This window comes from Xiphophorus couchianus, chromosome 1 (genome assembly GCF_001444195.1).
Source record: "Xiphophorus couchianus chromosome 1, X_couchianus-1.0, whole genome shotgun sequence".
NCBI lineage: Eukaryota > Metazoa > Chordata > Actinopteri > Cyprinodontiformes > Poeciliidae > Xiphophorus > Xiphophorus couchianus.
In genome coordinates, this window is record NC_040228.1 from 18112424 (window position 1) to 18184512 (window position 72089).

General features: G+C 39.3%; 1 protein-coding gene and 1 long non-coding RNA gene across 2 annotated transcripts; both read right to left on the reverse strand.

Annotated features, from left to right (window-relative positions):
• Positions 1 to 33469: 33469 nt before the first annotated feature.
• Positions 33470 to 40986, reverse strand: LOC114154923 (uncharacterized). Its single transcript, XR_003597653.1, has 3 exons — positions 40457 to 40986; positions 34497 to 34635; positions 33470 to 33829 (listed from the first exon to the last, which is right to left on the reverse strand). It is a non-coding gene; the product is annotated as an uncharacterized LOC114154923 (long non-coding RNA).
• A 589-nt stretch (positions 40987 to 41575) lies between these two features.
• Positions 41576 to 45514, reverse strand: mafba (MAF bZIP transcription factor Ba). Its single transcript, XM_028017705.1, has one exon. The coding sequence runs from the start codon at positions 44999 to 45001 to the stop codon at positions 43760 to 43762; it is 1242 nt and encodes a 413-aa protein (XP_027873506.1). The 5' UTR covers positions 45002 to 45514; the 3' UTR covers positions 41576 to 43759.
• Between the last annotated feature and the right edge of the window lie 26575 nt (positions 45515 to 72089).

Genomic DNA, 72089 nt, shown 5'->3' on the forward strand with positions numbered 1-72089 from the left:
AAACAACTTTTGTTGATTTGTAATTTTCACTCATATGAATGCATTTGAATGTTTCATTCTTCCTCCAAGTCTAAATCCATAAATGGCTAGAAACTTTTCAAAACTAAAACTAAATTTGAGTTTATGCTTCTTTTTCCACAAGTATATTTGTTGAGAAAAAAACCCCCAAAGCAACACAAGCAGATTTCTAAAATTGAAATAACCCATAAGTACGGCTAGAAAATTTATTTACAGTTTGTCCTTAGCTTTTCAACCCTCTGCCCACATGCTGGAGTGCACCTGCTATTACATCAAGAAAACAACACATCTACCTGTCTGCTTTAAAATGTTTAATATTTGGTGTATGATTCCTAAATGATCCATTGGTATGCATATTAATATGTGTGTATCTCTATGTGTGTGTGTGTGTATCTGCGTGCACTTTTTGTGGTGTATCCCTATAGGCCGCTGTGTTGTTTAGGACTTTATTTCCCCTGTAAGCCCAGTCACTAGGGAGCTACATCTGTAAACATGCCTGGAGAAGCCTGCCTCATGTATGTTTATGTGTACTCATTTGAACATGAAGTCTCAAGAGGTAATTTCACTCAGTTTGTTTTTCCTCTTGAACAACATGCAGTATCCAACTAATGTGTGCATAAGTTGGGGAGAGACAGAGGGTAGTTTGACTGCCTTGAAGCGAAATGTTTATAGAAAAAACAAACATGGTGAAGATATGTGGAATTTAATTTTTTAAATAGTAAAAAAAAAAAAAGAAGAAATCAAAGCTCCTCTGGGAACAGTTATAAACATGACAGGGTCTTCTAAAAAGGCGTTACTGGCGTCGTATAGGTCAACATGTTCAGAATAGAGTGAATCACTTCCGATCGGTGAAGTCTGTTCAGCTCGCAGCCTTTCATGAAGAGCACCCACATATGCCTCCAAGGTATTCTGTGTCAGTGCATGCTTGAAGTGTTGAACTGGGCTCCTGCCGCTTTGTTTGGAGCAGTTCAATCAAGCGTGCGGGATATGGAAACAAACTGACATCAAAGACAAGACACTGCCACCATTCAGAGTCATGGCCTACTTATCCCTGGCTAACTGTATCCCTGTCTCTGTTTGTCTTTCATTCACTGTCCCGCTTTTCCTCTTGCAGCCTTTCTTCAAACACTTCATCTAACTGTGTCAATGAAAACAGTGAAAGTTAACCCAAACCGGCCTAAAGAGTTATTTTAATTTGTGTATTAGCATGATTCTAGTACTCTATCGATAAAAGCAAACTTTAGGCTTCTCTCTTCCTGCAGTCATCTGAATTTTCAGTGCACATCAGAAGGAGAGGATGGCCTTGGTGACCCATTGTGTCATAGTTGTGCAGCGGCACATGGCCAAGCACCAGCAGACTCCACCCCCTACTGGTCTATGCCACTGCCCTGACTGACTGGGTGAAAAAAGGAGAGGAATTACCCATGTACTGCGTTTACTGGAAGATTCACTGAGTGGAACCTAGTATGGTGGGCCTATTTGCATGCGTCTTTACATGAACAAAAGTGTTAATTTTCATTTAGTAGAAAATACAGCACCACGAAACATTTTTATCCTCTTGCTTATGTATTCATTTTTATTTTTAGAGCACACTTAAGTGTTTCAGGTCATAAAATCAATTTTAACACCAGACAAAGATAACCAGATGAAGTATAAAGCAATTTTCAACTGATTACATTTTTTTAGTTGAGGAGCATTTTCCAAACCAACCTGATCCAATGTTAAAATAAATAAATGTTTGCCCCATAGCTTGCAAAACCATAAATCAACTGTAACTGACCATGATTTTTGTTCAATTTCAATAGTTACAGCGTTACTTCCAGACAGAGGTGTGACCAAGTCACTGTGTTGCAAGTCTCAAGTAAGTCTCAAGTCTTTGTCCTCAAGTCCGAGTCAAGTCTCAAGTAAAGACAGGCAAAAGTCGAGTCAAGTCTCAAGTCAGGAACCTTTAATTTCAAGTCATTTCGAGTCGTTTTTATTTTATTTATTTTTTTTTATTTGCAATTATACATAAAATTCAAATAATAGACCATTTGTTCGTTTTAAAATATGTATTTATCTCAAATGATAGAACATGTGTAGCTGAACACAAAGTATAAAAAACATTTTTAAATTGGACCACTTTATTGCCCAGTTCTGTTAAACTTGATATTCAATAAAAAAAGAGGAAAATGCTGACATTTCCACAGCACAATACAAAGAACCATAACAGCAGTTTTTTCCTCTTTTCTCTGACCTGTCAAAACAATATATTGTCAATATAATTTCCCAACGTAGATGTCTTCAAATACACCAACCATCCTTAGATGATACTAGACCCGGCTCATCATCATGATGGGACAGAGAGACTCTGTTCCCTGTGTTCAGGTCCAGAATCTGCTTTCTGTTCCGGAGCCCCGCTCACTATCCACCGGCTTCCTGAGCTAACACGGTGCACATTATTTGTGGAGGCATTTGAAGGACCGGATTTATGGTAAATAATCACCAATTTAACCCGGAGTACACATGCTAACACGAAGTTAGCTAAAGTCAACTATCTTACAGCAAAAGAAAAGCGCCACCTACCGATCTTTGTGAAGCTTCAAATGCCGGACAAAGTTGGACGTCGTGGCATCTCCATCCGATATTCTCTTCTTGCATGTTTTACAAGTTGCAGTTCGTTTTTTAGTCGAAAGTTCATAACCTACGTAGCCAAAAGAAATTACTCGCGGAAGCATATTCGAGCGGTTATTTCGTATTTCGTTCCCTGAGCTCTGCAGCTTTGCCGCGTTTTTTTAAACGTCCAAATCCTGTTAATTTGATTGGTTGTGCTGCAGCTACGTACACATACATACATAAGGAGAGAGGAAAACCATAGTGACGGTCTGCGCATATTGATACGGAATGAGGGAAACTAATTAATGACGCCACTTTATAAATAATGTGTTTTAAATTTTAAGACTTTGAGTAAAAAATATCAAGTCTTTTCAAGTAAACAGCTTCAAGTCGAGTCAAGTCCCAAGTCAATGGCATGAAAGTCAAAGTCAAGTCCGAGTCTTTGAGCATTTTTTCAAGTCAAATCTCAAGTCGTGATTTTAACGACTCGAGTCTGACTCGAGTCCAAGTCATGTGACTCGAGTCCCCACCTCTGCTTCCAGACGGGTAGAATCAAGAAACACATTTAAGATTAAGAAAAAAACAAAACACCACATCTTGCCCTGCATCTGCATAAATTCAAGAACAGATGAGAAACTAAGTCACTTACATCTATCAGTCTGAAAAGGCCTTAGGACTCCATCAATCCATTGTGAGAACCATTATTCACAAGTAGAGAAAACACTACACAATGCACACCTACCACTCGCAAACAATGCCACAGAAGAACCAAGACTAACATGTAAAACAATGCACGCCTCACTTGACTTAGTTAAGGTCAGTGTTCATAATTTATCAACAAAAAATAGACAAGGCAAAATGGCTCATCATGGGAGACATACAAGGCTCGACTCCTTACGAAGAGAACATAACTAACAATCTCACATTTGTCAAAAAACATCCTGATGTTTCCCAAAGACCTTCAGACTTTTTCATTCTGCGGAATAACGAGACAAACATGGAACTTTTTGGAAGGTGTGTATCCTGTAACAGCTGGTGTAAAACCAGCACAGCAATTCAGAATATCCTGAACAAGAACATTTGTCCTTCAGTTCTTGATCATAAGCTTAAGCATGCTTGGGTGTTTGGCGGACAAGGATCCAAAGCACACCATCAATGCAAAGCTTTATGAATGCATTAACCAAAGCCTGGACTTAAATATGACTGAGATGCTATTGCATAACCTTAAACAGGTGATCCAAACTCAAAAACTTTCTTTTGACCCTGAATTAAAATAGTTCATCAAGGAAGAGTGCATAAAAAATCTTCCAAAAATATATATTCATATCATTGGTGTATAAGGCATACTGGCAAAGTTTATTTCCTAAAGTTGCATAGCCAGTTATTAGATGGGGACACTTATTTTTAAAGTAGACTAATATGTAAAAAGCACATTTATTAAAAGTTACTTACTGCAGCTTTAAGTAAATCAATAAAAACTTTTCATTTGAGTGGTTTTCAGTGTTCACAAGTTTGCTTCTGTTTTAATAGTTCAGGATACAGTCATCTGTTAAATCAGTGGTCATGAGTTTTACCAATCAGTGATTAAATGGTAAAGTTTTGATTGATAGAGCTGCGTGATAGTTGGTTCCTCTCACATTAGGAAATATCTTTTTTTAGGTCATAGCTTTAACAAGCTGATAAAAACAGATCTATAAATTAACTTTGGCCAAAGGCCATGCAAACACCAGAAGAGGGGAAACTTCCTGTAACAGCTGTCATAGCTATTAAAAAAGGTTCTGTGGTCAAAAATACCTTGCAATGAATAAACTGTGGCTTGAGCCACTCATATTAATCTCTACCCTTAAAGTAAAACAAAAAAACTGATGTGTGCTTTGAGGCATTAGATAAACTTTAGTATTGGTTTGGTGTCATTGAATGAAGATGTATCACTAGGTAGTACAATGTGTTTTCTTTTAATAAAGCTTAATGTTTTGGTAAAGTGAAGATGGAGGTTCATATCAAAAGGAAAATAAGGAACAGAAACACATATGAGAACTTCTTGTCAGTTGCCTAAATCATTCTTCCTTTTGTCATCCTGAGGAAGGGGAACTGGGTAAGAAACCGTTAATGAGTCTCCTAACGATGAGTAAATAATCTGTATCACTCTGTCTGTGTCCGTTTCTCTCTGTGTAGGTCGGCCCATGGTGGAGTCGTGCAGGCTGTTGCTCTCTGCACAGCATTAGAGAGGAGGTGAGCAGGGCGACACACATACTCCCAGATTGCTCGGACTGTTCCCACAACAGGGCCAGCATTGCACTGTTTATTTAACAATTAGCCTGGGGGAGGGGAGCCCAGAGCTGGCTCAGCGGAGGGAACATATTAGCAAATGTTTTACTTTAAACAGAAGCACTTCGGCAGACAGTAAAAAGTTGTGAAACATAATGCTTTACCTGCAGATTATCAGGATAGAAAAAGAACTGTTATTAATAGTTAATGTATATATGAAGTGGACAAAGAAGCAGTAGTATTAAAAGCGACCCAAGGAAAACATGATCTGTATTGACTTTTTTAAGGTCTCAGACTGACATGTCAATAATCAACGTTGACCTGTTATGTATTTCTCCACCTGTTTCATTGTTGCTCAGGCTGGGTATGCAGTTTACAGTTTGTTCTGGTGAGAGTGAAAATAATAAAATTGTCATCCCAGACGGTATCAATATAGCATATGATAAAAGAAGGCATTTCAATAATACTACCCTGAACTTGTGGAACCTAATTGCCCTAAAGCCTTAATCTCAAATAGGCTGTTGGCTTTCCCCCCAAAGAAACAACAGGATACCGTTGTTCTTTTTGGGGGAAAAAAGAAAAATACATATGTTGAGAATTAATTATGTCATTAATCATGGACTAAAATGACTTCTGATCCCAAAATTATACAGTTTACAGACAACAAAGACTAAGAGAAAAGTGACTATGGAAAGTTCCTCTAGATAACCCAGGGAGCATGTGAAACAGAGTATAGGCTTTTCAGGTTTTGAACTTTATAGCAACATAACCCAAACACACATGCATTCAGCCTTCACACATTACTATGTTCTTCCTCTCAAGCAAACATATAGGTTGACTTAGTGAAGGAACTACTTGCCAGTCCACCTTGTTATTCCTTCAAACCAAACCAAGCTCCAACACATTCAGTGAGGACTACAGAAAGTTCTCCAGCTGAAAAGACGAAAGACTATCTCTGACAACATCACAGCTGATGGGGAAAAAGAACAACAAAAGCACACTTGTTTTCTCAGATCAGCTCAAGATCTCTTCTAAGTAATCTCTTTGTTATCTCTGACCTATGACTTAGAGTCTTGTAAGGTCAGTGCTTTAAAGAAAAGCTTCTCTTGGAGGAATAAGTTGATTCATGTTATTCAGCATTTTATCTTTTGTTTCTCTTGACAGTTCTTTATATCCCATGTAAAACACTGAACCTTTACTTAGAATGTTTAGGAAGAAGATCATGATGTCGGCAGGAACTGGGAAGTACAGAAAGTGTATAATCACACAGGCTGGGTGACATTAAAGAGCCACAGGCCAGCGCTGACAAACACATCATCTACTGACACTATAAATCTATAGGATGTCTATGTGTCCCTCTCAGGCTAACTCTAAACACGTGCACTTAAAGCTAAGCATGTTTAAGGGTTTGAGCACTGCCACTGGGCTTTCTCAGGATGAATAATAACTCCTGGCCTGTCAAAGCAGAGTGTGAGCCATCCAAAAACCTGTCAACAGCCCACTTACCCTAAAACCCGTGCCACTACGGTCTGTGCTTACGGGATTTTTGCAGGCTGTCTTCCCGACACAATTTAGCTGACACATGCTGATATAGCTCCTGGAATCAGACGCAGACCTCTATTTATTCTTCTGCAAAAACATAGTTTGTTTCACTATTTTCATCAAACTCTATTGTTTAGTTTGGAACTGAAACTGTGCAAGAACACACTTCCACAGTGGTAAATACACTACTAGTGTATATGTTGTCGATGTTATTGTTGAGATATGTTGTGTGAGTTTGTGTTATCACAGTGAGGAGGAAAATTACTTATTTTTCAGCCAGTCAAAAAACACAAATTTTCAAGATTTAAGTGAAGATGCCCATGTTGCCCAGTTTTCTGGTCTCTGCAACAGTGACGTCTGCCGGCTCTTTCAGAACAGCAGACGTAAAAAGCAGTGTTTCCCCAGCACATATTTCATTTATTAATGTAGATACCTTTCTGAACATTGAAAAATGTTTGATTTAAAACTTGTAGAGTATTCTGATTCATTTAAAGTGCTACTTGGTCAATAGTTCATTGTCGCTATTTCCATGCAGGAATCTAGAACAAGCAACACTTGTTGCCACGGCTCCAGCCACTCTGTTTCTATGATAATATGATGGATCATAAATGTACCTTGTGACAAATTTAACAATGAGTTCAAATTTAAAAGGTTTTGTGTTTTGAAACCAGCTTGGGACTTATTGTTTTTCTTTCTGTCAGTAGCACAACATTACTGTAAGTTCTGAATTTTGCTAACCCTTGTTCGATAGGAACATTTAGCATCTCTATTATGATCTTTGTCAGAACATTTAGTTCAACATAAAAAGGCTCAGTGTTGTGAGTTTTATTTTAATGTATCATATTTACCCCATGCAAATATCTATTTTATTTGAAGGAAACCAGTACAATTAGATAAACACTGGGTTAATGTTGAGTTTCTCAATAAATCAAATAAGAAGTGCTTTTATTTGAACAACTGTTCAAATAAAAGCACACTTACTATATGTTACATTTTATAACATAAAATGTATAAAAATTTATTTTACTTAATTTTTACTTATTTTACTCCTCTGCAAGTCAGAGGAGTTGCAAGATTATTAATAAACCGTGATCTAATTCTGCTCTTAAAAGCTATGTTGTCGCTTCTAAACAGTACAGATGTTGCAAAGAAGTATACTACAAATTACAAAATAGAAAGCAAACTGTGTTATTTTAAGTTCTTCTAAGTTCAACAATAACAATATAACTATGTTTAACTATTTCCAAACCCATTTCCTCATTCCCTTTTTCTATCTTTTTTTCACTTCACTATTGTCCCAGTGGCAGCTTTGAGGCCTCTTTGAAAATATGAACTGAGAGAGAAGTTAATCTCCTACACAACCACAGAGCAGTGCCTGTAACTCAATACAGTATACTTTGTGGGAGGCCAACTTGTCCTCATCTCAAATAAATTAAATACAACTTGTCCACTTATGAGGAATAAGATTAAAACCCAGTTATTAAACCTCGTAATGAACAGAGAGTCATGAAGGATCTCCATGCACGAGTGCGAGAAGGTTAGAAGGCGAGAATGTGTATCTGTTTGTGCCTGTGGTGTGCATTAGTCACAATGTGTGTATGTGTGTGTAGGGCGGGTGCTTAAGATTCCCAAGCAGGCCTTATTGGAGATGATTACTCTCATAAAACCTCTGCTCTCTAAATTACCTCCCTGCTTCCATTTGCAGTCTAAACACACTTAATCAAGCGCAGGTGTGTCTTGATGCATTTACAGACGCCTCGCTGTCAGACTGTCTTCAACAGCTACACAACAGGATGCGTTTCGCTCCCTTTTTCCATCTTTACTCCACAAGCAAAGCTGGAGAATGACAGATATGAATGAAAACCATGCAAGTGAATACATGTTTCACTTATTAGCTTTCTTTGACTTTCTCTCCTAATCTTCTCCTCATCATTCTCTCTCTTCCACCTCCTCCCCCCACCCTTGGTCCAGCATCTTAGCACACCGGCTGAGCTGGAGATCCGTGGGTTAATACGGTTACCGAGGATAACAATCTCCTCCAGCATCGCTTCATGATAGATGGCCGCTCTGTGTGTACGCGCTGAGTGATTGAGCAAGTGGGTGAGTGAGTGAGAGATAAAGTAAGCGGGCGACTGTGTTAAAAAATGTGTGTGCGGTCCCCGAGCGGGAGTGTGAAAGCGAAGGGGAGCCATGGTATCCGTCAGAGGAGAACAATGGCTTTTAAATGAATCTGGGAGCTCGTAAATCACACAAAGAGAGAGCCCAAATGCAGTGCTGATTGCCTGGACGTCAGAGTCAGCGGACGACAGGAAGGAACGAATGAACAAGAGGCCCAGTGAGACACCTTGTTAACGCCTGAACAAAACGCCTCCATTAGGAGCCGATGGCCTACTTATGCAAATGAATCCACATAAGCACACATTCTTGTCTCAAAGTTCTGTCCTTGGGAGGCAGACTTAGTTAGTCAGGACAAATGTAAATAAATCAAAGGACGCAGTCCTTTTTCATTATATATTGGCTGATTTGAGGTAAAGAGAATGTGAAGTGGGCCTTGTCAGGTATACCTGCACTGTTTCCCAACCCTAAAGTGGAAGACAAAGGTATTTCCTCACTTGCCTTTTGAGTGCGTGTTTTTGTCTTTATCGCATATGGTTTAATTGGTTTGATAACGATGTAATTTCGCCGTCTTTTGTCATGTCTGTAGCTGTTAGTGTATGTGTTAATGCTAAGCAGTTGTAAATCATTAGAGCCAGACTTCATTATGGTTTAACACAAGTGTTGCCACAGACAGAGAGATGAGTGGTAGGCAGTGTGTAATTACAGGTATGTGGGGGGAAAACATGCAATTAGAGCTGTAGAGGCGGCCGTTTGCATTTTCTCCTCCAGCTCTTGGACTCTGAGTGCTTGTTTAGCTTGCCTTGCCTCCAGTGATGAAAACTTTCTGAGTATGTTCATATGGCGGATTCAGTGGACAGATCAGTTTCTAATTTAAATATCAGCATCACATGTTACTGCAACCAATAGAGGTTTAATCTAAGTATTTCTTGTGAATTTTTTCCCCTTTAAATGTAGTGTGTCCCTAGCATGGTCAATGCTAACACGGAGTGTAATCGAAGCATTAAATTGTGTGCATCTCTCATACCACACTTACTTGATCCCTTGTCGTTAATGCTTACCCCCTTTTTAGTCCTTAAGACAACTGACAGTTGTCATGTAACATTTCACAGAGTTACAGAGACACTACCAAAGGTCATTATTTTTTTCTCACCTTTTTGCCTGCTGCTGGTGATTAGAGGGCCCCGTGAATTGAATGGAAGCCTCATTTGTGTCGTTCTGCCCCAGGGCAGCTGTGGTTACAATGTAGCTTACCACCACAAGTGTGTGAATTTGTGTATGAGTGTGAGTGACTGATTGCAATGCAATGCGCTTTGGAGCCCTCAGATTTGATTAAACGCTATGTACCGGCCGTTTACCATTTCTATTTGTTTAGATCCATGTGGCAAATTTTAGTGTATTGACTCTGGCTCCACAGCAAGATCTCTTCCCAGAATAGCCAAAATATATGCGGTTTATTTTCCATGACATGCAGCACTCTCTATAAATGCCACATACGTATACTAAGTGGTATCATCTGGATAGTTGCATGAGTTCCTCATAAATACAATGCTGAAAGTGGTTTGCAACAATGTAATTTTAAAACACAAACCATGATAAAGAAGTTATAGAAGCAATGAAGCCCAGACCAGTTATTAAGTGTCAAATCATATCTTTAGCCTGGGTGCTAACAAGTGCAAAAGGCCATGTAATTTTAATCATTTCAAGCATTTAGACAAAATCAGAAGTAACCTACATAAAATGTGTTCATCTTATATGAGGTTAATTTTTTAAGTAGTCAAACTTTACATTGTCAATTTCCATAAAAATATATTAACAAATCATTTTAGATGTCTGTTGTTCTGCAGTACTGGATTTTATTTGTAACAGGTACTTCACATGATTAACGGATCACATCTTGAGCCTTTCCCAGGCTGTGTGTGTACTGTTGCAGGCAGAAACCAACTGGTAGTGACCTCAGGTCACTGTTAGGCTTGAGGTCAGGTCAACACATTTGGCCACCCAGAGCAGATCAACTGATGAGTCAAGTTGGAGGTGAGAGGTCAAGAGTCAGGACACTCTGGTTAGCTCCTTTACTTTTACCTGTCTGTTGTGAGGGGCAAGAAACAACAGAAATAGAGATGAGAGAAAAGCTCTGTGTGAAAGCGAAGACATAGAATGAAGACACAGGTGTCTTTATTTTTATGATCTTAACTTTCTCTTGGATTCAGTGAGATTTTTAGCACGGCGCTTGCAACAGTTTCTGAAGTTCCGGAGTTTGTGTTTTGTCTTCTGTAATGTTTCTGCCTCTTCTCTCACCACTATAACAATAAAAGCGTTGGCTGATTGGGACTTTGACGATGTAACTTAGAGCAGCCACCCAGACAGTGAGGTTAGTTAGTCTGGTTTTTGCGGTCAGACTGTTTGGCTGGGGGCAGAAAAAAAATAACCTTCCTTTAGATAAACCTAGCTTTGCCGCAAGTGTCATTCCCACACATGCACAGTGTATGAACACACACACCTGCTTTGAATAAACAATGGTGCAACAAGATTGCAGAGGAAAATGAAACAGGCGTTTCTCTTTTTTTTTTTGAGAAGTCAAATAGATCTGGCTGGGATGTGGGAGGTCCCGGGACAAAAAGGAGGACAAGCTAGGAAACAAAAGAAAAGTCACTCCTGAACTTCATATTCCTGAGACATGAGTGACCCCCTAAAGCAAAAATATATAGCAGCTGTGCTTGCCCCCCCCCCGCAATTTGGAATGAGGAAAAAATGTAAAACAGAGACAAGGCTTTGAGAGAATGTGGCCATCTCAGATTATAAAAAAGCAGGTGAACGTCTGAAGTTAGCAGGTTTGGTGTCATACAGAAGGCAATGACAACAGTTGGAGGACTCTTTAGAGCACAGCTTCCCACAAAGCACCCAATCTCTATATTTTTCTCTGACGCACACTGCACACATAAACACATACCTGTGCAAGGAGACACTCAAATACATAAACAAACACACGTTATTTACAATACTTAAAGTATTTGGTGAAAGGTTAGAGGAGGCGTGACTGACCTGCTCACTCGATAATTAAGAGCCTAGGAGAGCAGAGCCTTTAGGCCAGCAGGGGCCCTGCCCAGACGCACTCCCTCAGACTGCGCTGTTTATCTTTCATTAGAGCACAATTATACGTCGCATCCCTCTCTCATACAGCATATCGCTCTCACACACTTTCCCTGATTCTCTCTTGTGAGGCTTTTTCGCTCTCGTCAGGAGGGAACAACATGTGCTTGGCGTCATTGAGCAATGAGCATATCCTTATCGCAGGTCAAACAAGCTGCTGAGAGGCCCTTCTCCACACATAGAGCAGGAGTGGACAGTGAGATTATAGAATAGAGAGAAAAAAAAATTATGACAGATGGATAGTGGATGTAGGAATGTAGCAAAGGGGTTTTTTGGACAAGGGAGGAAGAGAAAGGCGGAGAGTCTTCCAGGAAGAGGTGGTCATCTCCCAAACTGCAACAGCACAAAGAAATTAGCAACATAGAAGTTGGAAGTAAAAATGACAACATGTTGTGATAAATATTACTTACTGAAAAAAATGAAGGTTCTAGTTATAATTGACAGCTTTTATTTACAATTTGCTCTTTTTTTCAATTCAGCTTTTCAACTTAAATTTTTTACAGCAAGTTTTTTCACCTCAAAGACAAAAGAACATAAAATTAAACTTTTCTAAAATTCTACTTATCTAAAAATGCAACATCACAAAAACATTTTAATCAGATTGACATAGCTGGTGAAACCATGTCCCTGCCATTAATGCTGACTTTTGGAGGGATTTTAATGTTTTTTATTAGCATTCACAGGAAGCATGTTTTTTTTTTTTTATTTCTTGTTTGTTTTCTTGGTAAATACCAGCATTTTGAGGATCCCAGGTTGTATGAATATTTAAGAAGAATGTGAATATACACAATAAGTCAGTCTGTCACACTTTCTGATGTCTTTGCTCAGAGTTGTGCCACAAATCCATGTTACAAAGATCGACATGTTATAAGCTATTATCCAGGAGTGAACAATCCTGTTACCCTCAAATTAAACTTTGAGAAGAAAAAAGTAGTGCAGTGCTCTGAGGGAAGTAACTGCTAGGTTATCCAGTACATTTGTATTATGTTTGTTTGTATTATTATAATATATAAGAAGTGACAATAAGTGTTCTTAGCTTTTTTCTGTTTTGTACTCATAAATGACAGAGTTCAGGAGATTCCTTTAAATCCCTGTACACTAAGGTATCAGGGTTTTTTTTTCTAAAATGGGTTGTTTTCAAAAACACCGCTGTCCGTATAGGTCCGTTTTCAGAAATAATTTCATCTACATGGAAGGACCAATAAGTGGCGCTTATACAAAAATTACAAAAGACAAACTGTGAGTGAAGTCTTTAATGAGATTCTGCAGCAACTGAAGCACAAACATAAATATATAATCCAGCATTGTTGTTGTGCCTTATATTTCTTTCTTTTTTTTAACTGGTGCACTAACTCTTTAGCATATGTTAAGAACATATTCCTAGGTCAAAAATACACAAAACATTAAAAAGAGGTAGCTAGCTTTCTTAAATTGTTAAGTATTTAAGTTTAGGTCACTTGTGGTTTTTAAAAGTACTGATAAGTCTGGTCTTATGGGATGATAGAAAAATAACAAGTAAAAAATCAAAGAACTGAACATAAGGAAAAGTTGAAATGTTAGATATCTGGACTTAATGTGTCTGTTCTGAGAATTAATATCCTATAAATCAATATTTAATGATCACTGTTGTTTATTTCCCTCAGCTGTCATCAAACGTGTGCAGGGATGCTCACACATTGGAGTCATTGGGTCTAGACAAGTTAGGAGGTAGTCAGTGTTAACCCCCGACCATGACCGGAGGGCAAAAGCTACATGCCACAGACCCACCCAGCGTCACCGCAGTGGCAACACAACATGCAGCTGTAACAGTAAACACACACTCACACAGAAGATAAATAATTTCCATCCCTTCGAAGGTTTCCGTTAATTTGATCTCAAGATGATTGCGGGAAAAGCTGAGACTGTTGCCGCAAAATGACCACAATCCACTCTGAGGGTTCAGCCTGTGAGTCAACAACCACAGGTAGCAGAGTCAAAGTGCAACAACAGTGTTAGGAGGTAGATTAGTTTGACAGTGGAAAGTATGTGCAAAAGAGTTGTCAGAGGAGATGACTGTAAGTCTAGAGTTGTGCTCACCTGCTTTTGGATTATCTGAATAGCTAATAATCTTTTTCTTTACTCATGTCTCACTCATTTCTCCTTATTTACTATAATAATATTCTTTGCTTTCTCAGTAATTGTCATTTTGTTTCTGCCTCTCCAGCTCCTGGCTCCTCCCCCCTATTTTTCAAACATTTCCTGTGAGATCAGGAAAGCCCCTTCAGACAAACAGCCGCAGTTTGTCCATCCAGTCCTCCCTACCTCTCGCTTCACTCTATCTGCTTTGTCCAGTAGGTAATGTAAACACACAGGGCGGACTACAGCTGGTGTAGAGGCAGAACTGTGTGCGCGTGTTGAATAGGTGTGTACATATTTATGCGAGTGCGTACAGGAACCCTTTGTAAAATTAGAAATGACAAGACATTGACCAAATTATGTGTGGAGTAGAGTTGTTTGGGCCATTCGAGAACAAAGGATTGAGACACTGCTGAACATTTAGAGACTCTGGATCCTGTGGGCTATTGAATGGCTCATTAAGTGTGTGTGCGCGTGAAGTAGGCGTGTGTGTGAGTGTGGCCTTGTATTTTATACATTTAAGTCCCATTTTTTCAATAAATACTTTGCTGTGGGGACAAAATGAATGCAAGTCAATGGAAAATACAAAGACAATCTGTATATGTGTGTGTAGGGGTGTGTGGGCGTGTGTGTGTGTGTGCGTATACATGCACAGATCCAGCTGTCTCAGCCTTATGCAGTGCTACACAGGAAATCAAAAGTTGGCGTGAGATCTGCACAATCAAAGCGTATGTTAAATCAAAGTTTTGCTGTTGACCTCTAGCGTGTATTTTTAGCTCAATGTGCTGGATTGAATTTATGTATGCGTATCTGCACGCCTGCGCTATGTAGCCCCCAGAAACCTTGTGTTTGCAGAAGGAAATACCTTGACAGGTTTCTGGAACACCCGTTTGGGTAGTCCTTCTCCAGCTCCCACTTTCCTCCCTCTCCTTCTCTCCATCTCCTTCCTTCTTTCGGTAATGTTTTAGTGTTATTTTACACTCACGCCCTTCCTCTGGCTCAGAGCAACACTCTCCCTCCCTATAATTGGTGTTATATGACTGCCATTCGGCAATCAAATTTTCTGGACCTGGATTAAGTGAAAAATGATTCCCTGATTCTGAGATTTTATACATTTTTTATAGGACTGGAAAAGGTATTAATAAACGTCAAACATTAATGCTTAAGAAAGTAAAAGTGAAGTTTTGGCTTTCTTTAGAGAATATTGATATGTGCACAGTTATTAGGCAGCTACTATTGTGTGGAAATTTAACGTGACTAAATGAAAAACACATTACTTTTTTGTTTTCATCTGTTTAAGTGAGAATCATAAACAACTTAAAACTTTTCTGTCACTCAAAAGTATCCGAGATACTTTTGAGTGACAGAGATACCACCCTTCTTTTCAATGTTGGTGATAACTCTTCCATTTATGGAGTTTGTTAGTTTGTGCAGTAGCAATCACATCCTCCAATACTGTTCAAAGAAGTGGACAGTTTTCCTTCTCCTGTTTCAGAACTACCCACTAGTTTTCAATTGAGTTTGTGATGGAAAAATGTTTGGTGAAGAATGGGGTCATGTCATAAGCCTTTAAATCTTAATGCTTTCACTGCATAAAGATCACTGTGTTTCTGAAAGATGCAGGCCTCACACTCACACTTTCCTTGCATCACTGCTTGAAGAAAGTGTCTTAACATAAACCTTATAGTTTTACTGACCTAAACTCAATAGGTTTACTGACCTAAACTCAATAGACCTAAACTCGATAGAGTTTAGGTCAGATGGGTATTCTGACTGTTCAAGGTGGTCATTAAACATTTGGGAAGGCTGTGCCTCTGTGAGAAGATTAATTGTTTGAAATTCCAGCTTTCCCTGCCTAACTTTGATCTGTTCTTGGCAGGACATTTGCCCAAAGTTCTCTATCAGTGTATAAATGTGTGCAGCTAAGTTTGACAGTACTGTAAAGTGCTTTGAGTTTTTGGTACGACTGGAAAAGGACTAAAGTTCTGTTCATTTTTATTTGAAACCAAGTATTGGCTTTGGCTGTGTGGGCAGATTCAAAATTCTTCTGGAAATAAAATCTGCATCAGCATAGAGCTTGTCAGGAGAAGGAAGCATGAAGTGCTGTAAGATTTCCTTATAGTTGTCTGCACTGGCTTTGGAGTTGGTAGAAGACAATGGACCAACACCAGCAGTGCCTGGAATCATCACTGACTTCACATTTTACCTCAAACAACTTGGATTCTGTACCTCTCCCATTTTCTTTTAGACTTTGTGACCTTGATTTTTAAATGACATAAAAAAAATTTCTTCTGAGTGAAAAGAGAATGTTGGACTGCTAAGGAACAAGCCAGTCATTTGTTTTAGCTTTCTACTGATGTGGTTGGATGCAGCATTTTGGGAACAGTCAGCTTTATTTAGCAATTAACTTTTGAGGCTTAAGCTCTGTATACAGAATGTAATGTTCTACTTTTCCATAATTGTGTTTGCCATAGCCTTGTATTTTTGTCTCAGTTATTTTTTTAGGCCTTGCAATAATGACATTTTGGAAGAAAACAAAATATTTTTTTTGTTTTCTGTAATGATGTGCCATAACAATTTTTGTGCATTGCATTTATAATCTCCTTTTTAGATACACTGTTTGAGGGACAGTGAGATTTGTTGCAGAGCATATAGCTATCTCTTGATTAGATTGTTTTTTTGTTTGTTTTTTATCATTTTTCCCATCACTAATTGAAGAAGGTGTCTTATCATTTGTATTCTACTTAACATGTATTCCAGTAATAAAATATATAACACATCCTGATATATAACAAGATCCTTTCTTTTCTGTTTAATTTCTGTCTTTATTGTAGCATAGATTAAATTATACTGTGGTTTATTTATTTTTTCAGATTTGTGAATATTTGAATTGAATTTTTGCTAAATTGTAAAATTTTAAATTACTTGGCCATTTGATGCTCAAATTCTTAACATTTTTGCTAAACATTTATACTCTTACTGTGATTTGAAAAAATAAGTCTTTCATTTAGTAATGATTTTTTTATGCCATGCCTTCAATGTTTGCATAATAATTTTCGCTTTGTTTCACTTTTCCTTATACTTCTTGTCTTCTCTTTTTCTACAGAATCTCCGCTGCTGGCAGTTTAGCAGTAAACTGGAAAACTCTCATATTTTTTGCATGACCGACATAAAGATGTGTCATAACGATGAAAGGTGGCCTTCCACAGAACTCAGAACCAGGAAGCTCAGCTCAAAGACCACAGGAAACAGGAAGCAACCAAGGATGAGCTTTACAAGTTACTTACGTTTGGTCATTATGAAGTCTGGGAAGTTGTCAGAAGGCGAACTGGACATGCAGATCAGAAGAAAATGTTTTTGCCTTTTTAAATTACAGGCAAAATTCAGGTGAGGACAACATGTAGAAGGAGAGTGGAAGGAGTTGATCTAGAGTACGTAACTAGTTTTGTGCTTAAAGGTCAAAGTCAGGCCTCTGATCTGAAATTAAAATGAAGTGTTGCTCTTCCGCCCGTCCCATCCCTCTCCACCATGAAAAGAGGGAGCTTATGTGCTGAATAAGAATAACACCACCTGTGTACACACTTTGCCCTCATTTCTTGCTGTTTTACGTTTTGTTTGGAATTCTCACAAAAGTATGTTCCTGTAAACATAGGAAATTTATATATTACAACAGCACAGTGTTTCTTTTGCATTGATGGAAGTTAGTCACTCTTCTTCTGAGGCATCACCTTCATGAGCTCCATATGTTAAGACAGCTGTATTTTCATGTGGTCTCTGATTGCTTTTGCAAATATTGCTCCATCATTGAAATAACCTGTTCCAAATCACTACTGCAACGAAAAGCATAATTAACTGACCTGGTAATAAGAGACAGAGAAACATTGTTTCTTGCGTTGTTGGTGCACACTGGTTTTAAAGATCCTCATTAGTCATACATCTTTTTAAAGTAAATTCATGTATTTTATTATGCTAGAACCCAATATCAGGCAATCTGTGTTTTTGTTAGCCAAAAGAAAAACTCGGGATAACCTAACCCCTTAGACGGAGGCATTGGAGAACCAGGTGGAACCATCTTTCCACTTTGCTTTCCCCCCAGCTGGATTGAGTTGAATAACAGCATCATTCAACGACTTGATGCTGTTGAATCTTGATGCAAGTTGAGAAATATAGGAGTTGACATGAGACAATCCTTGTAGGATCCTTGTAAATGAGAAAAAAAACAAAAAAATATTATATTCCTCCTGGGATAAAGTTGACACTATTTTCTAAAAAAATAACAATAAATTACCCCTCGATTAGATGTGCAAGACATTAGATGAAAGATTAAAGAAGATAAAATGTGCGATGACCTTCCTATTATGACATTAAACCTTAAAAGAAAAACATTTCATTGCACATCTACAAGGTAGGCCACAGTTCAAATGCATTTTAATTTTTTTTTACTATACATAACGTCTGTTAATTCAAATGCTGTTATGGTCTTAATCATGCTACGTTATTCAAGCAGACATAATTGTTGTGTAACGTCGGTCAAACTGAGGGTAGTTTCCAAAAACTACATTTACATCAGGTGGCTACATATTTTCGACACTAGAAATAGTCCCAAACAGTCATGTTTGTTTTTATTTTCTTTAGTTTCACCATGCCTTCCTGACTTAACTCTATGTTGTAATGAGTGAGTGTTTGTGGGACTGACAACTCAATCACTGGAAGAGAGCAACTAAAAAGCTGTTGAGAAGTGGATGGGCTCCAGCACTGGGTTAAATGGGGAAGCAGGTGAATGGCTTCCTGCCAACAGAAAGTGCCAGGTGCAGAATATAGGGCAGAAAGGTGTCCTTCCCAAGCTCCTCTGTGGAAGAAACCAGCCCATGCTTTATATCCACTGTCCCAGTACCCTCCACTGCAGCAGGACTACTTTTCCACCCCAAGGAATCCAGCTGCTTCAAGGATCCTGCCCTCAATTGCTCCCTGCCTCTTTCACAGTAGAAAACAACCATGTTCCAAACAGAAGAAGGCGACTATGTCAATTAAATGGTATGAACTGTAAGCCACAAATCACGCACACATGTTTTGCACTCTCAGCTACCTCGTCTCTCTCTTTTTCTCCCTCTCTCTCTCTCTCTCCCTCACTCCCGTTGTGTCTATATGTTGGCTGGAGCCATGCAGCTTTATGGTTTGTGTGTGCCGTGACAGTGTGAAAGGCACAGGAAGGAAAGGCCACACTTCCTCCGATGCTCCCGCTGCTGTGGACCAGAGGAGATAAGAACACACACATACACACGCATGGATGCACACCCAGCCATTAACAAACAATCACAACACAGATCCATGCTGCCTGCATTAACACCCCCTCCCTTCTCCCTGCCTCCCCTGCAGATCAGCTTCCATGCGGTTTGGCCTTAACTCCCTGCACAGCCCCGCCTCCACCTTCATCCCACATTTTTTGGTTTGGTTTCATCCAGAAAATTATTTGCACTCCAGAGACTGACTCAAAGTGTTCCAAGGGCGTTTTATGGCTGTTAGTAAAGGTAAATAATCACTACATTAAGACTAATAGAAAGTAGTTGTCTCAAAAACTGAAAGAAGTTCCTAGAAATTGGATATGCTGTGATTTTAAGGGTTGAGACTGATGCTGGGAGTGCATCTCGCTGTTTTCTGCTGTGTATGTCCGCTGACGTAAGCCCCTCTATCTGATGATGCCCTTCTAATCCCCACAGTGATGTGTCATGAATATGGAGTTTAAGACTCAAATCCCCAAGGGATACATAGGCTATAGATAGCTTGTGCCTTCCTCATACCCATACACACATGCCTGTGTGCACAATGTTAGCAGAAGTCCAATGCCGGGACACACTTCACCTGACCTGTTTGAAGTTGGAGAGGAAGAAGGCACTAAAAGGTGATTAGAAAACAAGGAACATAGTTAAAAGGAATTACTAGGGAGTGCAGAGCATAAAGAATAGTGCTTTTGGAGAGGATGTTTGGCTGATCACCTTTGATGTTATTTGATGAACTTTGAAATTTTAATCTTTACTTTTTATTCCCATTGCTGTAAGTTATCCTGCATTTCATTTTTGGTAATAAAGCTTAGCTTTGGATGGTACTTTTACTAAATGAGAATCAAAATTCAATATTCTTACCATCAGTAACTCTCTCACTTATAGAAGAATATCCTGTTGATGCAGAACTCCTTTTGCTCATAGATCAACACTGAGGGATGATATTGTCATCCTACAGTGGGCCTGCAGATTCAACAAAATGCAAAAGCCTGTGCAACAACAAAAACCAAAATGAAAGTATAGCATATAAAATGTTTGAGCACTTTGGAAGATTCATAGATCACTGAACTTTCATGAGGCAAATGGAAAAAAAGAAGAACTTAAGGACAAGATGCACTGGATCCGATTTGGCATCCCATCCAGTTGGATCGAATGATACTCAGCAGTTAGAACAATTTAAAGTCAATGGGACCTCACAGACTGCTACCGATTCCCTGTGACCACCTCTTCGAATGTCCAACCAAGATGGACCTGATGTGTATTTTGGTCAGAACTACACAGTAATTTAATGGAAACTTCATGAGTGGCACAGGGAGTGAGATATGGTGTCAAAGTAAAAAACATCTACTTTGGGGAAAAATACAAAAGAAAATCATTCAGCCCCCCTCACTCATCCCAACAAAACCTGAGCACTTATCCATGGTAGGAGCTCAAAAGTACAGAAAAAAAGAAAAAAGAAAATGAAAGCGCAAAACAGCGATCTTGTTTGAGCTTGTTCGACCAGCAACTTCACCTTTGAGTTTACTGGCTTGTGTTTATACTGGCGGGCTTTCTGGTACATATGTGAATACGCCATCTCATGAGACCAGTGGTTCATAGACAGATTGTTAAGTTGGAGACTGTAGATCAGTAAAAAATCGGACTCGGACAAAAGCGGTGTCTCTTGGCTTTTACACTACGAGGTCAAAACAGTTGTAAAGTACTCTGAATTTAATCCTTTGTTTTATATAAAACAAAGGTGCAAAAAGCACATGTGGACATAGCAGGAACTGATATTGTACAAAATACACTATCTTCACTTTTAGACACGTCAAACATGTTTTAGATTACTTATTATAAATATGCGAACATAGTCTTAGGTATTCAATTTCAATTCAATATTAAGCAAATAGTTTTTGACTAAGAACTATGAGTGCAATAAGTATTGCATTTGAATTCAAATTGTCTGTCATAAAGTTTGAGGGCAGAGAAAACTGTTTCAAGATAATATTGCTATTGGAACCACATTGAAAACGGACACATGGTGAAACAAGAGGAAGTAGCCAAAGAAAGCTGTCAGAAGAGCGGCACGTGACAGATCACAGTCTTTTGAAACTCTGAAAGACATAAATTTAGATTGTGGTTCACCAATATTTTTGAAAAAGTTGAACTTGCGACCAGCTGCACTGTAGTAAGTGTTTATGGGACTGTTGCGTGAAATTCCAATTAAACACACTGAAGCCGTTACCGGCTTAAATGTAAAAATGTTCAACTGCTTTAAGGATTTTTGCAGAGCACTGTAGCAGAACCACATTACATTTATATCTGATAGACTCTCAAGACACTCTATTGAGCAGGTCTAGAGAGACATTAAGTAAACAATAATAACCATTTGTTGTCTATATCAAACTTGTGTTTAAGATGGCTTTAACACGCCATAGATCTGTTCAACCATGGGAAAGAAATGCAAATGAAAACGTTTGGAGATTTAACATAGTTCTCAAGTCATAGAAGACCCTCAGCTAAAATACTAGCGCAAAGCACCTAAACATTTAAGAGTTAAAGCCCTGAAAGAGAAGAACTTGTTTTGGTTGCATGAATGGCACATACTTAATTTTAAACAGTTGTTTTTAACATCGACTCTTATCAAGGAGTAATAAAGCCAACACAGACTTCAAATTAAAAAAGCAAAACAGAAAAACTGTGAACAACTCACTTCTTTGGATAGCGAACAACAAGACGTCAGTCTTCAGTGTAGTGACATCTGTACTAATGCAACTGATATTAGTGATGACCACAGCAAGGAAAGATCCCTGCTTCAGTAAATTTGAACTTTCCTTTGTTCTTAAAGCTATTGGAAAGCACTGAATGACACAATGGCCTGGCTGTGATTAGTCTATAGTTAATTCATTTTTCCTCAAATAGTGTTTCTTATTTCATGGTAATAACTCTGCAGCATGTATTGCTTAGTAGGTCCAGATGAGCTTGAAGAGCTCTTTTATATAATCCAGAATAACTTTCAGTTCCAGAGAGAAAGGTCATTGTGGTCTAGAACACACAGATTCATATTGTATGTGACAAAAGACATAATGTAAGTTTAATCACACTCCCGACTTACCCTGACTTATCCAGACACGTGCACACGCGCACACACTAATGTATCCCACCACACCCCGTAAGCCTGCCAACCCATATGGCTTGGGGATAATAAACTGAACAGCCAGCAACATGTCTCCTTCACTCCAGAGCCAGGCAAGCCAAAGGAATGCACATCCCTCCAGTTAACCCCTGCTCTTTATCTGCCTCTTTTTCTCTTCTTCCTCTGCTTGTTTGTCAGTATCTTTCTTTTCCTGCTTGTCTGTGAGACACCCGGCTAAAGACCCCTCCGTTGAAGTGAGAAGGTATGTGTCTGAGTGTATGTTGGCACCCCAACATGTGATTGTGTGAACGATATGTGCCAAAGAAACCAGTTGGACGAGTCTGTGAAGAGCTTGCCCTTGGGACGGAGGGAAAAGAAGGGAAGTGGGATGGAAAAAGAGAGGGAGTCTAAGGATGAAATGAAAAGAAAAATAAACAGTGGAGTGAAGAAGAGAAGGAAAAAAGTGTTCTTCGAATAGGGAGAAGAGTTGCTCTCATAAATGGTATTTTGCAGGATCTCCTGCTTTCATTTCTTTTTCTAAAATTTCACATGTGGATACAGACCAAACACCTCTCCCTTGTCTTTTCCCTTTTCCACACCTGCCCCCACCGTCTGTCTTCTTCTGCTAGGCCCCCCACCATCTCCTTGGTGCAGCGGGACAGCCAGCGAGGCCTGCGGCATAAGTGCTAAGCTTGGGACTGGATTTAGAGCGAGGTTGCTCTCGGTTGAGCGGGATCCAGGCCCCCTGAGGGCTCAAGGGTGGAAGTGGAGGGTGGAGAGTGGGGGTTGAGGGATTCGGGAGGGGAAGGAGGGGTGGTTTAGGGCAGAGAGGGAGGAGAGCAGAGGCAGGAACAGCAGCACAGTTCTGGATCACCTTCAAAGAGCTCTAGTCCCAGCGGAGAGACTGGATTCCTCTGTGGAGAGAGGGAGAGTAAAGGGGAAGAGTGTAGAGGGAGAGAAAGAGGCAAAGACATGGGAGACAAGACGAAAGTGTGAAAAGAGAGCCGATTGGGTTGTAACTTCTTTCCCACTCTTTCTCCGTCTTCCTCCCTCCCTCTTTTTCACTCTTCGGCATGCATGCACTTGCCCTTCATACAGAGGGATACACTCAGATGATCTATCTGTGTGCTGGAGCAGGGAGACATGGGAAATCTGGCTTACACAAAGGCATCCTTGTGCCTGCCTGGAGCTTCCTTTTGGGACCATCATCTGTATATCTGTGGCTGTGTCTGTGTGCAGGAGTTTACCTTCACTGGCCTCACCATCTCTAAAAAAACATTCTTCTGACATGCACATGCGTGTGCTTGCAGGTGTTCTGCAAAGGTCTAAGGACATGGCAGAGCACCATCAAGGTGAATCATTCCTCTTCAAGGGGAGGAAGATTTATACGATTCACAATCCCTCAGATTTATTCCAGTTAAGCTTTGCAAATGTGCTTTTTTGTGAATTTAAGGACAAGCAGCAGACTTTATAGTTAGTTGGGGGGCTTGTGTTTGTGTGTGCACATCATTGACAGACCTTCGAACTGAGTTTGGGTCAGCAGTTTGTTTAGCATCAATTAGAGCCTCTGTGTTCCTCAATGCAAGCGTGAAGGGAGAATTAACGTGCAGTGGCACATTCCCATCAGCGTATTACTACACACAGCACATCAGCTGGAACACTACAATGTGTGTTTTTGTTGCTGCATTTTTCTTTTTTGAGTGTGTGTGAGCGGGCGTGTGTGTGTATGCGCATTTGTTCAAATGATCCAAATGAGAAAGTTCTTTATTTTTCTTTTTTTTCTTTTTGCCATCTCTGTCCTTCTCCCCTTGCTTTGGTCTCTCTTTCTCTTTCAAGGACCATGGCCTGACCACAGCCATTTCCCTCCGCCTCTGCTTTGCCTTGCAACACACAGCACATACTTTCCATAGAACATGCGTTTAATGGGAGAGAAAATATATAGATACTTGAGAAAGTCTCTTGTAAAGAGAACTTGCTGTCCTGGCACACTATGATTGAAAAACACATGTGCAGAGTCTTTAATGTTGATTCTTCTCATTAAATTTAGTCAATTTTCTATAGAAATACAGAGTTACATTTGACCCAATTTAATCAAAACTGACATTACAAACATCTGAAATAAAGGTAAATAGAAAAATATAGTTTCTATGTTTTTTTTTGTCTGGCTGTTCAGTTGTGGTTGCTACACAGTGGGAGGAAAAGTGTTTGCCCTCTCCCAGATTTCTAATGTTTTACTTTGTTTTCCCACTTCAATTTTTCAGAGCAGAAAATCAAATGTTGATGGCAAAAATAATTTAGGAAAAAAATGTAGTTTTGAAATCATGATTTTATCAAAAAAAACGAAAAAAGTTATATATATATATATAAATATATATATGACGTTTGACCAACTTTTTTTGGCAGAAGCATTTATTACAACCACATTGGAGTCTTTTCTAGCAAAATCTACCTGAAGTTGTGTACTAGGTCACTCTAAGACCTTATTTTACTTTTTTTTTGTGCAATTCAGTGATTGACTTGCTGCTGTACTTTGTATCATTGTCCTTTGTGTGCGTGATCATAAGGTTACACACTAATAGCCTGACTTTCCACCAATTAAAGCAAGTCCTCCAAATCCTGAAGCACCAGAACATCCCCAGACCATCACACTACCACCATCATGGTTGACTGTTGATATATACCTGACCAAACAAACAAAATGAAGTGAGCCTTTGGCATGTTAACTCTGGAGGTAGGCACCAACCTCCACATGATCTAAAATTGGACTAACTGGTAAAGAAACTAATGGTTTTCTCCTCAATGTGTAATAGTTGGAACAACTATCATTATTAGTGTTGCCTTCTTCTTAACCATATTTGCAATTCATAGTCTGGCTTTCAGAAAACTGCTTTAGGTATGCTTTCCATCTTTCCATTTTCCGTCTCTACTAAATCCAGCTCCTAGTGATGCAATGGGATGGGAATATATCAGTCTAATGCAGGTCAAACACATAAACATACAAGAGAAATGCACACACTTTAGGTACACGCGCTCACACCCAGGCATAATTAGGGTAGCTAATTAAACTAATGTGCTCGGTTTTAGATTATGGAAGAAAACCAGTGGACCTGGAAGAAAATCATGCATATATTGGATACAGAGTGCCCAAACTCAAGGTAGAAAGAGACAAGTTAAGATTTGTAACAATGTGTCAAATTTGTAAAAAAAAAAAAAGAAAAGGTTCTGTGAACTTCTTCTTACCCAGCAGTAATTTCTTACTAAGCCATCTATCTTTAGATGTTTTTTTTTATTAATGATATTTAAATAACTTCCTTTGAACATAAAACAGCGTTAAGATTTATGATTAAATTATCTATGCCCAATCTTTGTATTAGTCCATTTGAACAGCTGACGTTAGAGGCTTGTTTAAATCTTAAGAGGCATAAACTTTACCAATGTTAAAGCCGTGTTAAACCGGCTGACTCCAAGACAGGCTCAATGATCGACTGTCTGCTTCTGCACTGTGAAGAGCACCAATATTTTTGCTTTCTTTCTGTTTCATTACTAATGGTACATAAAATAAAGCAACCAGACACCGTTTTAAACAATATTAGCATTATTTAAAAAGATTACATGTATTTTTTTAAAGTTCCCTGAATAAATAAAATATACAATACCTCAAAGTTCATTCAAACAAATGTCCAAATTGACTTTCAAGATACAATTCTGTGTAGTTCTCACAAAGGCATATAGATGTAACATAAGGTAAATGATGAAGGCATAAAACAATTTTGAGGACTTGAACCAGTTTTGACCAGACAGGTGAGATTTGCTCTAGATATGAGAATGAAAAGTGAGCAACTTTATTCAAATCCAGCAGGCAACTGCTTTCTAATTTCTTTCTCTGTGATAAGGAATTGAAAACTTAACTTAACTTACCTATTTGATTTGTTATGAAATAGTGGTGAATTGTTCCACTAACAGCAGACAAACAAGTTGAGATCTGTTATGCTCTGAGTTGTTCCATGTTTGAGAATATTGAAAGAAAAGCTGAAAAAGTTCTTAGGGTGAATTATGCTCATTATATTACTGTATTTTAGCACTGAAAGATTCAGTAGATGCAGTAATACAAAATTGTATTTTGGCTGATCTTTAGATTCTCAAGGTTCTGGGCTAAAACTCCAAGTTATAAAGAACATTTATCACGTTTTTACAACGTTTCCTTTTTTAAATGTCTTCAGGCCTTTATAATACAATACAACTCAATGTTTAAAATAGAAAATATATAAAAAAAGAAAAGAAAAAAGTTAAAGAAACGGAGCAAGCAAAAGGTAGTTGAGAATGTAGCCAAATGTTGTCAATAAGAAAAGAAGTGTAGGCCTACAATACAACCACAGGCACCATTGGCATAATGCTAAAGCCACAATGGAAAGGCTTTTAGTTTTGTTATCAGAAAGGTGTCCCATCATGAGTACGGTACGCTAACTCTCTTGCGGTCTTAAGATCCCATGAGTTTTTTACTCTGTGCGCGGTCCCTTGGAGTCACACTGATCTTATGTGCGCTTTTATACTTTTTTTTTTTTTGTTATTTTTTTTGTGCGACTTTGGGAACTGACAATCTGATGGGACAACCCCCCGCCCCAGCTTTCCCACTGTCTGACTGTGTCTGTTTCCCACTGTCTGACCACATGAGGGTTAACTGACAACCGCTTTGAAGCTCAACAACATCATTGTTGCTATGTTAGCCAAACAGCATGATTTCTGACTAAATCTTTGCACATCACAGACAACATCCATTATTTCAGCCATTCTTACGTCATGGGATCAAAAGACAGGAACAGGTAAATTGAACAGTTTTACAGTTTAGGTCCAGGCTGCTACAATTTTTTCCATGTTTTATTGCAGTACTGTTTTTTATGGATAGATTGTTGAATTGCCAGTGTCGTGTTTCTTAAAACTTTAATCACGCAGTCCAAAAAAGGTCAATAACTGGATGTGATGTGTGGCCCACACACTCAAGTCTGCTACTTAGCCCATAAATCCCTTTGTCTGACAAATCTAGTATTATTTCAGGTGAAATAAAATCATTATTTTCAACTATGAATGTAAATTTCTAAGACGCCTTGTTGTAACAAAGAAATAATTGACCAAACATAGGCTTCCTTTCCATTTTGCTTCCACACCCATTGTTCCCAATACATAAGAGTCTTTGTTAGTTCTTAATGTCTTTGAAAAGTGCTACCAAGAAAATATGCATCATTCATGTTTATTCCTCCACATTATGTCATTATCTTAGAAGTGATTATAACGTGCCTAAACCTCATAGGGTTTATTTCCTCAAATTCATGCCAGGAAATAAACCACACAGAATTACAAAAATGCCAGAATCCATTGGTTAGGCAATACTCATTTTGCTTTATTCCTTACTTTGATTACACTCTTTGAATAAATGTGGAATAGTGTTTCTTTGCCTTTCTGTGTGCCGTCTGAAGACAGAAGGGTGAGATGTCATCAGACCTCTGCCAGGAAAAAGCCTCCACAGCTTTGCCAAGGTATACCCTCTGTGTGCCATGAGAAGCATGGCTCAGTACTCGCTTGTAAATAGCAAGATAAGTGTGGTTTACACGTAGATGGGGTGTAAGGTGCACTCAGCGCCGCCCTGACATGCCTGTGCCAAAAGCCCAACAGGGGTGTAATTACCTGAGACTGGGTCAGCACTTTATCCTAGATAAAAATACCTGCCTACTTATAGAAGGTGGAACTGAGAGGGCAACTCCATGCACAGGGTAGCCTGTCTTCACACATCCAAGAAAATTCTCCACTGTGATAGTCAATCCTGTGGTTGTTTCTTCACAACTGCGTTAGAAGAACTGTAGGCTACAAAACTTTAAGATTTTAAAAAGCAAGGCATGCTACTCAAATGTTCAGTGCTTTGCAAAAATATTTATAGCCTATTAACCTTTCCACATTTTGTCATTTTACATCTGCAAATGTCAATTAATCAGTTTGAGATTTTATGTGATAGACTCAAAACAGTGCATAACTGAAGTGAATTAAAAGTAATATGAAACACATTGTTTTTACAAAGAAAAAGAATTGTCAAGTGATATGTTTCACTTTCACATAATAATTTGAATAACCTTTGCTCCTAAATCTTCTGGGGATGTTTCTCCTACCTTTGCACATCCAGAGATGGATTTTGTTGACCATTCTGCTTTTCAGAATAGCCCAGAATTATTGCAATCTAGACTTTCTGTATGTTAGGATTATTTATCCTATGATAAGAGAACCCCTGCCTCCAATGGCCCTTGTGCACTATCATCTTGCAGCAGTTTAGGTGGTTTTCCATTACAATTAAGCAACAGCTCCAGTAGGAGGGGTTGTCATAACTTGTAGCCGAAGAGTCCAAACTGTAGCATGCCATGATATGTCACATAAACATCACAACAGTGGATAAGTGGAAGCTAAGTGATGAAGAAAATAGACACTTCTTGCTAGGTTTGCACTTGTTTATGCATTTTATCTTTTCAGATCATAGATGAAATAGTGCTCTGTGAGATGTTAAAATTTGGGATATTGTTTTGTAACTTATTCCTACTTTGAAGCAGGGGTATGCTTCTTAACTGTCTGATGTGTCATAGTATTATCAACATGATACTGTTTGTTTGTTCCCTAACAAGCCTCTGAGGTCTTCATAGAACAGCTGGAGATGTTGAGATTAAGTACAAGTGGACATAAAAAATAGACCATATTGATTCTACACATTTAATTTTTTTTATTTGAATGAATTAGTAAATGTACAGTTAACAGACTTAGCATTGCTACAGAGATCCTTACGGAATACATCATGATGGCAACAAGCTTTCCAGAATAATTTAATGAAAAAAGAAATATATATAGTTTACTTTAAAGTTTTCAAAGTAAAAACTTTAAAAAAGTTTAACATCTTTACCGAACTGGCTGAGGTGTTCACCCAGCCTCTAAAGTATCCAGAAACCAGTCAAATGGACTCTAATGGGATCTGGGGAAATCCACAGCAAACCCACACCTCAAACCAAAATCTCCAAAGGATCTGTTGATCACAACCAGGTACCCAGATATGCTGGGCTTCTGGACAGAGTCTGGTCATAGTTGTCTTGTTGGCATAATTAGGACCTACTTATGGTATTCAAATGGTTATGGCTCATTGGTGTAATAAAACTTTGTCGTCGGGGCATTGAGAAAACCTTTCCATCCTCGAGTCTGACCCACAAAACTCCCATCCAATATTCCAGTCTTTACCTCTAACCACAGCCGACTCTCAGCCCAGTACCTTTCCACACTCACTGCGTACACTGCCGCTCTGCTCCCCTTTCACACCACATCTGTCTGTCTACCCTCCGAGTCAAGGACGCAGAGGGCCAAGCAGACATGCAGACGACAGCCCTGCGCCAATCATGAGACACAGATAGCTTGTGTCAAATAAATGGTATGCGCTTATGCCGCTAATCACAGACACATGTTCCCCCCAACTCGCCCCCTCCCACTCTGAGGCTGTTGCCACTCTTCTGCACCACCTATTACAGGGTAATCATCCTCATTACCTAATGAGACTCCACTGTACACAAAAAACTCTGCCTCTCCCCCTTACACATGTTGATGGAGAAAAGCCAACAGCTCAAACAAAAAAAAGTGCACAAACATCTGAGCCTCTGCTACACTGTCAACAGTGTAGCTCCTAATGCCACAACAGTGTAAAGCCTCTAATGCCACTGTAATACTATTGTAATGTGCATTATCAACAGGACAGTGAGCACTGAATTAAGCTAGAAGCTGGGGAGGGGAGAACCCCCTCATTAGCTCCCCTCAATGTATCTACTTCTTTTAATCGTTTGCAATAACATAATCTCTTTAAAAGTGCTGGAGCTTAGGGCCAATCTGTCTAAAACCTTACACGTGACTGAGGTCAATCCTCAGTAAAATTAAAATGTGGGGTCCCAGGAACTCAAACCCCTCTAAGCCTCAGAATAATAGGTATTATATTGTTGTGCACTCGGCAAAAAAAAAGAAAAGAATGCTGAACATTATCTCAGTATAATGTTCAAACTTTCAGTCAAGATGGAGCCAGGTCTGCTGTCTGTGGACGCCTCTGATCCCTGTGCAATTCGTAACCTTCTCAAAGCCTCCGTTTCTATCTAACCCCGGTAGCATAACACCATTCTGCTTTTTATTTCTTGTTTTTCCATCGTGTCTCTTGCCTGCAAACCACTTACAGATGTTGGCAATGGGGAATATCATGGCAACTCCAAACTCTGAATGAGGAAATCTAAATAGAGATCAGGAGCTGTAAAATAAAATAGAAAGCCCAGGCTGTGAAAAAATGAGGTGAAAGCAAGACAGTAAATGTGAGAATGAGATGAATAGAATAGTGAAAGAATTTACATCTATCATCAGCTTATCGCTGATACTGAGTTAATAGTTCCAATTTCAGTCATTTCTAAACTACTCAGTCCTGACTAACAACCAATGCCATATTCAAAGTTACATTAAATACCCTTTTTCTTCTCATTCTGATGCTGTTTTTGGTCTTCAGAAAGTCATTTTCACAACACTCAGATGCCTTAATGCAATGAGCTGCTACTATTTGTAACAAATAAACTGGACATTCAGTGTGTTTGTCCAAACTTCAGTTGAATTTGACAAAATTATATTAAGAAGAAGGAATGTTGATATCCAAATATGATGCAAAAAGATAAATTAGAGGTTTGCACACAACAGTCAGGTATGAGTGGCTAGTCTTTTTTATTTAAACATTTGGGAATTATGAAAAGATAATGAAGAAAGTGTAAAAATAATGAAGTTTTGAAAAAACTTCTGAAAAACATTGTGATCATCAGACAGGAAATGGTTACATAATCTTTTATAAGAAATTTGATTACACCAGTGCAGAATAATAGTGTAGCTGAAGGAAGTTAAATTTTTCTTGGAAATTCTTTTTTTTCTCTTTAAAGTTGGAAAGTCAACTGTAGTTCTAGTAAAAGTTGAACGTCAGGCATTTGAACAGCCAACATGACTACTGTGATATTGACTATGATACTGTGATGTTTGCAAGAATTTAACATTTTATTACATTTCCAATTATTTGTATCACATGAAACCAGTGAAAGAGTACTGTGCAGCCTCTACTCCCTTCATGGTCGATTGCACTAGCACCTAGTGCCGACAGAAGAAAAAACCTTGAGTTTGACAAATAAAATGTGTAAGACTTGAAATTTATTATAACTATTGTTAGTCTTCATCAGGAGGAATTCCTGATGAAGACTAACAACATTAACATTAGTTAATTCAGGTGCAGTTTTTAATGTAGAAATCTCTAACATTAACTTATGATAATCATCACAAAATGCCATGCAGGAGGGGACTCTAAATAAACTAAGTAACTGCATCCCACATGTGAAATATGGTGTGGTAGTACTCTAATTTGAGAATGGCTGTGATCAAGGCGGTTCTAGACGGGGAGACTAACCAGGGCCAGTAGATCTGGCCCAGGGTTTTGTCATGGCCCATGTACAAAAGAGATAACTCTAAATCAGTTTCTGATTTCGACTGGCACAAAAACATTAACTAATTGGGCACTTAGACAAATTAATTTTTTTTTACCTTCAAAGTTGTACTTTAAAAATGAATGAAAAATGCATGTTTGTCACAATGATTAAATGATGCCCCATTTTTATTTTATTTTATTTATTTTTTTATTCTTTTTGCTGTACCCCTAAGAAAAAACACCACTCTTCCCAGTAAATTTACACTCGAACCTGTACAGGCTGTGATTGTTGATGCAACAAGGAACTCCGAACTGTAATGTTTGTAAGAAAGTCTTCAGAAAGAGAGAGACCTCATTGCCAATGAGGTCACAAATCGCACATAAAAAACACACAATGCTGGACGAACCATTTGATATTTTATTAGTTTTGTTTGCTTGGTTTCATTTATTCCAGGATTTATATTAAAATGTGTTATATTTAAGTATTAACAAAGAGAATTTTAAATGGTTTCTACTCCAAAACCTCACTGCACATTCTCAGCTAAGTGCTGCTGCTTTCCAGAAGTTGATAATGACCCCGCTTTACATTCTATACTCTCCAAAACCGCAATGTCATAAGCGCCTTCGCAGTTAGAGCTCCCTTGGCAGGGTTTATATTAAATTTGCCAGCTATGGCATATAGAAATAAAATTTGCCTGCTGGAATTTACCAGGTCCTAGTGGAAAACAGGTTGACTGAGGTGAAAGTAGACTAATCTGTGGCAGTAGTTCCACGTTGCCTCCCTCCACCTGTTTTACAGGAAGTGGCTCAGTCCCAGTGGATCAGAGGGGAAATATGTTGAAGTGCCACTTCCTGCTCCAACCCCAGAGTCACAGTTCAGCACAGCTAATGCTTATAATGCCCAGACACCTCCTTGGGAGAAAAGAAAACACAGAGAGGGGGGAGTTTAGAGTGTGTTTGCAATCGTGCCACTCCCTGCTTGGTGATTGTAAAGATGAGTGACCTGTCCCTCTCAGCTCTTCACAGACTCCCCCACTCTTCCTCTTACCCCCCCCCTTGCACTTTATTTATTAATGGATCCATTCAATTATTTACCTCACGTCCTAGGGCGACAACAGACTAGAGTGCAAAGCACAGGGTTGGGATGATGGGGTACACATGCAAACAGACAGTCCTAACGAAAGACAGCTTGGAGGCCTTAGTCCTTGACGCGGCTGTCGCAGGTTCGACTCCCGGCCTGGTGACCTTTGCCGCATGTCTTCCCCCTTCTTTCATTACCCACTTTCTTGTCAATTCACTATCACTAGAGCCAATTAAACCTTTATTTAAAAACAGGTTCCAAGCAGCATATCAGAGGAATTACAAGATCAAAGTGCACATCTTCGCATCTCAAAACTTTTGTAGTATTTTCTGAACGTCACTTGTCATGTTGTCATGTTGGCAATGAAATTATTTAATTTCTGTGAAAATAACCAATTCAAGTGTGACAATAGATTGGGAGTTCTTAAAAATGCATTTTTATGAAACATTTAGCCATTTCCTGAGATCAGAGGCATTTGAGATAGCAGTGAGCGGACCAAACTAATTTGGATTTATACTAAATTAGGATACCAATAGTGAGATCCTAGAGGTAACATATGGTGCCCAGGAAGAGACAAATAAACTTTAATAGACCAAAGCAAAGTAGCAAACAATTAATAGGCAGCCAAAAATTGAAAGGTTAGTTTTCAATAGTTCTTTACACATGAAAATCTGAAGAGTTTGAACTGCATTTGTATTCAGTTTATTTGATACCCCTAAATAAAATCCAGTGCAACCATTTCCTTTCAGTAGTGACATAATTACAAACAGTATAATGAAGACAAAGACGAAGAAGCACACCACACAGGTTATCAGTTTACTGTAGTTGTAAATATGTTTGAAGCTGATTGGGTTATAAAACAGTATCTGAAGGCGTGAAGAGCATGGAGCACTGTTAAACGCATGGCCCTAAAATAGAAAGAAAATATTCTCTTGTCAGGTGAGACCAAGATTTTACATTCTGTCATTCATGCAAAACGCTGGATTTCTTTGAGAATTAATAATGTGGCGATGTTTTTTCTTCAGTGGGACCAGGGAATCCAGTCACTGTTGATGAGATGAATGGAGGAAAATACAGATCAGTGCTAAAAGAAAACTTGTTGGACGACGGAAAAGTCTTGAGACTGTGGAAGAAATTCATGTTCCTGAAGTACGACTCTAAACATACAGTCATAGTTGGAATGCGATAGTTTAGATCAAAGCATTACTCATATTCATGTGTTAGGATGATGCAGTCACAGTTCAGAGCTAAGCCCAATCTGGGGCAAGACTTGACAGTCACAGAATCTATGGCAGGAATAGAGCTGTTTTGCAAAGACAAGGTGCCAAAAACATTTAGCACCTAGATGGGCAATCTGGTAGACCCCAAGACTTTTGCAGCTGAAATTGTGCAAAAATTGTTTTGGTAAACTTTTTCAAAACTGTCTCCTTTACAGCCCTGCTTTTTGCCAATAAAATCCCAGTAAAAAAGATGAAAGTTGTAACATTACAAAATTGTATGTAAACAAGCATCTGAATATGATTTTAAGTCACTCTGTTAAATGCTTACATTCTTTTAACAAAGTGTCACTGCAAAAGTCCTGAACACCCCTTTATTGTTTTTACATTATTACAGTAGGAATGCAGTGATTTGCACTTTTTCCGATTAAATGACTAAGAACATCTGTGGCCAGTGATGCACAGGTTTTCTTTAAATATCTCACATTCACTATACCTTTCTGCTGTCTGCGGTAGAAGTTGATGGTTCAACTGTATCGCTGACCACTCAGCGTCTTCTCTTATCTTCTCCTTCTGGTCTTATCCCCTTTGTGGCCAGACAAGGATCAATCCCACCCGGAATTGGGTTTCACATCCTGGAAGCAGAGGCGTACACACGGGTCACTTTCATCAACTCGCTGCGACCATGGTCAGTGCTAGACAAGGCCATTGACTGACTGTGACCACGAGGTTACATTATGAAAAGATGTGGGCAGTGGAAATAAGTGGCCATATTTAGCAGGAATTAAGCTTGTTTGTTGATCATGGAACTGAGATGTGTTTAAAAAATATAATTGCAGAATGATTAGCATGTATTTTTCAAACTTTTCAGTCAGATTTTACTCAGTCTTTCATACTGGGACTAAATGTGTATTTTGACTATTGTGTATATAAGTACATTTTTATATCTGCACTACCATGTGGAATTTCATAATATTTTTGTTTATTAAGGAATGTGTTTTTCTACTTATGCATGTGTGCTTTGATAGACTGTAGATGAAGACCAGATGCTGCAATGATCTGAATTCTCAAGACTTGTCTGTGCTCATTGAGGGATTGAAGGAGATAAATAGAAAGATTGGGAGCAATATGAGTGAAGAGAGGAAGAAAGTGAAGATCTATTGCCACCAAATCACATTCCGTGGATTGCATTGTTTTGACAGAGATTTCCCTCTGTCAGTGAAAACAAGAAAATACAAAAAATACACAGCATTACAAAAGCATTCACAAAAATGTTTCCAATTTCTGACATTATAACCACAAACTTCAATGCAGTTTGTTTGGATTTTCATGAGAAAGATCGACAAAGTAGTAGATAATTGTGAAACAAAAAATAATGAATGTTTCACAAAAAAGAGCATTCTTCTTCTAGAATTGTCCTGTATTTAGCTCCTTTCTTCTACCCATAAATTATGTTGAGCTTCCCTGCTGCTGCTGGAGAATTCCCACAGCATGATGCTCTGTCATCTTTAGCAGTGAACTGTTGCTGTCCAGTGTTAAACTAAAAAGTTTCATTTTGAGATAATCTGAGCAGACCATCTTCTTCTTCGTGGCTTAAATCAACCTGCTTACTGGACTTCTTTTGTTTTTCTTTCAACAGTGCCTGTCTTGCTACTACTCTTCCATAACGGTTGGAGTGCTCAACTAATTGTCCTCTTGACAGGTTCTCAAACCTGAGCTGTGGAGCTGCAGTTCCTCCATAGACACTGTTCATTGTGGCTATTAATGTTCTCCTTGCCTAGTCTGTCAGTTCAGCTAGATCGCTATGTCTATGTAGGTTTGACGTTGCATCATATACTTTCCATTTTCAGATGATGCATTTAATGTTGCTCAGTTAAATGTGCAAAGGTTGGGGTATTGTTTTATCACTTAACTCAGCTTTAAAACTACCCACAACTGTATCCCTGGTCAGTCTGATTTATTCTTTAGTCTTCATGACGCTGTTTGTTCGCTGATGTTCTCTAAGCTATGAGGTCTTCAAAGAACAACTACATTCACATTGACAACAAATGAACATAGCTGGACTCTGTTAGGTGACTAATACAAGTTCCTAAACTGAATTTTATTTGGGGGTAACAGAATAAATGGGACTAAAATGCAAATGCATGCCATGCTTTTGCAGATGTTTTTCTTATAAAATTATTTGAAAATCATATATCATTTCAATTCACAACAACGGTAAATGTGACAAAAAAGTGAAAAAGGTTCAAGAGGATGAATACTTTTTTAAGGCATGAGAAATAAAGTGACCAAGCTAACCTTAATAAAGTAATAAAAATAAACAGATTAGAACTCAACTTTATCTGTTTTTTTATACTTTGAAATACACTTTCTCTAAATGGCTTGCATTTTCTTTTGTGCATGAGTGTCTCTCTTGAGGAAATTCTGTTTTAATTTCTCAGGAAATCATTATACTTTAATGGAGGAGGGGAATCGCTTCCAATCAAAGTAAATGGACAGTTTGTATTCTCTTCATGTGCGATAATATTAAAAGGAACATTTTCTAAAACTGTGTGTAAATCAACAACAGATAAAACAGAACTGTTAGACCTGAGAGTGAGAGAAACAACTGATGTTCTTTCAATTTATGCATCAATGCAAATTAGTTTGTGGTTTGTCGGATCTGATGTTAGAGAGGAGCCAGAAGTGTACTCACTTCAGAGACTTTGAAACACCTGCAGCAGGGCTGAGGCAGAAGCTTCAAGAGTGTCTGGCTGCAGGGACCGACTATAGATCTTAGAAATGTTGTGAGGTCCAGGCAGTGAACAGAAACAGGCCAGGTTTGAAGCCGCTGCCTGAGGAGTCTTTGCATCTGCTGAAGCAGCTGACAGTGGAGGCTGGCAGAGCTGAATGCAGATAGGATCTCCATGGGTGATGTGGGGGGATGTGAACGTGTGATTGGAGACTAAAATCATTACAGTACGCCTGGTCACTGTGTCCTTGGCTCTTCCGTTGTGCTGAGGCTTTCTTATAGGTGCACCGTCTGCCTTTCTGCTCTCTCACTTCTTAACTCTTTGCAAATGTCAGCTCTCGGTAAAGAGAAAACCTTCCCTTCTGGACAAAATCTACAGGCCAGAAGCCACCAAAAAGTTGTTTCCACCTAGTTTTGCCCAAAGCCGATGCAAGGTTGTATGAGATCCTACGCAGAATTTCATTCAGGATCCCACATCTATCAAAACGCTACTGTGATTATTCCAGACTAGGTTGAGTTGTGGAAATTAACATTTTCAGATGCAACCACAAAGGGGAATTAAGCAACACAGTGTGAATGTGACCCCGGCTCACCCACCTGCACATACAGATATTACATTAGCATCAAAATATAACTCATCATATTAAATATGAAGAATGTCTGAATTGTGTATCTGTACATTTTAATAAGTTAGAATATCATCAAAAAATGTATTTATGTAATTTACTTCAAAAAGTGAAACATAGTCTGTAATTAGATTCCTTACACACACAACCTTATTCCAAATTGTGTGGGATTAATTGCTTTCCCCAAAATTCTACATAGAAATATTCCATTATTACAATTTAGAAAATGTTTTTGAGGTTTTTGTCAAATCACATTTATTGAAGTTTGACATAAAGCTCATAATTGAGCTGCTTCCACTGATTATCCTTGAGATGTTTCTACAACTTAAGCAGAGTTCACCTGTAGCAAATTCAGTTGATTGAACATGATTTGGAAAGGCACACAGTTGTCTATATTAGGTCCAAAGGTTGACAGTGCAGGTCAAAGGTAAAACACCAAGAACAAAATTTAAAAAACATTATTTGTAAACCTCTGAGACAGGTTTGTCTTCAGGCACAAATGGAAAAGAATACAGAAACATTTCTGGTGCTTTGAAAGTTAAAATGAGTTTAATGACCTCCATCATTGGTGAATGTAAGAAGTTTGGAACTAGCAGGACTTTTCCTAGAGCTCAATGGCTGTCTAAACTGAGTGAACAGGGGTAGCGGCCTTAGTCAGGGAGGTGACCAAGAACCTGATAATCACGCCTCAGGTTTCCTCTGTGGAGAGGCAAGAATCTTCCAGCAGGACAACAGTCTCTGCACCTGATTGGTGAATCCTGGATGATCTACCAATCAGTGGTGTATGTTAATAAAAGCCACTCCTTAGTAAAAGGCACATGGCAGCAAGTCTGGAGTTTACCAAAAGGCACCTGAAGGACTCGCAGACCATGAGAAACAAGATCCTCTGGTTTGATGAGACAAAGCCCATCTACCAGGCCTTACAGTGCAGCATGGTGATGGCAGCATCATGCTATGGGGATATTTCACAGCAGCAGGAAATCGCAGACTAGTGAGGACATAGGAAAAGATGAATTCAGCAATTGTACAGAGACACCCTTGATGAATACCTGCTGTAGAGCAATCTAGACCTCAGCCTGGAGCGATGGCTCATTTTTCTGCAGGACACCAACTCAAAGCACATGGACAGGATCTCAAATGATTGGCACTCAGAGTGGACAAATCAGAGTCTAGACTTGAATAAAATTGAAGATCTCTGCTGAGATCTGAAAATGGTTCTTGTATCCACTCTCCTATGCAACCTAATGAAGGTTGAGAAGTACTGCAAAGAAAAATTGGTAAAACTGCATAAAAATAGGTGTTCTAAGCTTGTGGCATCATATTTCAAAAAAGACCTTAGGCTGTAATTGCTGCCAACAATAGATAAACAAAGCATTATGCAAGGTGTGTGAATACTTATGTAAATAAGACTTCTTGGTTTTCTATTATTAATAGATTTGGAAAAAGTCTAGCCTTTTTTTCCATGTTGTAATAATGAGGTAATGGGGTCGTTGTGCACAATTTTAAGGCAAGACATTAAATTAATCTACTTTGGAATAAGCATGTAGCATCATAAAATGCGGAAAACGTGAAATGATATGATTTCTTATCAAATGCTTAAGTTTTTGTCAAATCAAGTTTTTGTTGTTGTTATATTGAGGAATCTGTCTTAAGGCTACATTCCCACAATCCAGTTTTTAAGAGATTTAGAAAATGACATAAGATAAAAAAGTACTTTTTATATAAACACATTTATAAACCATAAAGTACATTCATACTGAGTAAGCTCTTGGTCCTGGCTGCTTTTGTGAAGGTGATCAGTCGGTGGCACTGCTCGGGTTTTGTGGAAGCCCATATTGCTTTAATAATGGCTTTCAGCTCATCTGCATTCATATGCTTCTTAACAATAGTCCAGACTCTCTGTGGAGCTTAGGTAATGAAGGTTTTCTGGCCAACCAAGCAGTGATACCAAGGCCAATAAAGCAAGCATTGGTGCTTTTGGCAGTGTGGGCAGATGCCTTGCAACTGAAGGTTTTCTTATACTGACTTTGGACTTGATAAAGCTCAGTGGACCAACAGCAACAGATGGCATGGCTCCCCAAATCATCGATGACTGTGGAAATGTCACATTGAACCTCAAGCAGCCTGGATTCTGTGCCTCACACTTCCTCAAGATACTTGGACCTTCTTTTCAAATGAAATGCAACATTTAAGTAACTTAATTGAAAAGGTGAAACTTTCACAGTTTATTAAACACAAAGTGAGACATTTCAAGTGTTTCTATTTGTTAAACTCATTGATCATGGTTTACATTTGTAGAGACTCAAAATTCTGTTTCACTAAAATTTTGTAATATTGCAAAAGAACAGCAAAAAAAGGTAGATTAATTTTCAAATAAATTGCATGATTCTGAAAACAGGACTATCCACTGGACAACTGTGCTAAGAGCCTGTCCTTATCTGAATTGAACTAGGTATTCAACAACTTTAGCCCATCTACTGCATACATCTGTGCTTGGTGGCATAATTTTTCCTTCTGCTCAACTTTCCAATGATATACTTAAATACTGCCCTCTTTGACTAATACCTTCATAATGGAAGGCGTCGACTATCTACTGGACTGTCAAGCCCGTAATCTTCCTCATGATTGTGTAAGCCATAATATTTCTGTATGTATTATGCATATGAACTGAAGTCTGGGATTCCATAACCACGTAAAAATAAACACTTTAAAGATATTGCTATTTGAGTCGTAATCTTGAGTTCCACAAAGAATGACTGAAATAAGTTACCGTTTCAATTGTGTTTTAATTTCTTAAGGTGCACCTGCATCTTGTGTTTTAGTATCAATCAAACTGCATTCAGAAACATAAAACTATTTTTATCCCGAATGGCTTTTGGGACACAGGAGAAAGAATCAGTGTTTGCACCTAGGCGAAGAGCTTCTTCTCATGTTAAATTCCTCTTTTCTGCACCCAGTTGACACTTTACTTTTGTTGACATCTTAAGCCTTAACACACCATATTACACTGCACAAACGCACATATCTCTGTCCTCCTCCATACATCTCCCTTTCACGCTCCAGCCTCTCTTCGAGAAAAAAAAATCTGAACTGGCTCACCTTAAAACACTTGTTTTTGTTATTTCGGGTTATTATCGCTGCCCGGGGCTTCTCTCTGCTGCTTCACCCCAGCTGCACTCCTGCCCCCAGGCTGCGGTGGCTGTCCAGAGGGAAGGGAGAGAGAAAGTAAACTAGGCTCACCATGCTTCGGTCTCATTGGCTTACTCTCCGCCTGGCAGATTTTGTCCTTGAGAATGTGCAGACACGGAGCAGATAATGTTCTGACACCAGAAACTCTAGAGCCGGACCAGATCGACACTTACTCCCTGCTTCTCCTGCTTCCACTGTAACACAATCGGGGTTATGCGGATTGAGGAGCGACATACGCGTTGTGTTTTTATTGGACGGCTTTCATTTCTAGTGTAGCACCTGTGTTGTTTTAAGTCAAATTACGAAGAATATTTTTATGAGCGTATCTGGGAGCGGGGATTGGATTGGTAATGTAAAGACACTTGTCAGTAATAGTCTCACTAAATGGAAAAAAATATATATATATCACACCGAGTGCGCACATGAGGAGTTATTGTGAAGCCAAGCGGCATGGTCGGACTCTTTAGACCAAAAAAAAAAGTCAAAATTGTGCAAGAAACAGCTGAACTCTGTCTATAAGTGTATTCAAATGCATGCACGGTGAAGGTGAAAATTATTTTCCTGCTTTAATGTAAATCTGAGGTTTGCTTCCCTTTCTCCGGTGTGTTGCAAGGTCAAAGATCTCCATTTACCGAGCGCGCCTGCGACGACGGGCTTTCTGTAGGAGTCAGCAGCATGCAGGCAGAGCAGCAGGTATAGGAATCTCCCTGCAGCAGCGGCCCATAGCATGAACTGACAGACCCCGGTGATCCAATTCCTGCAGACCAGCGGGCTTCGAGCCAAAGTTTGCACATCACTGTCACATCAGGAGATGCAATATAAAGCAAAGATAAACATGGGGAATAAAAACAGTTTGAGGATGCTACAAATGAGCTCAGCCGGCAGGTTCCTTTTTTAAAAATGTGGCTTATCTTGAACATGATTGGAAAAGTATTCTAATTTATTATTGGTCGGATTTGTTGCAGTCGAGAGACATTCTCCGTGAATTCATTTGTTGGCAGACAAGGAAAAAAAAGTTTGAGATCGCAATTGCCATTTCAATGACTTTAATAAGCAAAATATGAAACTTTTATTTTTCCAAAAACAACAACAAAAGGACAAAACAGAAACCAGCCTGAATGCAACAGTTCAAATTTTTAAGTGTTACTTATTATTCATATATAAACAGGATTGAAAATTGATCCCCTCCCCCATGTCATCGCTAGAAGTAGGTATACATGGAATCGGTGAAAAACAGAACAAAACAACATCCCGCTGCTGCTGCAGTTTCAGTTCGATTTCAACACAGTTGAATCAACAAACCAAAAAGATTGTTTTTTTTTAAATGCAATGACTTTTCAACATGTTTTCAATGCAAGCACCGTGCTCAAATCGATAAGATCTCACACATTTAATTTAAATCATTAAAAATAAAGACTTTTTTTTAATAACTACGCATCTGGCCAGCAGAACCAGAATCATCAAATAATAATAGAAACAGACATAAACACACACAAACAAACAAACAAAAAAACCTATTACATAACATAAACACTGTTTTCATTTTGAAAATTTGCACAACCTGAGTCCCCTTTTTTTACTGACCGGCAGAAAAAAAATCAGGAAAACATAGAGCATTAAACTTTGTATCAAAACATGTGTTATCTAAATATTAGCTCCACTTTAAAACTTTTAGCAAGCATGATTTCTAAGTAGTTAAAATACAAATCATTAATCTTAGGCCCAGTGATAGAGAGCAACAGGTGGCTTCGCGTCGGAATGAGGGGATACGTTCATGCAGAAGAAAACATATTCAAACAGAATTTAAATGAACAAAAACAAAAAAAAACAATATTTAATAATTTCTGTTTGTTTCACTGTGACTCAGAAGTCAGCATGCCTACATGCGCCCAAATATCAAACTAAAACTGTTACAACTGGGCCTCTTTTTAAAAAATAATAACAATAATAATGTAACAGCATAACATGATAGTATGTCTTCCTGTAGGGAGGTTTGGGCAAAGTTCAAAATGAAAACTTTTTAAACCATCATCTAAAAGTGCACTTGAAACACAGTTTGGTGTATTTAAATGCAACTGGATAAAAAAAAAATGCATTCTTCCTTTATTTTCGACACAACTCGCTACAAATGACAGAAAATAAATCGTAACAAACAATAAATGAAGGTAACACAAAAGAAAAGAAGTTCATCCAGCCTCCTCAATCTTGTTGTGCAGTTGCGTAATATTTACAAGCCCCCCCTTGACCCCCCCTTCAAAAAAAAAAAAAAATCATCATGAAAGCCCCTCACCAAAAATGGTACTGCACCGGCAGTCCTGTGTTATCTTTAAAAAAAGAAAAGAAATGCAAGAAAAAAATGGAGAAGCACAGATCAACGACATGCTCTTAATATACAGGAGAAGATGAAAGTACAAAATAGAAATTATTACCGTACATGTCCAGCATGCAGGATTAATATTTAATGCAGATTTTTTTTCTTTTCTTTTTACATATATTCGAATATAACCAAGCAGGCAATAAATCAATGAAATGTTGCATAAAATGTCACCCCCTTTTCACCCAGACCCCCCATCCCACGCCCTCCCTGGTAGACAGGAGCTGAATTTGCATAAAGTGGAGTCACGCTTGTTTGATTATTTTTTCTTTTTTTTTTTTTTTTGGAGAGAAATTTCGGGGCCCGACTTGCAGACTGTGATGCTTGTGAGGCCAGGCCTGCTTGTTTTTGTGTTCATAAACAGTGTCTTGAATTTGCAGAACAACAACAACAACAAAAAAAAAACTTGTCAACAAAAGACATCTGCCTTGATCCCACGTCTCACTCTTACTTACAGGTTAGTTTAAAAAGCTGCAACCTTGGCGGAGAAGAACAATGTTCATCTGAGGGTCCTCCTTTTCCCCTCCACGAAGAGTCTCTTCACTACAAGCAACTAATCTACAAAAGGTGCAGCGCCTGATCGGACTCTACTTCGCTTGTTGCATCTCTGTTGACACGTGGAGGCATCGGTAGATGGTTATATATGAGAATAGTAGCTATCTGATGGATTATTCTTCTAATATGAATATAATTTCACTGTTATTAGTAACAATCAAACAGTAGGTGTGGGGATGTGTGGATTATTACTGTCTGTTCATGAGGAGAGTCGGTCAAGGTGTGGTAGAGGAAGGGAGGGAGCAGGGCGAGAGTTTGTTGTGGAAAGGCTGACGGGGGACGACTCACATGAAAAACTCTGGCGATGACGGGTTGTCGCTGGTCGAGCCGGCCTCGCGGAACCCGCTCCCGGCTCCCGACCCCGTCAGCTTCTCGCACTTGAGTTTGTAGGCGTCCCTCTCCCGCGCCAGCCGGCTGATCTCCGCCTTCAGCTGCTCCACCTGGTTCATCAGTTGCGTCTTCTCGTTCTCCAGCACGTGCTTCTGCTGCACGCGCTTGAACCTGCAGGACTGCGCGTAGCCGCGGTTCTTCAGGGTCCTCCTCTTCTGCTTGAGACGGATCACCTCGTCCTTGGTGAAGCCCCGCAGGTGTCTGTTGAGCTCCCGCACCGACATGGACACCAGCTGCTCGTCCGAGAAGCGGTCCTCCACGTTGAGCCCGCCACCGCCGGCGCCGTGGTGCGCGCCCGTCTGGCTTAGGTGGCCGTGCGGGTGGTGGTGGTGATGGTGGCGGTGGTGGTGGAGCGTCTGGTGAGACTCGGGGGAGACTGGAGACGGGCTGTCGGGGTCCTGGCTGTGGTGGTGGTGGTGCTGGCTGTGTGGATGGTTGTGTCCCCCCGGGTGTCCGGAGAGTTCCTCGGCGTGATGCGGGAGGCTCCCCGCGTACGGGTGATGATGCTGCTGTTGGCCGTGGCCGTGGTGGCTATGGTGGTGGTGCGGGCCCCTGTAGCCCTCGAAAGCGCCCTGCTGCTGCTGCTGCTGCATCTGCTGCTGGACGTGCGGAGCCTGCGGGTGACCGTGAGCCGTGGCTCCAATCAGGGCCTCCACAGCGTCCTCCGGGGTCAGGCTCAGCGTCTGCGGGTCTATCTGCTGGTGGTACCCGCTGTTCGGCATCCAGTACAGCTCCTCCAAGTGGTGCTTCTGCTCCGTGGGGCTGAAGCTGGGCGAGGAGGGCACCGAGCTGCAGGGCGTGCTGATTGGGGTGGATGAGACGGAGCCCTGGGGTTGGAGGCGGTTACACTGGCGCACCCCGTTGCGATCCAGCCCGACCAGGCCTTCCTTCTTCACGTCAAACTTCATCAGGTCAAAATCATTGACATATTCCAGAGCCAGAGGGCTGCTGGGCAGCTCCGGGCCCATGCTCAGCTCTGCGCTCATGTTGCTGTCGCGACTCTTCTGCAGATACGCAAAGGTGTTGGCGAGTGTCGCAAACACGGACTTATTAATCAAAGTCTCTTCTCTTCTTTCTTGTTTCATGCAATAGTTCTTTTGGCTCCTCCACAAATCTGCGCTGACTTGCTGTAGCATGAAACACCGTGTGATTGGTGGTGGTGGGGAAAAAAAGAAAAAGGAGAAAAAAAAAAGTTGTGGAGAAAAACTTTGAGACTAATGCTCAGCACGCTGTTTGCGTCATATAGCCTACTTCTGCTGGAGTAATCTGACAGAAACCGGGCAAGAGGTAGAAAACAGTGCTGCCTCAGTGCAAAAGAAAAAAAACCTCAGTCCTTTCAGCAGAAGGGTATTCGCGGATAAAAAATATCAAGATAAATAATAATAATAGAAGAAATACCAGGTTTGCGCGCTGAGACGGGCACCAGTCCACGTCGCACCTTCTCGGCAATAAGTCCCTTTTTTTTCTCCAGGAAAATAAAAAAGGAGCCAGGAAGCGAAGTAAACAGGACGTCTGTTTTCCCTTTCTTCGTTTTTCTTTCTCGCCGAGAAGCTGCTTCTTCAGCTCTGCACCGCAGAGGTTTATAGGCTCGCTTCTCTCACTCACTCTTTCTCTACTCTCTGGTATCCAGCAGACTGCGCTCGGAGCCAGCCGATCCTTTATCAATCTAGCGCACTGTGACGTCGTGCTGGAGGGCAGGATCTATGGCGACCAGCGCTCCAATAGGGGAGAGAAGGAAAGGATGAAAAAGTAGGTGGAGGGAGACGGCACAGGAAAGGGAGAGAGAAAGAAAAAGGAGGTGGAGGCGGCGCTCAGTTGAGGCTTGAAAGCCAGAGACAGTCAGCTGACCGACTTCCCTAAAAGCAGAAGGTGGGAGGACAGAGGAAGAGAGACATGCCTTCACTTCATGGAGTCTCTTCTTCACTGGTTTTTAAATTCATGCCAGGGAGTTGCAGGCTTCAGTGGAACAAAAAAAAGAAGAAAGAAAAAAAGCCGAATGAAGACAAATGTTAAGTGTTGCCCCTCCAAACTGAGAGACTGCTGTTCCTGTGTTATTGACCAACTGTAACCGCAAAAGAAACTTTTGTGACATATTTACCTTCCAACGTGTCTCGATATTATTGTGCTTTGAGAACATTCAGAAACAATTAACATTTTTTCCTTGAGTTTCATGCACACCATAGTTATTACATTCATCTCAACATTTTGAAAAGTCTTTGTTTCCGTCAATAAAGATGATCGAGACTGTGTAACACATTAAAATGTTTGCATGCCAAATCCTGAATTCTCATTCTCTCTCTCTCTCTCTCTCTCTCTCAAACAGACGCACGTCTTTTTGGAGATTTATTTTCCCGTCTTCACACAAAGTAGCTTAACTTCCACAATTAAGAGACCAAAAACAATGCAATAAGAAACATTATAAACTATAATAAAACACCATACTGACAGTTTTTTTTTCTAAATCATTCTAAAAGCTAACTTTTTAAATCCGGATGATCATTATCGCCAAATATATTTGTTAAACCGAGTTTTCAACCTCCTCCCCCCCCAAAAAGATGTTATTGCTTCGAAATGCTGCTGGGTTGGCCCGTGATTTTCACACGGAGATGAATCAAACTAAATGCAAAGGAAACAGGCTCAAGGCTGCCGCTGCGTGGACAACACAAGCACGAACGAAGCTGCGCAGGAAGATGATGCTGCTGCTGCTGAGGATGGAGATTTCCTCTCATGTTTTGCACTCTGATTTTTCATCTCAGTGCTAATTCCGTCTCTTAAAGGTCACATCCTGCCTTCAAAACTGCTAACGATCAATCTCGGTCATTTGAAATTCAATCAAAAATGATTTCTTTATGTCGCTTCTGCTGCTTAACAGGTTGTTTGTTGTTTGTTAGATGATCATTTTTTTATTTTAATACGATTTGATTAAAAAAAAAAATCACTTCGACTAAAAAAACAAAACAAAACAACAACAACAACAAAAAAAAAACAAAGGCAGAAATATTGGAAAACGTTTGACTTCCTTGCCAAAAAAAAAGCAAGTGTGAGTAAATGAGCCAATTTAAAGGATCAATAGGATTTATAATTTCGTTTCTAGCCTATATTCACGGCTGAGCACGACCGCGATCAGATGGTATTGATCAGACGGGGTGCAGGAGGAGGCTGCCAAAGATAAGAGCCGATAATGAAGGGCTCATTTGTTCAGCTTAAATTCTTAATCGTTTTGAAGTGGTGAAACTCTGCATGAGCTCGGGACTCCACAGTCACACGCAAGGTTTTTGTTTAGCCTCGTTTAATTCAGGACTGATTTGAATCTAATAGACACTAAAAGTAGAGAAGATAAATATCAAATCACCATATGTAATAGTAAAATCCGAATTAATATTAATAATATTATTAATAATAATAATAATAATGTTTTTATCAGTCATAATAACTATTAATTAACTTCACAACCGCCATTATTTTTAGCTGTTGGGAGTTATTTTCATCCATTCTCAGCCACATTTTTGGCCTCTGATCATTTGTGACAGTCACTTCTTGTAATATTTCACTAATAGACTATCCATGTCATCATCATCAAGCTCAACTACGCATTTTTGTCTCTTCCTTTCATTTTTTTTCAGTATTCAAAAGCCTCCTAAAATCTTCCTCCATCTGCAGGCGAGCTTCCCAGCTTGCAGCACCAACCTGAGAAGCGCCCAGAGCGCAGCAAGTTTTGCCGCCTTCTCCCTGCGAGGCCGACCCGGCGGCAGCCCCATTAGGTCATAATGCTCTCTAATATAACCCGAGTCCGCCGTCTAATAGACCCAGGCAGGCCTGCCGGCGGCTCTCTCTCTCTCTACCCACCCCTCCTCGGTAATCACAAGCTGTAATGGAGAGACGAGATGTAAAAAAAAAGCGTCCATGTCAGCAGCATATCGGTGGTTAATGATCTATTAAGTGATCCGTGTGCTTATGGACAGCGAAAAAAAGTGTTGATGCTTGCTTATTCGGCCCCTAATGAGAGTCCCATCCTACGGATTTTAGGAATGAATAACAGAAATAAAATCAACCTTTGAAATGTTACATTTAACAGTTGACGCACGGAAGCTGGAGAGGCAGCTCCCCACAGCTCACACGTCTCACACCTGCAACGGGCCCCGCTGGAGTCACACAGGAGGCCCGCAGTCCTGTCCGTCTGAACCGGTCGAATACAGGACGGCGGCATTTGTCCTTCATATGCGAGGATTTTATTATTATTTTTTTTGTAATTCCGTTTAAGGACTAATCCAAACCTGGGAACCTGCATGCCATGGATCTGAACTCAAACTTTGTTGAAGGACAAACTTAACAAAGGAATTATTTGGGGGGCCAGACTGAGATGGATTTTTTTCTCTCTGTTTATAGCTTTTGGCAGTTTCGGAGTAATAATCGACCTTAACTGTTCCACCCCGAAGGTTCCTGGAAGTGTTACAGAACAAAACGGCAGTGGACGGTAGCCGCCGAGAGGCCCGTAAGAAGGGAGGGTGAGGAATGGTGATGGAGCCTCGTTGTGCCGCTTTGATGCGCTTTGACGCAGGAGGGAGTGGAGAGATGCGCAGAGCAGAAGCGCTCTTTCAAAAGCGCAGTGACTACTTTCAGCGGTGTGTGGAGGTGCGTGCGTGTGTGTGTGTGTGTGTGTGTGTGTGTGTTTAAGCTGGGAAAAGTTATAAATCAAATGTTACTGCTGCAACTTTGTGCTTTTAGTTTGTAGGTTGCGTTTTGGTTTATTGTAAATAAATAAGTTTATTACATTACATTATAGTGTATTACATTAGTTTCTGCTCATTAATTATTTATGGTGAATAACTTTCAAGTTACTCCTAAAGATATGCATTGTATCCCAGTTCCGCGATCCAAGAGAATCGCAGCAGAATCAGGAATAATTCAATAATAATAATTTTTTGCAAAGCATTAAAAGGTCGTGATGAACGCTATTTTTTCTCTCTTGAAAATAAAATATACACGGGTAAGCATCAGTATGCTGCTTTCTAGATTTACAAACCGAGTTACTGAAATAGACTCCGCACTAAACGATTGTCTCTTAAAACATATATTATTAAGACGTGCTGTGTGCTTAAACAGGCAGAGCCTCTGTTGAAGGTTTAACAACCTCATCATGGATAACGGGGAGAATAAGTCGTGATGAAACTGAGATAAATCGCCTTTTTTATGTATACTTTGTTTGCTCCTGTAAAGAGCATCAATTTAACACTTCGAACATTTGAGTTTTCTTTAAATCCTCACCATTTCTTAGGCACGGGCCTCTGTTTGATTCTGGGACTTCTTTGCATAAGTAGGGGTAGTCCCACTCTTACCATCCAAACAGTAAAAAAAGGTAACTGCATGTGTTAGCAAGGAAAAAAGTGGGTTTCTTTTCTTGTAACAGGGCGCCTCTTGTGGCGCTTCCACTTAATGCGCAAAGTTTGATGTGGGTCTTATTCAGTGACATGCAGCGATTCGGTTCCAAGCTCTGAACAGGATGTTTTTATTTATTTATTTACTTTTATTTTAGTTCTGAAATGGCTAACAGACACAAGGAATATATAAAGTTGATTGGAAGGCCAGGGCATAATTGTAGGCCCTTTTCTTAGATTAGATGTCCCTGATTGACATGTAGTAAATATAACAACAAATAAATGTCAGTGTGCACTGTACTGGCTTAATCCCAGAAGAAAAAGGACAATAAATCTGCCTTTTGCTGTGGTCATTTCATTAATGTAAATTGCAATGCTATGTATGATAGTTTGGCTCCCTTCCAACTGGCTCTTTGCTCAGGCTTGTGCGTGATATTAGGTTTTATTATGAACTGGCACAGTGTGGCCACAAAATGTAGGCGACACCACAAGAACCAAATATCAGAGTGCAGGCATAACATAATTAAAGGCCATCTTCTCGGTCACAACCACAATTTATATCTGTGTTTCTCTAAGCCAAGGATTGGCTTCTGGAACTCAAAAGAAACTTATGATGTACTGAAAACATAATTAGAATCAATTTTTACTCACACTTTCATGTTGCCGTTAAGGAAACAGAAACAACTCTTCCACATTCTCCCCCAAATCTCCGTGACCTGTCACCATTTGTGGACGTTTTCTGTGCATGAATCTGTCAGACCATATCTCTGGGTTACATTAAAGAGGGTTCGATGAATATTCTGGAAAATATGCGTCACCCGCAGCAGAGCCCATACAGCACCTGGATGTTATTAAGCTCAAAGTAAAGAGAGAGATTTAATAGGCTTCAAATGGCTCTGTGCAATATCTGAAGATACTTCTTTGCTGTCAAGCATGCGACACATTAATGTTTATGACTGGAATTACTTTGTTCTCACTGTCTGCTGTGAATGCAGGAATAAAGCTGCTTATGTAAAATCTATAGCAGAAACTATAGCTTCTGCATGAGCAACCCACTTTTTCAAAACACTATCGGTCTCCCAAAAGCCATTTTTAGGTCGTATAATTCTGGGTTTTAAGTTTGCTTTTATTGAAGAGGGTAACGAATTAGACAAGGATATAATACATGTTTTTAAAATAACATAGAACAGAAATATCCATTATTGTCCCACAATGGAGACATTTCTGTGCAACAGAGGCAAAGTGACGGACAATAATGGCAAGTATATTTTCACTAAGATAGAAATGATATAAACATACAAATATACATATTAAGATTAAAAATATTGTAGAGTAAGCATAAAATGTCAACATTAAATTTTGGCCAGCAGCGATAGAATTGAAAAAGATGCCTTACTTTTGGAAACTCATGCTGCTGTTCATCTTTCTTTTGGGAACCAGGTTAGTTTATTTTAGAAATTTCAAATCCACGTGCATGACAGCTTTAAAAAAACAAACCCAGCTACCAACCAAGTGGTTGTCTTTAGGGTGGACCAGCTGCACTAGTTACTCATCGGCACTGGAATTTTGGATGTCCAGAAGTTTCTTACTTAGGAATCCAAACTGGTTGGTATGTGTAGAAAAGGTTATTGAAGGTGTAAAAATATATACAAGAAACCCTGCAGATCTTGGACAATATACAATAAGCTTGGTGTAACACAAAATGAAAACAAAACATATTATTGCAGCTGTTTTTATTATTAATCAGAGGTAGTGACTAAATCAATGGTTCATTTTGGCTAAAACATAACCTCTAGCTAGTCTGCTGAAGTGGGTATGGATATAAGAGCAGAGTTTTTGTATGAAGGTCAAAATCCTTGTGCTGGTATGCAAATAACTTACTATCTTTATGGAATAAACCATTCATGCATTAATCACCAACCAATTCTATTTTTGTCTCTTAAACACAGAAGAAAAAACAGATTATTTCCTGAAAAAAAAATCATTCGGAAAACTACATGTGCACTAATGATTGCAGCTGAAGAACTATGTCCTTATTAGTGTGCTTTATTTGATATTTGACTTCAAGAACTAAGATTCTGAATTGAGAAATTTTAAATGCATGTAATTATCCTGTTCTTGGGAACTCCTTAATCCTCCCATTAAGGAGTGATGGTGAACCATTTGAGGTTCACCACAAGCAATATTTTGTAAGTATAAAATATTCCTTGCTGTCTTTAAAGTTTAAGCCAATGAAGCAACTACAACCTGCCTCATTATTCAGCGTGATTAAACTAAATAGAGTAAGAATTTAACTCATTTTGTTAAGTAAGAACATTTTAATTGTTGTTAGAGTTTTGTTAACTTTCTTTAAGTGTTAGCTGTTTTCTTACTTAACATACTAATTTAGTTTAGTAAGATCTAAACTGTATAAAATGCATGTAACACGTTACACCGGTTTTATAGGCTCAGTTTATTATGTCAATACATTCACAAACAATGTTCTTACTTTTCTCTTTCCTCTTCATGTTTTTCTATCTTTCCTTCTACATTCACTCTCCTTTCTTGATGACCTCCTCGCCTCTCATCTCCCTCACCCTTCTCCTCTGGTCCTGGCCCTGGCCCTGCCCACCCCGGGTCATTTATCATGGGCCAGGAGGGGAGCCCCCAGGCCTGCAGGCCTCTGTCAGCCCCTGCAATCGCCTCATTGTGACTCCCAGCAAACAAGTGTCGGATCAGCAAAAGTCTATTAAAGCCTGGTGGGCCTTTCTCAGCCAATTGGGTTCGGGTCACTGAGCTGCTCTCCTTGCTGCTCCGAGAGCTCTTTGTGTCGCCGCTGTTCGCTGACACAGATCCCCACAAGATTAATGATTTTTAGCAGCCATTTGGATTTCATTCACAGGGTCCTTCTCTCTGTCTCTTTTTCTTTGCTATCTTTCCTTTTTCTCCACTTCTCTTCTTTTTGCTTCAACCTGTTGTTTTTTCTGTTCTCCTCTGCTCCCCAAGTTCTTATTCCTTCCCCTCCCGTTATGTTGCCTGCCAATGTTGAATGGCCTTTTTTAATTGTCATTTCACTATTGATACAACTGGGATTTTCTACTAATTTGTCTCATTTTATCTCAAAGTTGCCCTTTATTTATGAATAATTTCCCCTTTTGGTCGATTGTTAAAAAGTGAACTCCTGTCTAATAAATCAAGAGGACTTTTAGGAACTAAATCATCAGTCCACATTACTGCACTGGCTGGTTTCCCCGCACTGTCCCTCAAGAGGCTCAGAGTAATTTGAAATACTAGAGCCACTTCCACAACTTCCATGTTGCCATGTTCTCAGTGTAGTTTCCAGTAATTACTGCAGGTTAAGTGCACATCCCGGAGCTCAGTGGAAGCAGCTCTATCCCTCACCTGGGACATGACTCAGCAGAGTTCAGGTCATCTGGCCATTTCCCTGACCACTGGACCACACCCCAACCTACTTTAAACCCACAGGACAAGCACTATTTATGAGCGGCGCGCATTTACTTCCATCACGTAATGTAATGGTAGTTTTATTTACTGGCTCAACTGTTTGCACAGAGGCCCAGACTGATGCGTATTTTATCAGAACATTACAGTTGATGTGCCCTGTTTCTGCACAGTAGGTCTTCACAGTTTCTCTTCAAGAGATGTTTCAGATTGTGATAAAATATTATAAAGGTTTAAAATGTTGTTGTTTGCTGTAATTATTTTTCTTGTCTGTTCTAGAGGACTCTAATTGGGCATAGACATGAAAAACAAAATCTATGGTTTTAATAAATGTGAATGATGGAATATTATTATGAACTGCTTTATTGTGCGGTCAGTTGTACTTTCTCTAATGTGAAGAATTTTTATGTTATGAAAACAACTACAAAGGATAGAAAAATGAAAGTATTTTTGAGTTCTAATACTTGCAGTACAGCCAAGAAACAATGTATTTTTTCTCCAGACCAGCATTACGTTTCTTCAATTACTGATTGTAAAACTAATTTCATAACAGCCTTTTAGGTTTATGAAATAAATCCTCCTATTACAAATTGAACCAAGTTTCCATTATTTTTAACTTTCTGTCAACCTTCTAATATTGCGAGTAGGCTGTTTACACAGAGGCGTCAGTCAGGAGTCTTATCCCATTGACCGCAACAAAGCATACAGTGCTATGATAAAGCATTTACACCCCTGGAACTTTTCCACATGTTGTCTTTGTACTACAACAAAGTTTCATAAGTTTTACATGTTTATTTGTAACTCATTATTGTGAAAGAAAAGGAGTCTAATCAGTTTCTAAAAATGATTAAACTTCAAAAATTAATCAATAATTTGAGGAATCACATGTGTCTCCACAAGCTTTGTACATCTAGACTGAAGATTTTTACCATTTCTCAATTAAATTTAGGTCTAGATTTGGCTGGTCTATTCTGATCCATACATAAGTTTTGATATAAACCCTTTCATTGGAGCCCTGGCTGTGTACTAAGAGTCATTCCTGCTAGAAGGTGAAATTCCTTTCTTCTCGCGATAGTTCTGGACAGTCATCCATCTTCCCACCAAGTCTGGCCAGCTTCCTTGTTCATGCTGAAGAACAGCAGCCCAATACCATGATGCTGCCACTATCATGTTTCACAGTGAAGATATTTTCAGGGCAATGTGTGCTGTTGGCTTTCTGCTACACAACATTTTCCATTAAGAGCAAAAAGTTTAGCTTTAGTCTCATCTAACCTTAGCACCTTCTTGCCCATGTTTTCTCTTTCAGTTACATGATTTGTGGCAAATAGCAAACAATTGCCTCCTTGCCAGTCTTCCAAAACACCTGGTTGCATTAAAGGATTAAAAGCTGTGATGTTAACAAATTTTCCAAGCTGACCCGTGGATCTCAGTAGATCCTCCAGAGCTGGTGCTGGGCTTGTCACTTTCTCTGATGGCAATGCCTTGGTAGGTTTGCAGTTCTGTCTGCTCTCTTCCTTGGTCTTCATTATGTTGTTTCTTCACTGATGTTCAGTTGTATGATAGATTTGGGTATCAAAATTAAATGTCTAAAAACAAATAAGTGTCATACTTTTAATATTTAACACACTTTATAAGTGAAAGATTTGGAAAACTATGTATCATTCTTCTTCCAAATCCCAATTATACAGTGATTTGTGTTTGTGTATCGCATGGAAGCGAATATAAGGGGTCAGTCTTCAAAAAATAACACTAAACATATCTATTAAAAGTAATAAAACTATGAATATATATATATATATATATAATTTTTTTTAAAAGAAATTTTACTTTAAACTTTGGTTTTGTTTTGATTAACAATGCAGATTCTACACTGAGTATTTATAGAAAAGTATACTCTTTCAGAAATGACTGTGTGTATTCTTGTTTCAACAATAAAATAAAAATAAAATCTATGTATTTGTCTACATTATCATCAGTGAAGCTACATCACACTCCCAGTGTGTTTGCAGCATGTCTGTTTTAACACTGGATGGATGAACCCTGCCAGCCACTGTGTCCATCCACCTGCCCTGTTTCCTGCCTGATTAATGTTCTGCGTGTGTGTGTTTGTTTGTATGTGCGCCTCTGTGTAAATGGTTATAGATGGGACAACACCACCACACTGGCAGTTTGGATCATTACTCACACAGATAGGGAGAGACTCAGGGCCAAGAAACCCCTAACACATCCTCCACCTTCCTGTGCAGACACGCACACGCCCCCCATACAAGTTTCCTTTGGGTTATTCATTTTTAAGCATGGGATTTCACTGCATCTTCCACTCTTTCTTAGGATCCTGAGCCTTTCGGTTGATTCGTAGGGATAGATATTGGAAATACATATTTTCTTTGAAAAAAAAATTGAGAAAGAAACCATTCAATTCTTTTGAAGTCAAGTGATGCTAATAACACAGTTGAAATTTTTGGAAAAAGCCCATTTAACAATGGCATAGCTTTGTAAGCTTCTGTTAGGTTAATTCACAACATTTGAGTTCATGGAGGCATGCCTGTGGATATATTTTAATGCATCAATGAAATGTCTGTATAGCCACTTTCACATCTCTCAAGAGAAGTTTAACCGTATTTAAGTCTAGACTCTGACTGGGACACTCCTTTGAGATCTTAGCCTTGTTGCTGAAAAATGAACTGCCACCCCAGTCTTTGGTCTAGCTGGGGCAAAGATACAAAGACAGTTGGACCAGTCTTTGGTCCAACTGTCTTTGTATCTGGGATCTGAGATACAGATCTCAGAAACAAAGTAAGACAAAACAGAATTTAATGTAAAAAAAAACAAAAATAAAAAAACAACTACAGTTCTTGGCTAAGAAAACGCTGAAAGATTTACAGGCAGGATTTCTTAACTCATAGAATATCCGCTGTGACATTCAAAGAGACATATCCCCTTGAATGGGTATAAAAAGTTTTTTTTAAAAAAAGCTCTTCATTGACAAGTCTTTTCTTTTTTGTGTATTACGATCACAACCAAAGCATCTGTATCTGATCTGATACAGATCCCAGATCCCAGATCCCAGATTGTATTGTCATGACTAAGGTAGAAATTATTTTGAATTTGGACCCAACAAGATCCTGTATATTTGGATTTGGATTAGATCTCTTTATCTTAAGTGTTTTAAGATAACATCTTTTGTGAATTGGCTAACTCTAACTACACTAACAACTTAGCGATACTGACAGACTTTAATATTAATTTAACTGAATTGAATTGATATCAATTCAGTTCAATGGACTGAACCAAGTTAAATTATACTGAATTGAAATGACTTGGACTGAACTGAATTTGATGGAAATGAGCTGAATTGATACATATGCATACTCAAAAACTTGCATGTTTTTTGTATAGCGTTCTCTGTTGTGTCTTTACATTTGGATTACCACTGTCTACTTTATGCCCTGTGTTTTGTCTTACTGCTTGAATAGGCTGGAGTTGAGTGCCTGCTGGTTAAGATGGGTAGACATGTAGATGGATGGACAATTATACCAATATGTGGACAGCGTTACTCGCCAATGATAAAAAGTATGAAAATAAAAGTGACCCCATAGTCACCCCAATGAGAATGAAAGTCTTAAGTCCTACTACAGCCCCAACCCACTTGGCTGTAAGCCAATTAGGCATCCGTATATGGTGAAGATTTGAATTTATGAAGTTAAAACCAAGCATTCAATAACACAAAAACATAGATCCATCTTGCTTTTTTGTAATTATGTGGGGATGTTTTGCCTGTAGGCGCTGGGCCTCTTAGTACCAACTGAGCATTATTGAAACATCACTGCCTACCTAATTATTTTTGCTGTCCATGTCTATTTGGATGAAATCATCAAGAAGTTCTGATGGTATCATTCAACGAGATAAAGCAGCATTTCAGCGAGCCTGAATAATCTCTTGCTAATTTCCTGAGCACAACAATGAGTTCACTGCACAGTGGTCTTAACAGGCACCAGCTCTCACCGGAGCACCATATGGATGTGGAATGGCAAGATTCATGTCATGGATGTGGAGTGAGAAATTGGACAAAAACTGTATGATGCGTTCATTTCAATATGAACCATAATCTCAGACAAATCAAATGCATGCCATGAAGATCTAAGGTAGTTTTAAAGGCAAAAGGTGGACCAGCCCTCTTTTGCCTGTCTGGTGAGTGTATGCAGTGTATCTTTCTACACTAGAACCTTAACAAAAAAAATGGTAAGTAATCTGAGCATTATTTTTAGACCTCAGAGTGAACAATACATGCAGGTGTATTTATCAAAGGCGATATTAGCCAAATGATTTTTGACTGTTGCACATATAACTTGATATATTTACAAAAATTAGATAGGACAAACTGTTTCCCTATAGCCTGTTTCCTATTGTGTGTTGCCTTTAGTATAAGGAAGAGTGATTGTAGCCCCATCAAGACTGGACTGTAAAGTTAAATGGGCTAGTTAAACATAAAATTGTTGAGCAGTCTTGTTCAAAGCACAAAAAAATGAGAGTAGTTCAGCATGGAGTTAAAAATAAATCCATGTGCAGTTGGTCATATGTTTTGTGCATGTTTATACATTTGATATCACATGGGGTGTGTTTGTGGTTTCCTAGCGCTTAAGCATGTCTGTTTATGCACATGAGGCTGTGTGTGTGTGTGTGTGCATAGGAGTATGTATGCCTGAGCTGGAAGGGGGTTTATATGAACAGGAAGAGAGCCTGTAAATAAATCTGTTTGGGGACTGGGGGTGTGGGGATGAAATATGGTCCCAGGGATGTGGAGCAATGTGAAAAACTCGGCAACGCCAGGGAATAACAAATCTCCCGATGTCGCCTCGCCGCAAAATAAATACACTCCCCTGTACAAGTCATCCATCTGGGCTATGAGTCGCAACAAAGACGGCCCCAATACATCCCCAGTGTGCACACACACACGCCCACCCCAGCACACACACATACACAACGAATACCAATCACCACAGCAGCCATGTTCATTTACACATTTGTTTGTTGATGCACTTTTTTATGAATGAAACATGAACTTTCGCTCTCTACCTGCATCTGTTATGGGCTTCTTGTCTTAAGGAAGGGTTGGATGGGTGGTGATGAAAACCAGGAGTTTATTGGGTGTTTTAACTAATGATCAATCAGACAGGATTCAATGATCAAATTTCTGCTTGACGATTTAAAAGTCTTCCTCACACAACAGCAGACGGGAAGATGAAAAATTCCACCTGCAGCAATGTATCAGAAGCATTCAGTGTCCAATATATTACACATGGGGTGTTTAATGTAAGGGTGTGCTCATTTTAGATTATATGCATGATGCATATACACAAACACTCTATTCCAGACATATAGGCCACGATGAATACATTCAACTATCCACCCAGCGCCACCAGATTCATCTTCACTTTGTTTATCTGGGCCTCTGCCAGACACCATATTACTGCCACTGCTGCACCTCTAACAGACTGTATAAAAGGAAAGTATGCTTCTGCGTTTAGAGAGAGAAAAGCTGTACAACAGAAGCACAAAGGGAGTCATTTTTGCAATATCTGACTAACATGTATTCTTTGTTGTTCTTTGGGTAAGGAATTTAGTTTTATTTTTCCAATTATGCTCTATTCTCTTGGCTTAATTAGGTTATGGTGAGATGATTTGTGTGTGTTTTTTGTGTGTGTTAGAAAGAGAGAGAGAGACATAGGGTCATTCTGTCCTTCCCAGGAATAAATATCAGCCCATGTTGTTTGCAAATAGGTGATGTATGGTGGCCATATCTCTCGGTGATGAATGTTTTTTAGAAATTTCCTCTCCTTTATCAATTGACTAACAAACCCATGTATCACTGCCATTCTCTCCCACTTCTCATATAAATTAAATAACCATCTCTCTTTTTTTCCCCTCAGACGTTTCTACCGTCTCCACCTCCCAGTTTCCCAATTCCCTTTTCATTACACCTTTAAGCTCTATTACCTTTAATCTGTTTTGGCCACTTTACCTCATTTCACACCAGTGGAACTTGCAACAGTCAGAGACTGCCATTCCGGAAAAGTTACAGTATTGCTAGACATTTTAATCTTTATTTTCTCTGTGATATCAAAGTGGCAGTGTTAAATGCCCCTCACACTTGCCTTCCAGTGTCATATTTGATTTATTCATCTTGAGAACATCATCAGTGACAGAAAAAATGGGTCTGGGTAGCTTTTTTAAATATTTCAACCCTGTTTTTATACAGTTCATAGATATTTATTAGAGAGTGTTAATTTTCTTGAAGAAAAAGGCACACAGCAGAAAAGTTTTTAATAAAGTTGCAAATGGAAAATAGCAGTGGCATGCTATGAGGATGCTTTTCTTCAGCACTGCGATGGAAGCTGATAATGTTTGACAAGATAATGAATATAGCTGAAACACAGCAATGATCCTAAAGAGACCTCAAATTTAACATATTAATGTTTTAGTTAATTAAAAATCACTCTATATGTTTCTAACATTTTTCACAGATTCTTACTTTATTTTGTATATTTGATAAACTATGAGTCGTTCAGTTTTACTTCACGGTTTTGCACAACTTTGTGCTGATCTATCACATAAAACATGGCAGCAACATGACAAAAAGTATAAAAAAGAAGTTCAAGGTCTAGAAATATTTTTGGTGGACGCTGGATCCTCACACATGGAACGTACAGAAGCCGAGTGTGAATCTGGAACACCAATAATACCAGTATAATCTCTCAATTTCTCCATAATGTTATGGTGACAGTGAAGGTGCATCTTACTGATTATCATTTTGCCTTCCAGCATGTTATTTGACGAACACATAATAGGATAATTTTCTGTAAAGGTATGTCTACATGTCCCTGTTAATAACTGTGATGCTCTCTCAATCTGCTGCCTTTCATGTGAACAGAGAATAAAAGAGCTACAGGCTGGAGCTGGGTGGGTTGCTTTCTGTCACCAGATGATGACAGGAGGCCGATTATGCAGGAGCAACATATTGTAAACTACTCATCATTAGCAAAGCCATCCCAGCTAACGACCGAGCCGGAGATAAACAGGAGTGAGGTGGAGAGGCATCTTCATCAGGAGGGCTGTTTAAAAGTGGGGCTCTCTCATTAAGCACAGCTGTATCGCACTACGAAATGGGAGTTACTGAGTTGTAAAGCTGCACCATGAACTGGTTGCCATCCCAGCCCCGAGCTCTGCAGGGATCCTCTGCGCGTCTGATTGGCCGTTTGTTCCCGAAATGATCAGGAATAGGAAGATAAGTACCCAAAGAAAAAAGTCAAGCAACATTAAATGATTACCAGAGCTCCAGGCAAGGAATCCCAGAGACACTGTTAACTTTTGCAGGATGAGAGGTTAGATGAGTTGAATGTGTAGTTTATGTGACTTGTACTCCCTCGCGCCTTCTGTCTCTGTTGTGTTTATACACAAAACTCCCCTTTTCTCCTGGTCTCCCTTTTCAAAATCAGGGAGAAACAAATGCATCTGTAATAATTTAGAGTGATGCTCCTCTGAGAGGAGCGCAACCACCAAACATAACTTCCAGGAGGATTGCTTGTCTTTCTAGGTCAATAATCTTGTTTTTCATACAAACATATCCAGAAGGTAATCACTTTTCTCTTGGAACATTGTAGTTTACTATACCCACAAACTAGTTTAGGAGTAGAATGTTTTACTAGTGAACGTTTGGAGCTGTGTAGAGACTTTTAGGGACACATTGAAATTTGTTTTATGTACATCAACAGTAAGAGCTCTCTCTTAAGATCCTGAATCTGCAATAAAGTCTTCACTTTGCAAATGTGTCCAGGTTCATTGATTTACATTAATGTTATCAATTAAAAACAATGAATTCAATTATACCTAGAAAACTGATGTGGGTTAATCTTAACAAATCCTGTCTTAGACAATTATTTCTAATTATTATGAAAACTTTTACTGTTTGAAAACAAATAAATGATGTAGTGTAATAATCGTATAATCCTATATCAGGCTGTGTTGTTGAGGGAAGCTTTCAAACAATTTCTGAAGCATTGTCACCTAGGAGCCTCCAACAAACTTATCAGGATTGGCAATTGAATGTCTTTTTTTTATTATCTAGACTTGCTGAAGTTGACTTTCTGAAGTTTGTACCAACAAATTGGCCATATTTAAGTTTCATTAAATATGGTGTGGCTGTGGTTTCAGGAACTTAACTTCTTGTGGGATTTTCACCAACAATTATCTCTCAAGTTTACAGAAAAACATCCAGTTAGTGGGTTTTGTGTGGAAGAAAATGTCTTGTTGATGTCTGACCTCAGAAAATTTGTTTCCTCTCAGATAGCATCATTACTGCTGCCATCTTCGCTTCAAACTTTGAATTTTTTGATTTCAACACATTTATATCTGTCCTTTTCCCCCTACACCTTTAGTTTATCTCACTCCTTCTTTTTCTGCGTCAGTGTCAAGCATCTCACTCCATCTAGTACTTGTTCCTAATAATTCCCTCCCATTTGCCATGGATGGACAGGCCTGAGTTGTCTGGACAGGCCATGGCTCCCCCACCAAAAGCTTGAACAATTGGAGGTAAATACATTGGAGACAGCCCATTTGTTTTAGGCCAGTGGTGATGCATGCTTTTGCAGTGAGCAGCACATTTTTACTGCGCAGCCCAAAGCAGCTGTGAGTAATGGACTGCTCTGGCCTGTCCACTCACACTGCTATTTTTATTATTGTCTCCCTTATAGTTTTCATTTTTCATATGGAGGGAAGGAAGGAAAGAGAGTCTGCTATTCCCTTTCCTAAAAGAGATTTAAGCAAGCCAGTTCCCCCCGCCGCTCAGTTTAGCAACTCTAATCAGCCATTGCCTGGGCATTTTATGATTATATTTTGTTATTTATTGGAGAAAAGTAATGTACATGCAAAAAAAAATATTCAAACTGGAGAACTCTGTTTTTAAAATACCATTTTCAGCTTTGAACATCTTTTCCATGTTGATTAATTCAGCTTCTGATGTTCAAGAGGATTATTTGCTCCGAGTTGGAAGACAAGAGGAAGAATAGAGAAAATTAAACCGACTTGAAGATAGCATGGGACATGGAGGTGCAGTTTATGTGCAGCCAACGAGCTGATGATGCTTGAGTCTAACTTTGAAGATGATTCACTAAGCAGCTAAAATTATATGCTGCTGCAGGCCCCGGGGAGAACCCTGGTATTTTGCATGAGGCACTTGTATGGGCACCTATAATGGGTGCCTCTTAATTCTACTGACAGCTTTACAGGACCTGAGTTATGAAGCCACTGCTGAGCCGCTTGTTAGGCCATGGCCAGGATTTATACAGGGTTACACTAATACAACCCCACCTCGCGCCGCCCCCACCACCACCTCCATCACACATAAGCATAAAATCATTAGTAAATTCAGTCCTGATGGACTTCCACTCGTCCATAATGTAACCAAAACCAAATAATTATTATTTGGTCTTCATTCTGTATTTTCTTTCTGTTTTTTCCCTTATCCTCTTTTTCCTTCTAAAATTGCCCCTATCCCCACCGCACCCCAAGCTTTACTCCGCCCTGTTCCTCCGCTCACAGTCCCGGAGCTTGGCCCTGCTTGGTGATCCATCTCTGTCAACCTGCTAAAATGATAATGCCAATTAAAGCAGAGGAGTAATTGCCCTCTGTTGCCTCTGATCCCTGCAGACCCTCAACAGGAGCAAATATGAATGAGACCCCGGAGCCCCTGGAGGCCACTGCCTGGGTGAGGGTGAGGACAGTCTGAGAGGGGAGGGGATGGGGAAGGCGGACAGGAGGGCAGAGGTGGGGGGAGGAAGGGTGATTTGTAACTTTTAACCTCCACTGATCACCAATGGCCTTGACAGGAAAGGAGCGGGGGAGGGGGAGGAGAGTGAAGAGATATCGCAGACAAACACACGGCCAAAGATGCTGGTAATTGTTGCACATGGATGAACACACTTGTTCAAGGTCGCTGTCAAAGGACTTATGGCCCTTGCCACGGCACGCAGACTTTCAGTGTTGGGAGCGTAATAGGAAGTGAAAGGACTACAGCATCTGGCAGTGGACTGTAACACCACTGATCAGAGGTGACACAGATGCGCTTTAGGGTCATCTGGGCAGCCATTACTACCAACAACAGCCCAATCACAAATTCAGGGTTATTGTTTTCTGGTAATATACACCTCTCAGGGTTAAGATCCCTACATTATAAAAGGTGAATTCTTTTCTTCTCAGAAGGAATGATGACAGTATGAAGAATTCAATGAAGTATTCACTCTTGAATCTTTTTTTGTAACATTGCGGCCACAAACTTCATAATAATGCAATAGTGTTTTTAATTATTAGACCAATACAAAAGAGTGCTTAATTGTGAAGTGTAATGAAAAGGACACATGGTTTTCAAATTCTGTGCCATGCACTTGTATTCAGTGCTCTATTACTTCTAAACCATACTTAATGGATGCAATTGCAAAGGACTTAGAGGTTTGTAAAATAACTTCGGAAAACAAACAATTCACCAGACAGGTCAGAGATAAAGTGGAGACATTTAAAGCAGGGATTCGATTTTTTCAAAGCATAACTATTTGTCTATCACTCCACAAATGAAGCCTTTATTGAAGATTGACAAGTTTCTTTAGAAAGTCATTGTTAAAAAAAGCACCATTTGCAGTTTGCCACTCATTTTCCAACATGTGGAAAATGGGACAGAAATTTATTTTTAGGCCTACATGTGGCCAAATATCAATACTGCACATAATCCTGAACATGTCCTCCACATGTTGAAACATGGTGGAGGATGTTATGACTTGCTTCTCTTTGGAAAGGTCAGAGAAGAAAGCCATAGTTGATGGAAAAAGGGAGGAACTAAATATAAGCCAAACCTGGAAGAAGACCTGTTGTGGAGGCAATCGGAGCTAAATCAAAGCATTCTCTTGTGTTGGAATGGCTCAAAGTCCAAACCATTTGAAATCCATTTGAGAATCTGTGGGACGGCTTGCAAACTGCTGTTAAGATTCACTCCAGGATCTTGCTAGTTTGCCAAGAAGAACAGACAACATTTCTTTCAATGTACTCTTTAGATTTGCAAAGATAGACGTATACCCCAAAAGACTTTCAGATGTGTCTGCATTAATGTGTTCTTTTTCTTAAAGAACATCTTAAAGACTTAACTCAGGGAGGCTAAATACAAATACATGCCATGCTTAGACTTTTCTTTGTAACATTGACCAAAAACATAGTGTACCTTTCCTACTTGATCACAAGTGTTCTCTACTCTCGCTTGCCGGTAAAGAGATATTTAGAATATGTTTAATGCAACATATATGCTTTTTGTTTTAAAAGATAGAATATTTCATCATACATGGAGTACTGATCAAGATGGAAACAAACAAAAGTACTTCTTTAGAAATGTGGACAGCGGCTGTTACTTTTCATGTGAAAAGAAAGACCCAACACAAACCAGCTTTAGCTTTATCCTAAAAAAAGAGTCAGCCCATTAATTATATCAGCAGAGCTGCTAACGATCAAGAGTCAAAGTTGACACACCATCATCACGACTGAACAAACTCACCACCAACCAGCCACTGCCACAACAGCCCATGCATCAAAGTATGCTTATGGCAGCTCTCATGGTGAACATATGTGTTTGAGAATATTATTACTGCTCAACTCCAAATGTGCGTGGGTGGACAGCTGGACGGAGGACAGAGTGTGTAGGCGGCTGTTAGTACAAACCCCACCACTCGTTATGACCTGGTGACCTCAGCACAGGCCAGTGGGAGAGTGCAACAGAAGGGTGGTGGTAGCCAAAAGCTAACAGAAGACTGTTGCCTCTCTATGATCCGTAAACAGAGACAGGCCCACTCTGACACGAGAACATCAGCGAAGCAGCTGACAAGAGACTCGGCGAACTCCAACGTAAGAGTAATGATCATCGGCTCCTCAATGCGACAATAATCTCTTCTAACTTCATCAGGACCATTTGTACCAGCATGCTTTCAATATGTTCTGCATCATAATGCCCCCCACCCCCTCACTCAAACTCAGTTAACAATGATAAAAAAAAAGCAGAGGCTCTCTCCAATCCTGCAGATCCTGCAACTCTGCTCTGTGCCTCAACACCTTAGCGCCACAGAGTGTGAGCAAGATGCTAACATTGACTTATTACAAGAGAGTGTACCGCCAAATGTATAATTACGCTCCTTTTGTTGCGCCTGTTGTTGTTGAAAATGTAATTATGAAAGATGAAACACAGCCTTCAATGAGATGGCTGTAAAATAGCATAATTAATATGGGCTTTTGCGAGAACAATCCCCGCTTTACGGGAGCCCCACGTTGGCTGCGAAATTAATTAAGTGTGCCAGGATTTATGGCCTGCACTTGGAAATGAACGGAATTAATCGCAGTCCGAAGATGGATGGTTGCTGGAAAATGATGATGCCCAGGACCATGTGGGGGGAGGTGTCTAACTGCTTTAGGGGGGCACACTTGGAACAGAGTAGAGGGTTTTGACACAATTATACACCCCCAGACAACAGCTGGACCAACGATGTGTTAGAGAACTTTTTGGGGGGCAGATTGAAATTATAAGCTGTTTTAAAACACTTTAAACCCACATGCACACCCAACAAAGCTCCACTGTGTCTTCAACGTTGGCAAAGTGGGTATTTCTTGGATAGCAACAAAATTGCGCTTGAGTTGTCGACTATCGTGGATGAGTAATGTCTCATTCTCCTTGTCCTTCTCTATCTACTCTCCTTCCAGGCAGATAAACAGTAACCATGTAATTGGACACAATTACCACAATTATAATATAAACACAATTATTGCAGCAACCAATCCAAAACTAACAGCATGTGACAAGCAGACAATTATTGAGTACGCCACTGCTAATTTGGCTCATAATTTTTTTTCAGTATTCATTTGGGTTCCTCTTTAAGCTTGGTAACCCCGTCTTGTCAGATATTTGAGGCTTAATTAAAGAGAAACAACATTTATTTCATTAAATGATGTGTCCTGTGCACTGTTGATGGACATTGCCACAAATGTAAATGAAAAAAATATTTTGTCTAATTATTGGTCCATAAGTTTTTGATGTCCAAAATTAAAAAAAAAAAACAGACTCCAAACCTTTTAGGCAATCATTATGCTTGATCACAGTCCCAGTCTGGGTTTAAGTCCAGCCACAATTTTGAAGTTAGGGCAACCGCTGACAACATTCTTTTGTCAAAGTTGAACCTGTTCTAATTGTCATTTAAAATGTACAGTATATGTCCATAAGCTACTTTCTTTATTCGTGAATTCTCAATTTCAGCAGCTGCTCCTTATGGTGTCCATTTTTTTATCTACTCTGTTCTTCTGAAATACACTGTCCTCTGGATTGATATTCACAAAGACCAACTTTTTCTTTCAATGAAATGCCTAATTGTTTAACAAAATGTGAAAGATTGGTTTTCACTGAACTTTCTTAATCTTTATGAAAACAAGACTGAAATAATTTACTTGGAAGCAACACTCCCCATAGGATGAACTGATTGATACCATTGGCCTCCTTGACCTTTAGTCTTTATTGAAAGTAAGAAACTTGGGAGTTCTCTAGACAGTTATTTTGTACTTGAGAAGCAGGTGAGCACAGTTGTCCAGCTAAATCTTATCTCTTTTTCAAAAGACATTAAAAACTCATTCATTCCTTCATTATGTCTAGCCTGGACTAGCTTTTAAAGTTACAGTTCTCTATTTGATAACATTATTTTGCCAATGTTTGCAATGTTTCCAAAGTGCTTTAGAATGTCACACTGCTTTGAAACAGTACTGATACACCTGCTAAGTCTTGGAAATTTCTCTTGAAAACTCACTTTTTTACAGTGGCTCTTGATTTGAAACGGTCCAAGTTTCATCCATTAGTGGCATCTTCCTGTTTTGGTCTGTTTTTAGGTCATTCTATGGTATTTGCTTTCTGAATTCATCTGTCAATGGTTTTTCAAGTTGTTCTTCCTTGGAAAGCACTGATGTCTACTTTCCAAGTAGACATCAGTGTCTACTTGGACAATAATGTCAATAACAATAATAACTCTGACAATAATGTCAGAGTTTTGTTAAAAACTCTGACACTGATGAAAAAGAGAACCATTAGATTATTAAGAGCGGTCCGCTTATTTACACACCTAGGATACAGGTGCCAACATCAGTTGGGTTGAAGGAATAAATAAAATATCTCGTCATTCCATGTCAGTCCCACCATTGGCTCAGCTGTTTACTGGTTTACACGTCTTTAACTCTGACCTCCTACAGTGTCCTCAGATCCAAAATAAGTCCTGCAGCCCGATTCCCCAACCCTCCTACTGCTTTGCTGTTCAGTGAGTGTGTATGTGTTGCAATAATGGAAAGCTAATTACCCACCTCCCTTGTCCCTGGACAGCGCCACAAAGTCTGGGTTAGGTCTCTGTGTGGGATGGTTCATGGTGGTAATTAGCTTGATACACACACATATGAACACTCACCGACAAGATAAATGAAGGCTGGGTGGGTGTCTGTTGTTGGACACTTGATTGGGCAGGTACTCAGGGAGTGTTTTGGGCCTCCGGAGCATGTCCGCTCTGATAATTATGTACAACTGTGTGTCTGTGTGTGTGCACTGGTGTGTCTGTGGCTGTGTGCGCTTCCCTGCTGAAAAGGAGCTCTCAGCCCCAAATTGCTGTCTCTTGTCTCATTGTCAGAGTGATTATGAAATATTGTTTAATTTACTGGGTGGTAGAGACTTTCGTGATTTTGATGAATCGAACCTTTTATTTCTTCATTCCCTTTATTGTCTAGTGGTTAGGTTAGGTGTCTCATGTTCATGCGCTCAAGTGCGTTGAATGTTCTGCTGGTTCCCATGCGAATAGAGCACAGCATACAATTTTAGAATAACAGAAGCAGTTTAATTTTACTGAGACATAGTTTAGGGAAACTGAAGTTTTCTAAAATTTATGCTTTATGCTTTGTGCGTTATTTTATTTTTCATGGAATATCATTCACATCTCCCAAAAACATCCATGATTCTGTCTAAATTATTTAAAGAGTAGGTAAGTGCCAAAAAGTATATGGGAAAAAGTAGAAGAACTCAATAAAAAAAAAGCCTGCCTTTAAGTACCCTGTACAAATTGCTTTGATTAGTTATATTAAAAGATTTGCCTCCTATTCATTTCCTTATGATAGTTGTTAAAGTAAAAGACAATCCTCACTGTGAACACTGACAGTGACAGCATTCTCCTTTGGGGATACTTTACTTCATCATTAAAAACAGCCAAAGGTCTAACAAAGAACTAAAGAATACGTAATGCTGGTGGTTCACATTCCAAAAAACCCAAAACATACAGCCAGAGCTTCAGTGGGAAGGTTAAATCAAAGCATTTTCATTTCTTACAATGGTCCAATTAAACTCCAGAACTTATCCTGACAGAATTCATCCAGTCTTACAAAGCTTGAAATATTTTCCGAGATAGAACGTTGATCAGCTAGCAGTGCCTGGACATGCTCAAGACAACCCAAACAATTTTCATGTGTTGTTCTATGATGGTGGAATGACCGACCAAGCAATTCCAGAGCCATCACTGTCTATCCACCCTGGAGCTTCTTATACCCTTTATTTCCCACACCTCCCTCAGTGCCACCACTCCAACTGTCTCCTCTGACAGAACTTGACTGGTGGATTTGTACCTAACTGCATAGCTGTATTCTTATTTCACTCAGAATGGGGGTGAGAAAAAAAAATCACCCTACACTTCACAGACTTGAACTTTTAAAGTTGAAAACATGCATCAGCTTCCTTCCACTTCAGAATTATGGACTACTTTTTATTGGTCCATTATTAAACTTTGGCTGAAACATGACAAAATGCTTAAAAGTTCAAGTGCAATAATTTTACAAGGAACAATATAATTCATGTTCTGATTGTTTTTCATGTTTAGCAAAGGACGCTTGCCTCTTTACTTGCCACATGCCAAGTCTGCATGAACACTTTTGCAAGACTCTGGATGTTAGTTTCAAAGAAATGCAAAATTTTCTGGCTCAAACATAAACCACACTAAACCATAAATTTTAATATGGGCATCTGTCTTGTGTGAGAAAAGCCTTTGATAGTGAAGAGGTTTTAGCATAAACAGGGCGTACTGCAGGCACTCAGTGTTGCTTGATATGCAGTTCTCATTTTACTATTCCTTTTTGATCAAACCATAAAAAATGTGAATGAGTGAAGTCCCATTTTGATTCTTTCCATTCATTGCACTGTCTCAGCCTGTTATTATGATTGATTTGGGTCTGGATCGTATAGTGCTTGGCAGGCCCGTTTTGCCTGTACTTCATCACCAAGCGTTGCTAAATGCTTTAAAAGCATTGATTTGTCTGAATTACAACATGGCATCAGACCTCTCACCTGTCTGCTCAAAGCACCATCTGAGCACGCATGTGTGTGAATCGGCATGAGAGAGAGTAAGTACAGACAGATTGCACCTCCACATATCATAACACTAGACTCCCCCGCTCCTCTTTACCCACACCAGCAGCACACCCCTCATCATCTCCGTCTCATCGATTTGTCCCATAAAAGGTGTTTAATTCAATCAAGAGGAAAGTGAGTGCCTGTTTTTCTGGGTCCCTGTCGATGGCGGTATAATCAGCTTGAGTGGGCCTTCACCTTCCCTCCTCTCACACTTGTGTAGTTTCTAAAAACGAGTGTATGCATGTGTCTATTTTTGCACTGCTTGTCGTTCATGACTTATTCATCATCTTAAATATGTGCACATTTCTTTGGATGTATGATAGGAAGAAACATAATTGGAACATTAGAATAGCTCAAGTTAGAAAACAAATATATACATTCTTTCACTTTAGAAGTGTTTTCCAATTAAATATTTGTGGAAAACGAGAAGAAAAAACCATACAGTCATGTAGGAAGTACATTTAGTTAATATTTTTTATCCTTCTACAAAACTAAGCCCAAATTTGATGTGAGAAAACCTGCACTTTTGCACAACCTCTGGGGTGAAATCATTAAACCAATTTATAAGACAGTTATCCAAATGACCACATGTAGCTGCTCCCGTTGCCAAGTCATTGCTCAAAATGCTCCACAGTAAAACGTTCACATAGATATAAAAACATCACAGCCTGATACAAAAAAAGAAAATAAAATTTAATAGGTTATTTCTACAGACCCATTCCCAATCAGACCATCTCGTTTTTTCCCTAACACAGCCAGAAACACTGACTTTGGACTGCCCAACACTAAATGTTGGTTAAGCTGCTAGTCTTGCTGAAAAACAAAAAAAAATTACAGCTTCATTTAAAATATGAATTCTGTGAACAGTTTTTAATTCCTGATTCTATTTTTAAAGTCATGTGAATTTTACTTGTTTGAGTTGTACGTGGAAGCATTTTTACTATCTTTGATTCTTTATAATGTAAATATTATTGTGAAGTGATTTGCTCTGTCAATAATAAATTATGGCTGTAAAACAAGGGCGATGTGAAACCATGGTTCAGTTATCATGTTATGAATGTGTTAATGAAATTTGCTTTACATCAGTCAAAATAAACAGTAGTTTACAACTTAATTACTTTTATTATGCGGTTTTTTAAAATTAATGTTACTTATTATAGCTTTTGCTATTCTTATTTGAAAAATATTTCCAATCAACTCAAATAGGATGGCAAGTTTCTATGAATATCAATATTCAAATCTTTTCACAGGTTGTAAATTGAGAGTTAAGTCTGACACACTTAGCAGGGACATATCTAAAATATTTGGGACTCTGACCCCAGAGGAATGGAGTTGATATTTTTTCCCAGATAAATCAGTCCTTTTTATGTTAAAGTGTGTGTTAAAGGTTGTTGTTCCATAGGAAGGTGAGCTTCTAACGCAGTCTCAAGTCTTTCACAGCCTGTAACAGTAATAGCAAGTACCTCCAGTACTCACATGTAGTTTATATATCGCCATCCATCTAAAAATCAATTCTTATCTGCTTCCCCGGCCCTGCTGATGAAAACATCCCAACATCATGATGCTGCCACTGCTATGTGTCATGGTACGGACTGTCTGTTATTATTAGTTTTAGTCACTCTTAGCTTTTTGCATGTATGACTAAAGAAAATATTTTTACTTCTCGTGGTTAGAGAACCTTTCGGATTTGTTCCTGTGTGTCCCTCACGGCTTGTGGCACACTAACAGCAGGACTTCTAGTAGCTTTCTCTAAATAACATCTATACGTTAGTCTTCCAGTTAACAGTTATGCGCTTTTCTGTGTTTATTTATCATTCAAAATTCCCCCACCCTGCCAAAAAATAAAAAAAGAAAAAGAAAAATCAGACACAATAAGATTGTGTCTGTAATGTGGCAAGTTGTAAAAGTTCAATGTTTCTGAATACATTTGCAAGATTTTGCGTGCTACGTGTTACTACTCCAGCTTACTTTGCTCTGTAAGCAGCAAGAGTAAACATATTTGACTGATGTTGGAAATTAGCAGCACTGCTCCCCTTCCACCATGACAACAGATCTAAGTGACATCATGCCCATAAAGCTGAAGTAATCAATACAAACCAGGAGGTTGATAATGTAAAAAATTCAGATGGTCTCTAATTAGTGTACACAGGAACCCACTCCTTGAATTTTAGTTAGAATATTCGGACCAAAACATAATGACCTCATACGGCCACAGGGACGTTCCCGGCCCACCACCGTGCCAATAAGCTCCTCATCACAGATGCAGGGTCCACTATGACCACATTAGTCACCAGCAGCGCCCTATCACTGACCCCCACAAACCACGATGCAGACTACGTAGTCTGGCCTGGCCAATCAACTCCGCTGTCAACACCAACCAAACCAATTAAAGTGTCTAATGAGCGTCTTGTATAACACTAACATTGCCATTAAAGAGCGTTTAAAGAGAGCACAGGGGTATCGGGTGGAGGGCTGTGGGTTAGCGTGTCATTGCTTATTAGTATTCAAGCAGCGTTTGGTTTCCATTAAAGCAGCATTCATGAGTGCCTCGGGTGTCCATGAATACAATTCCTTGCGATCTGATGATTCACGCGTCCTAGGATTTATAAACAGCTTTCACTCAGATGAGAACAATCTGAGCTCATAAAAAAAAACACACCTCAGCTTTCACTTGCAAATACAGAGATATGCAGGAGCAGAAGGAATAAATGAATTGTGTGTGAGATGTTTGAGAAAACAGTGACTTGACAGTATTACACAGGCACTCAGTTTAATACCCAGCCATAATATTGCTGAGGGAACAGGCCCAAGGCGCTACTCTCTTTTATTAGTCATTCACTGGGATTATGGACACATTGCTTCCATTACCTAAAGAGAGGAGCAGGAGGCCTGTCCCCCCTGGGGATGGCC

Coding starts and splice junctions, on each gene's coding strand:
- mafba (XM_028017705.1), bottom strand. CDS start 45,001: ATGCTACAGCAAGTCAGCGCAGATTTGTGGAGGAGCCAAAAGAACTAT.